Source organism: Leptosomus discolor, chromosome 14, assembly GCF_034619465.1.
Source record: "Leptosomus discolor isolate bLepDis1 chromosome 14, bLepDis1.hap2, whole genome shotgun sequence".
NCBI classification, from domain to species: domain Eukaryota; kingdom Metazoa; phylum Chordata; class Aves; order Leptosomiformes; family Leptosomidae; genus Leptosomus; species Leptosomus discolor.
Window position 1 is genome coordinate 5,360,439 of NC_141404.1, and position 71,376 is coordinate 5,431,814.

At 42.4% G+C, this 71,376-nt stretch overlaps 2 protein-coding genes across 4 annotated transcripts in view; one reads left to right on the forward strand and one right to left on the reverse strand.

Annotated features, from left to right (window-relative positions):
- Positions 1-17,566: 17,566 nt before the first annotated feature.
- On the forward strand, positions 17,567-54,795 carry GNA12 (G protein subunit alpha 12). 2 transcript variants are annotated; one of them, XM_086473296.1, is made up of 4 exons: positions 17,567-17,887; positions 30,458-30,673; positions 53,153-53,203; positions 54,226-54,795. In XM_086473296.1, the coding sequence occupies exons 1-4, from the start codon at positions 17,567-17,569 to the stop codon at positions 54,793-54,795; spliced, it is 1,158 nt and encodes a 385-aa protein (XP_086329422.1). The 2 variants fall into 2 exon arrangements, with proteins under 2 accessions (XP_086329422.1, XP_086329423.1); XM_086473297.1 differs by lacking the exon at positions 53,153-53,203.
- Positions 54,796-67,485: 12,690 nt separating this feature from the next.
- AMZ1 (archaelysin family metallopeptidase 1) overlaps positions 67,486-71,376 on the reverse strand; it is an 8,066-nt gene continuing 4,175 nt past the window's right edge. For both annotated transcript variants that reach the window (XM_086473149.1, XM_086473148.1), the window contains exon 6: positions 67,486-68,055. In XM_086473149.1, coding sequence (XP_086329275.1) covers positions 67,486-68,055 — 570 coding nt within the window. The remainder of the gene's footprint in view (positions 68,056-71,376) is intronic.

A 71,376-nucleotide genomic window follows, 5' to 3' on the forward strand; every position in this document is an offset into this window, starting at 1 on the left:
AAACTGAATCTGGCTTTGCATTTTGTTTAACTCTGCTGCTGAAATGGGGTATTATGTGAGTCAGTATCATGCGGTTCAGCACATTGGGGAATATGTTGCAGGTAAAAATTTCATGCAAACTTTATTACTCAGAATTTGATATTCCTTTGAATCAGGATTCTGGCTGGAGGCTACGCTGTCAATCGGTCTGTCTGCAGCACAGACAGCTCTGGCAGCACAATTTGCAAGGGAGAGGGAACACACACAAAGCAGATTTTTGCCTATGAACTTTAAGTGGAGATAGTTGCCAAAGCTGGAAAAATGCCTGTAAACCTGTTAGAGGTTTCTGTATTCTTTTATGCCAGGCTATTTTCATGGCCTAGGGTTCAAAAACTCTGTAGCAAGGATGAAGTCAGAGAGACACTATTCAGGTAGACTGAGTTCAGCTTTGAGGGGTTCAGACTGTGTGAACCCTGGAGCCGTCACGCGGGTTACAACACTGCATGGGCAGCAAGGCTGAGATCTTTAAGCAGCAGTTATTATGCTGTCCCCTGGAGACTGGAAAAGCAAGACACAGTCAGGGGTTTGGGACTTCTGGGAGAGCAACATTCTAGGATTTTGCAATTATTTGAATTGAGTACAAGTCATTCAGCATTAATCAGCTTATATTGTGAGGCCTATCAAATGTATTCCCCTTTGGTGCAGTTACTATCTCCCTTGCTGTCACTCAGTTCTGAGAACTGAACAGTATAGCACTATTCTGTGCTATATGCCGTGCAAAAGTACACAGGATTTCAACCAAGAGATTGTGATTCCTTTCCTATAAGTTGTTTTGGTTTCCCCATTTCTCCTGCTTGCTTAGTTTGCAGAGTTCTTGTTTGCTCTCCACTCCATGTAATGCACAGGCTGATTCAGGGTTTGGAGCCCTGAGATCCTCCATAAGAGCACTACTCTATGCAGTGGTCTAGTGCACCAAAAGATTAAGGAAAGCGTGTAAATTGAAACTGTCGTTCCAGAAAAGCCTTGGGCTTTACCAGACTTATCTGTAGAAGAAAAGGGAGGCTCTCCCATGGATCACTGCAATGTGCCTTTTGACTCTGGAGACCAAATCCTGGTGTGATTTTTGGTTCACGCACAGTGAACGGGGTTCTTTTGCTCTGGCAGCTTGGATGGCAGTACAGTCATTGCCTGGGACATCCCTCCTGACATAGAAAGAGTTACACCGACACTGCTGTACAGGGAATCCTGCCCACACAGTACCTGGAGGACTGGGGTAACCATTCTGTCTGACACTTTCCTGGACAGAAAACCTAATTCAGCCAACGCAGTGCTGGAAGACTGTGACACAAAATTTCCTCCCATATCTTTCAGGTACTGCAGAATTCTGCCGTGCTCCCAGAAATCACACTTGATATTTCTGCAAAACTATCTCCAGGACCCAAACACTGATGAATCTGTGCTGTTCTTATGGACTTTCCCCCGACTCTTTCTGTGTAAATTTTGATCTCTGTCCCTGGGCCTGCAAAAGCAAACCAAAGGCCTCCCATCTCTGCAGTTTTCATCTGTAGAACTAATGCTTTATGAAGAAGGTCTTGTTAATGTTTTTGTACAGATAGAGCAAGTGGACAGAGAGCTGATGTGGCTTCTCCACACAGGTCAGCCACACAGTCTGGCTTCCCAGTCCCTGTGCAGTGCTGACTTCCCTCGCCGCTCTAGTCTCAAGACTCTGAACGAGAGTCTTGTATAATGCAAGTCTGGCAGCTCAAGGATTTGAGTGGTGGCTGCCTTAAGCGGTGAGATTTCTAGTTTGATTTGAGAACCCTACCAGTAAGCCAAGTTAGAACAACAGGAAGCTCATCCACCCTCCCTCCCCCACCTCCTTTTTTCTGTTCCTCTGCTGCAGAAACTTTCTGATGTTCAGATCATAGGCTCCCTGGGGTTAAATGCACCATTAGTCACTGGAAAAAAGGGGAAAAAAGACCCTTTAAAAGCAGATGGTGGGTGACAGAGAACCTGTTTGAGAGTAAATATCTACAACAGCATGTCTGCTTCATCAGATATTAGCATCAAAAGCTGTCTGACAATTTAGCAACAAACAGCAATATTGATTTTCTTCCAAACTGCGGATACAGAAAGACAAAGATGGAGAGATGGCTCTTTCATAGGATCCCCATCATGCCTGGGCAAATAACAAGACAGAACTGCCAGACAGTAAAGTACCTGCAATACCCAGTCCTGTCAGCATGTAACTGCAGCCTGCAGGTTAGAGGTTATTACGGGATACACGATAGTTCAGAGCCAGGCTTGTCATGAGTATGTGCAGAATGGAGTGTTACTATCCCAGGGATGAAGAGCTGGGACTGGGGCCAGGACCAGGGTCTCCCCACCAGGGAAAATGGGAAGCGGTGTAAAGTAGTAGAGCTGGGATGGAGTGTGGAAGAGCCCTGGGATGCAGCTTGCTTCCCTTGCTGTTTTCAGAGGGTATGTGACTTAATTGCAGCAAAGCAGTCTGAACAGTAACAGCTACCACTTCACCTCTCCCTTTTTCAGATACAGCAGCCCTCTTGGCTTTTCTGGGCACTGGCAAAATAACCATTTTGCCATCTTGGCAATGTGGAAAAATTCCACCTGAGAAGTAAGATGCTACTGTTTTCTCCTTTATTCTCTGTCCCATTAACTTCTTTTTCACAAGTTGGTAGAAAAGCATCCTTGGGGTCAGCAGTCAGATCTTGGAACCATTTCTTGATGACAAGTGTTTGGTATATCTAGCCCTTTGGAGAACAACTTCCTTTTTCTGATTTAAATTCACTGCAACTAGTGGTCTCACATCAATTATGTACACTTCTCCTTGTCTCTCTGTCTGAAATGTCAGCGGATCGGATCATTTTTGCTCACAGAAGTGGGGAACTAGCAAGGAACTCTGGCATAGCCTGCAGTGATTGCATCTACCAAGGCATTAGCAAAACAGCAAGGAAACAAAAACGGGCACTGAAACTTGCTGAAGTTCAATCCCCTGCTCAAAAGCTAGTGTTCAGAGAGTAATTCCTTACATAGTGCTTAAGAAGATAGCAGCATACATCAGGACAGTGCTTAGGAAGGGCTACACAAAGCAATCTCTAGATGTGGTCATGGGGACATCCAGAAGGTTCAGGAAAGAAATAAACATGGTAAGAAATACAGAATAGCTCATAATTAAACTGATTTATTCCTGGCATAAACAGACACAATCCCATTGGCTTTCAGTTCTGTCTAAATAGGCACCAGAAGGAATTAAGCTAGATATCTACTCTGACCTAGTTGGAGTTCTTTATAGTAACATTACTGTATTGTTAAAATACTGGTTTAAGAGCCAGTTTTTGGTTGTTACCTTCATTTTTGCACCCTAGAGAAAACCAGTGGGGTAGACTTCTATTAAATGAATGTGAAAAATTGGTGCCTGGTTGTAAGTGCACATTTATAAATATAACATCAAATCCAAGGCTTACAAGAGTTTCTCTCCCAAAGAGCTCTGCCCTCCAAGCCCTGCCTACCCTGCTGTAGTAACAGTGTTTCTCTGACCAGGCTCCTGAAACAGTCAAGCAGCCTTCCAAAGACAGCCTTATGCCGGCGAGATTTAGCTTTGTCATCGTAGCAAGTCTGCAGCATTTACATCGCCATATCCTGGTGCTGAGATGATTTGCTCATTATCAGATTGCTGTTTATTAATCAAAGCTGTAACAATGGGACGGAGAAGCTGGAATACAGCACAGACAGTGCTTCATTTGTTCCAATTGATTTTCCTATCACATTTTATTACTACTATTTACTTTGTATGCCTCAGGAAGATTGAACTGCACTGTGCAGTAGGGGTACGTACTTGAATTTCTCTTCTTTTTAGCTCTTGCTATTTCTATTATGATAGTCAGAACAGTAGGTTCTTCCAGCAACTAAGTCATGACCTTCTCTGCTATAAAACACCATATGGAGATTTTGTGATAATTAGGCTTCACCAGTGTGTGAAGTCCTGCAGGTGGAGTCCTAGGGAATTCCACGAGAATCATGGATACTGAGCACATCTGAAAATTAGATCTCCAAGATGACATCTTACAAATTCTCAGGACTGACCAGAACCGTTGCTGTAGCTAAAGCAGCTAGAAGCTATAATGAAAGAGCATGTGGAAATAGGCATATACACATGCTTAGGCTAGGATGATGGGGTGGTTTCAAGATGAGGTATAATCTTGCTGTAAAATTCTTCTTAGCTCTTTTCTAATGCCTTAGATCACTGTTCACAAGCTGGATCTTGCAAACTTCAGCCAGCATATCTAAAACAGCGCAGAAGACCAGATGATTACTGTCAGGACGTATGTTATGGTTTATGGAAGTTGACGCATGGGTCAACAAAAAGACAAAGGATGGCACATGCTGTAAGATTGCATTAATCCTCTCCATAAACAAGGCTCACTGAGAATCAAAACTTAAAAACTGCCTGAAAAAACTATCGAAATCTGTGGTGAAGCTCCTATTTTCAGCACAGCTAGGATTTCACTCTAGAGATTTATAAGCGTTTGAACTATATTTATTCTGAAATTGCCCCGTTCAATGAGTACAACAGGAAACGCATGGTTGGCTGCAACTGTAGGTGTGAGATGCAGTTGCGTGGGGAGGTGATGAGAATATATTTTTTTAAAAAAGCTTTGTTTTCTACATTAATTTTATAATTAGCCTAACTCAGGAGTGAGGGGGCAGCTAGCAGGTGGTAGCATGTGTCATTAATAAAGTTCAAAACAGAAACCACAAATAGCTGAGCTGAAAGTTTCCGTGGGCTCTTCACTGTTACTGGAAATGCAAGAGTCCCTCACACAGGAATTTCTTTCTTATCATGTGTTTCATCTTGCTGATATGCTGTTTGTTTCTTAAGCAGCATGTGTGGATGTTTGTGTGTGCATGTGCAAACACACATTTGTGTGCAGATGTGCCCCACACAACAGGATGAGTCTATATAATGTGCAACATTATCCTCTTTGGGAACATGCCACATGACATCAGGTAGAATTACTCTTTTTTTTTTTTTTACTAGCAGAACTGCTTTTGTTCTACTAGCAGAAGCTTTGGGGATTTAGAGTGGAGTTGTAATGCCCTGGGCCCCTCTCTGAAGTACGTACAGACACTTGTCAGTTGTCCAACAGTGTCTGATAGCATGACTTGGAGCTTCTCTGGTGGTTCCCTATCCTCCTGCAGCTGATGACCTTGAGCTGCACCAAGTAATTATTTTCTCACTGGATTTTTTCAGCAGCAGTAGGAGTAATTGAATGATTGTAAAATAGGACACTAGGCCACTAGGGGTTAAGTGAAAACTAAAATAATGCCATCTACAGAAACATTTTTTGGTCACACTTAAGGTCACAGTTAGATAAAGGGTTAGGAAATATCAGCCCGAGACTTTAACATCACAAATGGGTTTCTGCAAGCACAGCTTGTGAGTGATGGGAGGGGGTGAGGAAGAAGGGAGGAGAATATGCAGATACTGGTGGTGGATTTAACCTGGACTAAGTTCAGATGCCTGGCTAAGATTTGCACGAGCAGTATTGATCAGAGTGGAAACATTAAGTATCTTTGTTAATCTGGCACTGTTTCATTCATGCTGTATTATTATTGTTATTAGAACCTGTGATTTACTGTGTCCAGCCAGGATCAAATTCAGCAGTGGTATTTCTCAAGATTATTTTTTCACCCTTTCTTACTGAAGTGCATTTATGGCAGCAGAAGTTCTACAGCTTTTTAAAAGAATGATGTCTCCCTCCAGCGGTGACGTGATACAGCTTCGCTTTCCAGTATCAATTAGGCCATGTGAGTCTGACTAAATGAGTGTGCATGACAATACACTTTGATGTGAAATAATTTTGTTTCACAGAGAAGAAGAGAATGACCCTTCATTATTAGCCACCTATTTTCATAACGTTTCTCCCAGTAGAACTACCCTGTTCTTTGAAAATCCTCTCTTGTATAGCAAATCTCATTTTAATACTATTCATTTTAACAAAATAGTTTAATATATGCAAATAGCACTAAATTCCCACTTAATTTGCATGTTTTACTATTTGAATAGTAATGGTTTCTATCTGCTGATTCCCGAGTTGTACAATAAAATACTGGGTTGGGTCCCATCACCCTGTGGCATGAGGTAATACAGTGGTTTAGACGTTTTGTAGAGAAAATCTCTTTGGATTAAGCTGTTTTCAGTTCAGAAGAGGCATGTTCAAGCCCTGGTCACCTTGTAACAGAAAGCCATATGGTACAAGTGCACTGGGGTGAAGAGATATTGATTTACCTTCTGTAAAATAAATGTAAAGTCAAAAGCCTGAGCACTTTTCAGCACCTCTCCAGTGCTCTGCCGATTTGTGTGACCCCTGTTGCAAGTCCCAAGTCTCAGACCTTCCACTATACATCCCACACCTTCCTAATCGTCCCTGAATTGCAGATTCATATTACGAGTTGCGAAACTTGTGTGGCGTGTGTTGTGAGCCACAAGTACTCCTTTATTCACCCATTTTATGTTCCTTACTCAAGTTCTCTTTTTTTCCCATCTCTCTCCTCACATTTCCATATCTGAGATGAACTTCATAAACCACTTAGGCAGCCTCCCTATGCCTTACCTTAGTACCAGTAGAAACAGTGCAATATTAAAAAGGATATTAAAATAGCAGGGTGATACCTCAACATGGGAAACAGCAAGAAACATTATTCTATTTAAACCAGTATTTAGTGTTAATCATGCTTTTCCTTCCAATAGTGAATAACCACTCAGTGCTAAAATTGGAAGACTTGCTCAGAAAGGGTTCCATGTGATTATTTGATTATAATATGTCAGTGGTGCTTGTAGTTACCATTCTGCTGATTCCATGCCAAAACAATGGGCTGTGATGGCTTGAGAATCAGCTAAACAGTTCCCCTTCTTCTGAGAATCATAATGCCTTGGAGAAAACATATCTGAGCATTTTCTTTCTGAGCTCTTCCATCATCAGAACTGTGGTATAGAGTAGCTTTCTTCAGTGCTCACTGTATCACAACCGTTTGCTAAAAAATTAATATATTTTTGAAGATAAAATGTTTTGTCTCTTCCAGGAGAAGGCATTCTCCTTCCCTTTATTTTGGGTTTCTGGTTGTACTTTTGCCCTGTCACCCACAAATAGTCATTGTATGTTTCTTCTCCTTCTCTTCTAGCCAAGGTTATAAATTAAAATTCAATTTCATTAAAATTGTAAGTAATCACTCTCTGGCTCTCATTAGTAATGATTCGGTGCAGGGGGAATCCCGGCTGCTCCCACAACTGTAATTCAGTTGGACTCACCAGCTCTTGTTCACAAATCGCTTCAGCTGCACTTTCTTCACAAATTTATGGCATCAGCACTGTCCAGAGGTTGAATTACAGCTGCAGGTTTGATCAGGGACTGCATTATTCTGCATCTAATCCCTGCATTCTGACAGCAGCGGGGGGAGCGCTGTTGTTTTACAGGAACTGTGCATTGTTCTTCTGCTTTATGTCAGGGGCTGAATTGCCTTTGGAATCGGGGAAACATCAGCCCAAAGCTACAAGCAAACAACAAGCTCAAAATGACATGGTGTATAAATAACAAACATGGAGACAGTCAAAAGCCAGCACTCCTCCTGCACTCTCCTAAATTACTGGAATGGTGATTGACCACAGACTGTGCTCTTGCATCATCGGATGCTATCTGAATATATTGATGCTCGCTGAATATACTGCTGAAATGTGACTCCCAGCTTTTACACAAAATGAGGAATGTTGATATTCACTGGTGGCAGAAAGTCACTTAAACATTGATTAAATATTTCAGCCAGAAGCCATATTCATGCATTCATTCACATACAAGCCTTTCCACTCGAGCAGTGATCTGCAACCTACGGCATTCTTGGCAAAATGGGTACATCAGCAGATCAGCGATGGCATGCGGCAGGACCTGTGCCATTTTCCACAGAGGTAATATGTCACCCATCAGCTGACAGCCAGGACTTTGCCTCCTGCAAGGCAACATGCCCCTAAATCGCCTTGTACCTATGGTTTAAACCCAGTGGAAAACAGAAGCCTTTACTGCTCCTAGAAACACAATGTTGTCCTTCAGCTGACTGAAGCAGAGACTCGTGGCTCTCAGTTTGGAATTGATCTTCATTAGGACTAGAGAGGTACTCGCCCCAGGCACATTTAACCTCAGCTTAGAACAGGGGGGAAAAATGGTGCATTGCCTTCAAAAGTTTCTCCTGCTTTAATGTATCCACGTGTGTGCGCTCCAGCAACACAGAGCAGATCCATAGCTAGCACATATCAGTACCTGCGACTCACTTCATTGAGCTTTACTGTTAAATCATTAATGGAAATCACTGAACATGGTAGCAATAAGGTAGCTTCACCACTGTTCTGCTTCTTGTGGCTACTGCTAATTTTCTTGTGTAGTTTTGCTTTATTTTAATAGCAAAATCTGTCATATTCTAGTTCTGCACAATTCGTGGGAGGTAAATTACAAGAGACGTGGAGCAATTCCTGTTGACTTTAATGAGGGTTTTTTTAAAACTGCTTTGAAACTAAGGTCCTTTTATTTCTTTATGCAACCTTGCCTTTTTTATATGCTTTGTTGTTGGAAAGACTCTGACATGAGACAGGCTACGGGAAATGTCTGCTTTCACATGACAACTCAGAGCAACAGCATTTGGCTACTGGATTGCAGCTTTTAGCTGAGCTGTCTGAATCACCTGTTGTGCGCAGTCCCCTGTGGCTGCCAGCTCCCCGTGCAGGATTCTCAGTCACTGTTTCCCAGGTGTGTTCCAACATGTTTTTTAGTTCCTTCATTTGCTCATTTTTTATTCCTCTGCAAACTGAAATATATTTTTTCCATTCCTAATTAACTCCCTGCCACCCCACTTGTGGTAAAACCTGATTTATTTCTCCTTCTCTGCACTGAGAGGACAGGATACTTAATCTCCTCTGGGTGGACGCTGAAACGCTGTCTGAATAAAATGCTGATCACTCAACTGGTTAGTTCCTGCCAGCTCTTCTCTGCATTCCTGCCACCTGGGTTTTGCATCATTTGCTATCGTTTCTTTAAATGATGGAGTCCCTTCTTTCTCCATTTCTGGAGACTAATAATTCCTAAATTAGCTAGTAGTCACATTTAGGTGTGCATGTGAGTGCTTTCATATTATCTGTGAGACCATGAGTATTCACAGGCTAAAAAGTGGGTTTTGGATTAACACTTTGAAAGGGTGTTAGGCCAATGGCTACAATTTATTGCACTCGCCGTTCTCTGGGGTATATTTTGTGGATAGGGACCCGCTTTTTGTATTAATATCCACTTGGTAGCTGCAGAAGAAGCCTTGTAGAAGGATCCCTTCATTCAGGGAGCAATGAATAAACATGTTGTAGACACAAACAAATATAACAGCCCAATGAATTAACATTTTGAAAGCCTCTGTGTTTGATACCCATCTGCAAAGTAAAGAATGAATATCAGATATATGTGGATGCATGCATACATGTTTGCAGTGGCAAGCTCTTTCAGATGGCAAACACTCACTGTGAGTGCCAATGTTTTTGCACATCTTGAAAATATTTGTGTAAAAATGGAAGGAGAAAATATTGTCCATCTGCAATGTGTAGTGGAAAACTATGTGGGCAGAATGTACATGTGCTAAGTGAAGGGAGGCAGCTGAAGGAGGTGAAGAATCAAGATTTTTTTCTTCACCTGAAGCCTTGTGAGACCCATTTAGTGACATCTCTGATAGCCTGCTTTTCAGATGTGCATTCATTCTGCCTCTCCTTTGAAACTAACTTGGGCTGAGAAACCTAACAATGAATTCAGCCAAAGGGCTTGGAAGCCTGGCCTGCCAGCCCATTAATGGTCTCAGGCAAATACTGTGGGCTCTGTTCTATTTATTCATCCTAAAGTGTAGGTGTTAAGAAATATGAGGCTGGTAAGTGAGTGAAAGGCATCTGCAAGCGTCACCTCAGCTTAGCAGAGAGCCTTGGAGAGGATTGTAAAAATTGCATCATTTGCAACCTTTTCAGCACCAGCCTTTTTTTTAAAAAAAAAAAAAACAACCTGTAACCAACAGCTTTCCTTTGGACATGAAGAGAATAACTAAAAAGAACATCTGTTTTCCCTTTAGATGTGGAACTGCAACAGCAAGCCATGCATAAATTTTATTAAGACTTGCTAATTTCCTACGAGTTTGGGGAGCTACATGCTACCCGTGGAGATATTTGGCTCTGCACCACCAGATGAAAAGTCATTTTAAAAACAATGCAGAAAAAATGGACATAGCTTGGCAGCAAACATGTTAGGTTCTGTTCTCAGGGAGCTCCATTTTCTTTGGCTTTATTTTCGTACTTTATAGATTTGTGCTTTTTTTTTCCCCTCTTAATGTCACTCATCTTGTTTTCCAATGACTTTTTATGACATAGATGACTAAACAAAACACGCACCTGCTTGAAGACAAAACTACTTGCTGCTTGAGTCTTTGGTACTCAAAATCAGACATCCAAACACTTTCAGGACTTATATCTGCTTTTAAGTTGTTTCTGAGATGCCAGACTTTTTGTGTATGCCAAGGGCACACGCTCCAGCCAGCATGTGCCTGTTCTGTCCCTCGGTGCTCTAGGAATACGCCTCCAGATCCAGAACTCAGAAGCAAGGGCTGTTGACGCACAGCCCTGCTCAGATCCCACAGGCCCAGTTTCTGTGCTCTCTGATGAAACACCTTTGAGCAGAACCTCACTTTCTGATCTTCTCAGAACCAAGACACACCGTCCCTGTGTGTAATCACAATAACTTCACGCTAAGAACTTAGAGCCTGCAGGACACTTGGCAGAACATGCCTGGAATTACACAGATAATGCCTTGTTGCATGAAATAAGTAGAAAAGTCACAGGCTGGGTTAAAAATATGCTTGTCTTCTCTCAATAATTAATTGTTTGGGGATTAATATGAGGTTTTGTGTTTTGAAAGTAAACTAATCTGCTTGTTGGCTGGTGTGTAATGAAGGAGAACAGGCTACTGTCAAGCAGTCTGAAAATAGTGAAAATTAACTCCATGAGGTGTCATGACTCACATATTTTTTGTATATGAGTAATGTATCCTCTGTGGGACAGCAGATGAAAATATCACATGGAAAAGAAAAAATGGTGGCTACAAATTTAATAGAAGAAGCAGGCGTGCTTTGCTTTGGCATGATTTGGCATTTTTACTGCTTAGTGGCAGCTGGGCTGGGCCACTGCAAGAGAATCCACATCTGTGAACTCACAAACACCATGAACCAAATGTTCTCATAGAGTTAGCAAAGGGGAAAGGAAATATAATTTAAAATCAGAATATGCTGAAATGATAGAATCATAGAATACCAGGTTGGAAGGGACCTCAAGGATCATCTGGTCCAACCTTTCTTGGCAAAAGCATGGTCTAGACAAGATGGCTCAGCACGCTGTCCAGCTGGATCTTAAAAGCGTCCAGTGTTAGGGAATCCACCACTTCCCTGGGGAGATTATTCCAATGGCTGATTGTTCTCACTGTGAAATATTTTCCTCTTCCGTCCAATCAGAATCTCCCCGGGATTAACTTGTACCCATTACCCCACCTCTTTTCCAGGTAACTCCTTGTAAGGGAGTCTCTATCTTCTTTGAAGCCACTCTTTAAACACTGGAACATGGTGATCAGGTCTTCCCTTACAAGGCTGAACAAACTCACTTCTCTCAGCCTTGCCTCATACGGGAGGCTTCCCAGTCCTTTGATCATCTTTGTGGCCCTTCTCTGGACCCTCTCCAGCCAGTCCACCTCTCTTTTGCATAGCAGGGACCAAAACTGAACACAGTATTCCAGGTGTAGCCTGACAAGCGCTGAATAAAGTAGGATAATTATTTCTTTCTCTCTGCTGGTGATGCCCTTATTGATGCAACCCAGGATCCTGCTGGCTTTCTTGCCTGCAGCAGCACAGGCCGCTTTCCACAGACCTTGTCCCCAGCTGAGTAGATCCCAGCCTGTGCTACACTCCTGGATTATGTTTTCCCAGGTGCAAGACCTTACACTTGTCCTTGTTGAACTTCATAAGGTTCTTGTTATCCCACTGTTCCAGCCTACCCAGGTCTTACTGCAGGGTGGCTGTCCCTTCTGATGTGTCCACTTCCCCACTTCAGTTTGGTGTCATCAACAAACTTCATCAGGGTACACTTGATCCCATCATTCAGATCACTTATGAAGATACTACACGGCGTTGGGCCCAGTATCAATCCCTGAGGGACCCCACTTGTGACAGGTTGCCAGTTTGAAAAACAGCTACTTAACACCACCCTCTGGGTGAGGCCTGTCAGCCAGTTCCCCACCCACCGTACAGACCACTTGTCTAGACCATAACGCATCAGTTTCTCGATGAGGAGGTTGTGTGGAACTGTATTGAAAGCCTTGGAGAAATCCAGGTAGACAATGTCCACCACTTGCCCCACATCAACCAAGCAGGTTACATTGTCATAGAAAGTGATCAAGTTTGTCAAGCACGATTTGCCCTTGTTGAATCCATGCTGGCTTTTCCCAACCACGTGCTTCATTTGAACTGTGATACTCCCCAGGAGGATTCATTCCATAACTTTCCCAGGGACTGAAGTAAGACTGATGGGCCTATAATTTTCTGGAGCCTTCTCTAAGTCCTTCTTGTAGATGAGGTGACATTAGCCTTCTTCTAGTCTTCTAGGACACCAGCCAATCTCCACAACTTCTCAAAGATTATGGAGAGCGGCCTCACAAGAGCATATTACAAATATTACAAAAGAGCATATTACAATAGGGATCATAAAGTCTTGCAGAAAACATCCAGCCAAGGTCTCAATACCTGTAGAAAAAATCTACTATATCAGTACTGGACGATTCCCATATCCTTAATGATGTTACTAGGAAACACTGGATCTATTTGAAGTGTTCTTGTTTCATTCTTCCACAGGAGAACATTATTTACTTTGTCTCTCTCCACTTTTTCATTCTGCTATGGGGAGTGTGCAGAGAGAAGGCCATTGAAAAAGCCACATAAAACCTCTGAGAATGCAATAAGCAGAACATGGCACTTTTAACACGACAAAACTACCAGCTTAGGTAGGGGCTTGAAGTGCGTATAAACTCCAGCACCTCCTCGGGCAAAGAGAGTCGAAGTCTCAACAATGGAGGAGAAGTAAAAGGAGTTTAGATCATAAATCTTCTTCAGATCTACAGTCTTTGCTATCTGAATGCACAATGTGCAATTCAAGGGCCCCAACATCTTTAAAAACATCAGACTAAGCCAGGAGTGCATCTGCCCTGTGGTAACAACAGTTCAATATTTTGCCTCAGTTTGCTCATCTAGCACAGTGGTCAGAAAGGACAAGGTGGGTGATTTATCAACTCAGGTGATTCCATTAGTGCATACTTTTTCTTGCTGCTGTCTTAAGATAGCCAGGTTCTTGCCTAACTCTAAAGTTTAAATTACATTAATGCTAGCTCTGATATTGCTGCATGGTGCTGATATATTGCATGGTGGTAGGTGTATCCTCCTTGTTGTTTATTTTCTTCCCAGTTTCACTGAGCAAAATATACTTCCTGGCACTGACAGTGTCTGGCAGCGTTCAGGAAAACACAGCCATGTCCCAGGTATGGGCAAACATTCAGTTTTGTAATGTGAATAGGGTCCATTAGCTGCATTCTCAGCTGAAGTTGTAGCACCTCCTTCACACTGCGCCTCCTCTGCTGACTGTTGATAATACACTTTCAGAGGAGAGAACACAGTCTTTAAGGTATGGGTCACAGTGGACTGGGTAAAGAATGGGCCCTCATCCAGGTGGGGGCTTGGGAAGACTTTGGGATTAGTCAACTATGATCTTCAAGACAAGGAAATGATAGCTCTGCATCCGTTCATGGGTTAAGTCCATACATCCTCTCCACGCTTGACGCAGGCAGAAACAAGTGGGGCTTGAAACAGATGGAAAGACCCAAGGTCCTGATTTCACACACTTTGTGCCAGCATTCATCAGTGAGGCCATCTCCTCTTCTGACCTTTCTGTAAGCAGAAAATGGGACTTACTGACCGGAGGTCACTATCAGGGCTTTTTCTGTAACTACTTCTTCACTTACCAGGGCTGCCCAGATGTCACTCCCATCTGCAATAAGGTCTTAATGTACAAGCAGTCCACTGGCTTCTCCAGCTGCCATCCAGCTTTAACTTTCTGCCGTCTGTTTTCAGGGCCAGGGCCTCAGAAGTTCATGCTTCAGCCTGTCCCCCAAAAGCTCCCCGTCTTTCTGCTCAGAATTCAGTTGCTTTGTAGCCAACAAGGGAAACGGAAATAATGTCGCCCTCGTTGCCTCTTTCTTTCTATCCTCCAGTCCTTTATTTTCTTCCAGCTTTTAGTCTCCTTCTCCCTGTATTTATGGGAGATGGAGGAAGGAGAAATAGAAGCAGCTGTACAAGTACTTCTTCATCTCAGCAGAAAGGGAACAGGAATTATAGGAAGAATCAGATGGGGAGAAGGAAAACAGAGCAGAAACAGGAAAAAAAGGTAAAGCTGGAAAACAGAGGAAGTGAAAGAAGGAGTAGAAAAATGAAGTCATTAATAGAATTTTATTTAATTTTGTAACAATATAAATTGTTTTCATTTCGGTCTAAGCCCAAAGAAGGGAGGTGAACTGGAAATCTTGAAGCATGGAACTGGGCAGATAATAAGGAAACAGAAAAAGGGAAGGCATCGAGACTGAGTACAAGCCTCTCTCTTACAGGCTTTTACTGGGGTGCTTACACATATTGCTTGTGCTAATAACAAAACACCTGCAGAAACATCGATAGGGATCATCCTGTGCATTTGTGAGGTTCTGCCCAGTCCCTCAGCAGAGCAACGGAAGGCGTGCTGCTGCAGATCTGCAGTAGTAAACAAAATTCTGTTTTGTCCTGGTTTTAGAACAGCTTCTGAATGATTAGATGAGGAACAACAGTGCTGCGGGGGAAAGAGGGAGGGGTGGACCTTTTGCTTTTGACAATTAGATGTGAGCTGTTGAAAGCTGCTTTCATGGATGATTGCATACAGAACTAAGGACGTCTGGCAACTGATTTGTTTGATTAGTTTATTGTGTACCATAACTTCACTGTCACTTACTGACGAAGCAGGCCTGTCACAGGAGCTGGACTTCATAGTTGTTTGAATTCTCTGCCAAAACCTCTTAGAACCTCAGAAGTCTGAAGAGGACCTCAAGCAGGGCACAGACAAAGCTAGTGGGGGAGGAGTAACAGAGCTAATCAGAAAATATCAATCTGGGCACTTCACAGTTCCATAGGATCTGATTTGCAGGCAGCTTAGCATCTGTGGATTCCAGCGGGTCCTGAGTGCTCAGCTGTTTGAAAATCAGGCCTACAGAGTACGGGGAGCTCGGGGCTTGAGAGGTCTCCATCCTACTGGTCTGACTGGCTTCTTGTGGGGCAATGGTGACATCGAGTGGGGAAACTCGTGAATTACAGCTCCTGCAGAGTCTCAAACTACAATCAGACCAAGATCCTGGAAGAGAAAATAACTTTCTCAAGAAAGGTTCTGGGCTATAGTAAATGGCTCATGACTAAAAGTCTTGTGCTGTTCTCCTCCTGACTTCTCCAACACCTAAAGGTGTTTTTAAGTGTGTTTTCTTGCTAAGGAGAAAAAGACTTGCTCTTTGGGGCAGTGTTGGCAACAGCATCCCAGTGTGAATAATACTCACATGGGATTCTCACTTCCATGAAAGGTTTTGTTCAATTGGCTTTGGTTTTGTTCTAAATCTGTAACTCCCTGATCTTTTGGGGTATCTTAAGGCTTCTTAACATCCTTAACTGTCTATGAAATCCCAGTCATTTTAGTAGTTTCCGCTCAGCTCTCTGCATTTGTGTCACTTGCCCCAGCATTTGGTACAAATAAGTTAGCTGAAGTTTGAACTGGATTAGATATTTATGGCATAAATAATTGGAAGCGCAGACAAAAGAAGCAATACAGAAAGGACCATATAATCTTGAAGAACTGAGGACATGTGCCTGTGTTTTATGATTTCATTTTGCAGCCAGAAGGTCTTGGATCCCACCGTTGCTAGGTGATCTCATACCAGCTGCTTCCGAAAATGTTGTGGGGTTTTTTTCCTCCAGTACCTAATCAGGAGACCGAGGGGATTTTCTTTCAGATGCCTACTTTGATATTTTAATCCCCACCTCATCATCAGCCCAGCTCTAGATTGCTTCAATATGCTTGACAAGGAATTACACCTGACGTCAATCAAATTAAACTTCAGGTGCAAGACCACCACGTGTCACAGCGTGCTTCGGATGAGGGCACAGCCCGGCGGAGGCCCCTCACCACCCTCCAGGTAGGGCCTGGACCACCCGCTACAGGCCGAAGCCACTCGGGAGCAACTCCCAGGGGCAGCCGAGCCTCGGGCTGCGGCCTGCAGAGACAAAGCCTTGTACGGTGCTAAGAACTGGCTTGGCAAGACGTTATGGATGCTGAGGTGCCCTGGCCGCAGGAACTCATTCGATGACGTCAGTGATGACACGTTTCTTTATGTCACTGCACGACTTTTGCAACTCGGTGGCTGAATCGCTCTAGTGTGAAGCAACCCCCGGTCAGATTTTTCCCCCGCACGTCACTAGCACCGGTTAGTAACCCCGGTTACTGGCGCCGGCTCGGGACACCGAAGGGCCCGTCACTGCCAGGCCCCGAGCGGGCCCCGCCGCCTCAGCGCCCACCTCACGCCAACGGCCCAGGGACGCGACGCGACGCGACGCCACGCCACGCCCCGCGCAGCAGTCCCGCCTTCTCCCACAGCGAGGCTCAGATCCCGCCCCCCGACGATACCGCCTCGCTCGGGGAGCCGCCCTCTCGCCTCTGATTGGTGTTCGCCGCGCCTCCCGCGGGAAAGCTCCGCCCACGCCCCCGCCTCCGCGCTGTCCCTCCCGGCGCTGCCCGCCCTGAGCCCTGTCGCCCGTTTAGCCCCGCCCCACTCTTCGGCTCCTCCAATTGGAAGAGGGAGGCGTTGACCGACATTCCTGTCGCCCAATGAGGCGCAGCGTTAGCGGGGCGGGAGGGCCGGACGGGCACCTCCCTCCGCAGGCGGCGGCGCTCCCTGACTGAAGGGGCCGGGGGCTCCGCGTCCCCCCGCCCCGCCGCGCCTCAGCGGGACCGGAGGCGGCCGCTGGCTGAACCCGGGCCGAGGGGCTCGGGGGCGTCTTCCCGCCGCTCCCCGACCCCGCGGCGCCCCCCTCGCCGCTCGGAGAGGAGCGGGGCGGCGGTGCTCCCTCCCCGGGCAGGGCCTGCGGGCCGCGCCCCGCCGCCGCCGCCACCCCTCCCCCCGGCCGGCCGGCCTCTCCGGGCCGCACCCCGCCTCCCCTCCCTCCGCAGCGTCGCCCAGCCGAGCCGGGAGAAGGGGAATGGGCGGTCCCGGTCCTTAGCCCCCGGCTGCGGCGGCGGCTGCTGCTCCTCCTCCCGGGTCCCAGCGTCTCGGTGGCCTCCGCCCGATGCTGGCGGAGCTGGCTGGGGTCTCCGCGGCGTTGTGAGAGCTCCTGCCGTCCCGCAGCCGCCATGTCCGGCGTGGTGCGCACCCTGAGCCGCTGCCTGCTGCCGGCCGAGGCTACGGGCCGCGCGGGGGAGCAGCCTCGGCGGGAGGGCAAGGAGCGGAGCCGCGATGCGGAGCGGGAGGCGCGGCGGCGGAGCCGGGAGATCGACGCGATGCTGGCCCGGGAGAGGCGGGCCGTGCGCCGCCTGGTCAAGATCCTCTTGCTGGGCGCCGGTGAAAGCGGCAAGTCCACCTTCCTCAAGCAGATGCGGATCATCCACGGCCGCGAGTTCGACCAGAAGGCGCTGCTGGAGTTCCGGGCCACCATCTACGAGAACATCCTCAAGGTGAGGGGCGGGAGGGGGGCCCGGGCTGGGGAAGGGGGGGCGGGGTGGGGGAGCGGCGGCTGCAACCGCCTTCGTCCACAGCAGTCGGGGATGGAGGCCGGCGCCGCCACATCCCGCAGTTCTGGGAGTTTGGGCCGTGCCCAGAATCGCCGTCGGAAAAGGATGTGAGCTCGGCTGGGGCGGTGGCGGCGGCTGCTCTCCCTGGGTTGCTCCGCCGCACCCCTCGGAGGCACCCTGTCTGCGGGGAAGGGGGTTTCCGTGGTGCAGGTGTTTCGGGAGGCGTGTGCCTTTTGTGCGACTGCCTGGCGGGAGGCTCGGCTGGGGGGGGGTTGCAGCGTTACCCTTCAGAAGGCCTCGATGAAAAAGACTCAAAGGAAACTTCCCTGCAAAGAGGATCGAGCAAAGCTTTGTGGAAACGCAGAGGAAGGAGGATATAGGTGTGGCCTGCGTTCTGGAAAAAAACATTAGGAGAGCATCCTCGAAGTCAGGATTGGAGAAACTTCAAAATTTGAAGAAATGAGGAGGAATTTCCATGCCTCTGCTAAGTGCCCTGGGTCTGTGTACCTCGAGATGGGGCAAGAAATGGATCCTCGTATAGATGTTGGGGCTGCAAGTGGTTGTTACTTGGTACACCTTTAGAAATGGGGGAGCATAGGCCCTTAAGAGTTGGGTAGTGTGGGATGTCATCAAGCGCTGAAATGGAAGTAACTTTGATTTGGTATCTTTGCAAAAAAGTTTTTGTTCAATGTGTGTGCAGGCTTTATAGTGCTGGTAGTGTGTTTCTCTAGTGACTGGAGAATATAAAGGCTACGGATAGAGCCTACAGGAGAGCAGCCTTTGGTCTACAGACAATTAAGGAAAATCAGCTTTGACAAATATTGCATTTTTTTCTGGGAAACAAGCTTTGATGCCCTGTGCAGATAGAAGTGATCTGATATTTCAGAAAATACCTAAAGATGCGTAAAAAGATAGCTTAAGAATGTATCTCCCTTCATCTTCATAATCTTTCTCCAAAAGAACTGCTGCCTTCCTGCCTATATTTTTCTGTAGGACTGCCTCCATTCATATGTGGGCATGGACTTGTGGGGCTTTGTGAGATTTCACACAAGAGTAAAGGAAAGGGAACCGTGCAATAAGGATAGCAAGAGTTTCTTTGAATTTTCAGATTGATTTTTGAATAGAAGCTTGATATGCACTTAATAAGCGTATGCATACAGTGACTCTTATTTTTAAAGACAGCTACTATTCCATGAAAGGCTTTTGCCTCTCTTAGTGAACAGGAAAATTGTTGACTGATACTCTTTTCCTTTTTTTTGGTCCATTTTCAGGATTGTTGGAGCCTATTAACTGCAAGAAAGTTGAAGCTCAGAAGCTTCTCTTTCATTGTAGTTATGTGAGAAAAGAGTGTTAAGACTTTTTTTTTATCTATACACCTAGAAATAAGGAGTCTTATTTTGGAGGTCTTAATGCTTTTTTTGATACTGCCAGTGGTTTATTTGTTATTGCCACTGGTTTAAAGTAGTACGAGAGGGTTTTAAGGAAGCAATTTGTGAAAACAGAAAAAAATCTGAGACTCCTTCCTCTTTAAGCAATACTAGATATGGTAAAATGTAGTATTTAATGTATGCAGAAGGCATAGAGCTTTCAGCAGTAGAACTTAGTGTGCTTTGGAAAAGAAAGTGAGTGTCTCCATCTTGTAGTAGGGGAGGCTGAGTTATGCACTTGAAACACTTGTCTGCTGGATGGCTTTGGGCAAATTTGGAGAACTTAGAGTAGAATCCAGGTCCTCAAGGTAGCAGGCAGGTGTTCTGATTTCAAGACTGGTAGTTAACAATGCTTCTTGGACTGTTGTCAGCTGAACACCTTTTTAAGCCTCCTAATCCTCAACAGATCCCCCTTTTGGCTTTGCAGATCGTGGTTTGGGAGTGTTAAGTTAGGCTGCCCTTCTAGGTACGTGGACCACATCTGTCTGACTCTTCCTTCTCTTATTTCTCCAGATGACAGAGATGACTCTTGCATATAAGAATACAGTTTACTCTTCACTCGCAGGTTTTGGGGAATGGCTTGGGAGTGGTTGTTGTGTAATGAGTGTGCAGAAGGAGGAAGAGCAAATGAAGGGAACTATAAATGAATTTTTTGGTGGTAAGGAAGTCTGAGACTGGAGTTTGGGGAGAAGGTAGTAAATGTTCTGTTTGGGTTTTGCTTATCTGAAAGAAACCAAATAACACCTTGATATTCTGCCATAATCATCAGGAAGAAATTAAATACCAAGATAGAATTACAGGGCTTTCAAAGCAGTGATGTTGTCAGTGCGTTTATTTTAGGGTAGTTGTGTAATACTTTCTTATATTAAACTTTGTTCTGTGGATAACCATAAAGTGTTTCAAGTAAACTTACTTTGCTTCTTTGACAATGTAAATTGTCAAGTGAAACTCACTGCTATTCTTTCTGTAAAAAAGTGTTTAGACTACAGCTTCTTTTCAAGTTTTTTCAGGAAGTTCAGACTAGAATGATCATTAAGACTAAATGGAGCAGAGATCACAAAGTATCTGACTTACAAGGAAAGATGCAAGATGGATTTTTATAATACGATACGTGGACAATGTGAAATGAAAATGGTCCTATCGAATAGCATATAAATCTGTTTGACGTCGTGAAGTACAGCTGCAGCAACCTTAGCCCCTTTTTCCACACAGTTCTCAGCACGGTCAAACAATGGTTCTGTTAAGCTTCTGCAACACTGAGATCTGAGTTAGAAATGCAGTGTAAATCTCTGGGATTAAATGGTCAATTTTCATTTTCCAACCATGACTAAACTTCTCTCTGAAGGAGGAGGATTACTACTCTCTCAATAGTGCTTGATAATTCTGAAGTGCTTATTGGAATAGTATTTAAGCAGTCTATACAGCTTATGGAGAATGAAGGAACTGATTCAGAGAACAGAACCTGAAACCTCTTTGAAAATAACAGTGCCAAGTATGGATTGATGTTAGTGTCAGCTTCCACAGTTTTCAGCTTCTTGCTTTTCTGATACCATCTTAATGCTGAGTTCTTTCCTTACCCTGTTCTCTCTGTTTCTCATCCCCTACTTCAGGAAACCCTAGTTAGAAACAAAATGCTGAAACGAAATAAATCTATGATACAGAATTTACTTTTCCATTTAGTACAGGTGATGGTTCAGGGCCTTGCTAGCTTTTTCTGGCATTTGCGGGATGGTCTTCAAATACATTAGTTTTGCTTTGGTTTAAGGTAAATAGTCATTGGTTAACTAGGGTTTTGCTTGTTAATGGAGGCTAAGTTTCAAAGTAACTTTTTGGAACTTTTTGGTGATTGGAGTGAAAAGCAGTAGTGTTAATGCTCTGGTATGAGTACACAGGCTTCATGACTTCAGCACACCCGCCTGGAAAAGGAAAATGGGTAGGACAGGGCTAGCTGCTGCGGCATGGGTTTAAGGCAACTCCTGGATGTACAGAGCGACTTGGAGAACTTTTGTGTACCTTAAGTTTCAAATCTAAGAAAAGGCTGGTGGTGTTACATGAGTGTTTTGATGCCTTCCAACTGTACCTGAAGGAATCTTTTGATACCTTCCAAAACAGATGGCTTGGCCTTGCTACTCTACTTGCTTCCTTTGATAACAGTTAAAGAGCTTAGATACTTGATGAATACGGCTCTGGTGTTCCTTGTCTAAATATTTTGGGACTTTTTTTTTTTTCAAGTATGAGAATATCATGCTGCTTGAAAAAACCTGGTTTAACTGCACAAGAAAATAATTAATCTACAAGCACCAGAGTGACACACCAGCTTATTTGGGAGATTTCAATCTGAAGAGAGGGGAAAAAAATCAGCTTTTAAAAGCCAGAAGTATAATCTGCTGAGTTTTATGGTAACAGTAGTTGAAAATGAGAAGGCCAGCTTAAGGTTTCGGGACATTGGAGTGTTTTCTTGTTGTCTGTGACCTACGTTGTGACTGACTAAGGAATTGAAAAGCCTGGAACTGCGGAGGAAAGGACTACCCAGGAAATGATGTGTAACTTCATTTGTGGGCTCTGAGTAGGGGGGAAAATCAACCAAATATTTTGAACATGAAAACTCCCTAAGGATATGTATCTGAGACTTTTGAGTGCAGATGCAATACACGTGGGCATACCCAAGAGCATTTCTCCTTGACAGCTTGAATGAGTGACAGTAAAGCGGACAAAATGAGTAGCCTGTGCTGAAGTCTGTTTAAAGAACAACTTTGGACTTCTGCAACCCATACTAAACCTAGACTGCTGCTGCTTCAGTGTTGCAGGTACTATGTATACCTCAAATGTGTTTATGTTGTGTTTAGGGTCTCCTTGACTGTAAGGTCAGAAAACTTGCTTGCAACTTGCTGGTTTCAGTTGGTTACTGAGAATTGAGAAAAGAATATTCCTCAATTTAGCTGGGAGCTACACTCAATCTGTTACTTCAGCCAGATCCCAACTCTGTATGTGGGTACTTGGTTGCAGGATGGTGTCAATCTCATCTCTGCTGGGACAGCTCCTTTTGAAAGGAATGACAAAGAGAATACTCTGTAGGAACTGTGGCTAATTAGCAGCTTTTCCATTAAATTTAACATACAAGTGCTAAATTTCTGTGATAGAACTCGTATTTAGATCTGATTACTTTGCTTCATACTTTTACTGTGTAGTGGTTACTTTAATATGAAAAATAATATTCACAAAATTATGTAGAAAAGAAAAAAAAAAACAACCCAACCATATGAGTCTTGTTGGTCTTCCTGTTCCAGGGTCATTTAACCAATGAAACTCTCACTAACTTCCAGCTGATGTATTTTTTGTGTCTTAAATATAAACTCCGTCAGCTCTGGTGGTCTCTTTGCATTTTGGGCATCTCTTGGTTGGGCTAGGAGAGAGCAATCTGTCTTCATCATGGTGGATAGTGGAAGAGGAGTAATGGTCAACAGTAAGTGATAAATATTCATTGTTGTTCCAAAATAGAGCTTACAGTGCTCTTGTGATGTAGTCATTAGTATTGCAGAGCATGAGTTAGTCCCTGGAGACTGTAGACACATACTTTGATGTTTCCCAGACAAAAGTTTAGTCACTTCAGTGACTGAATTTGGGAGCGTACGTTATATTTGGTTGTTAGACTATACGTATATTTTTGTAATTAACTTGGAAACAGTATTGGCAAAGAAATTAGCTAAATGAGCTACTAACTATGTTTACGAGAAAACTTTGGAGCAAACTAGTATGTGTTGTTTGTAAAAGTCAGTTCAAGACAAATTACAACAGGAGAAGAAGCTAGAAGGAATCTCAGAGGGTGTAGAGTTTCCAAATGAGTTTCCTTCACTTGCATGGTATTTTTTTTTCCCCTTATGGGGTTGAGGAGCTGGTCTTATCCTACGGTGAAAGCTCTTCCCTAGCTCTCCACTTCCCTTCTGTCTAAGCACATCTGCTGGGTACTGTGGCAGTATATTTGAGGGCAGCATCACAAGATCTTGCCAAACCTGACGGGGATACATTTGGAACTGCAGATGCTGCTTCTGCTCCATTGCAAGCATGAACTAATTATGAACTAGATGTTAGTGTGGTGGTCTCAGGGAAAGGAGAAACCTGGTAATGTAGTTCTGAAAGCATTGACTCGGAACTTTTTTTTTAAGGTCCTACACCAGTCGTCACCTCTGAGGTCATCATCTCTCTACTTTGTGCCTGGTTGCAAGTAAAGCTTGCAGTGAACGTATTTTTCTGCTGTATTTATCATCATTTTGCTGGATTCGGTCAAAGACAAGGACTCTTTTCAGAGTTTCCAGACAAGCAGACATTGCTGCTGCTCCCAATTCAGAGATTCAGTGGCTAATCCAAATGTTTCTTAATGTTTGTATTCCTGTGGACTAAGTAAATGACACTTCCCCTTTGTTCCCATTTTTTATGGGCATGTTGGGCTGGAAGGTAGGTCATCTTTACTGTTTACCCTGCTCTCACCTGGGTGGTACTGGAATATGTGAATGGTGAAAATACATGTGTAACTGGTGAGCCTTTTTGTTGTCTAACTGGGCTAACTGGTGCTGCTCCCACTCCTACCCTTGTGTCTGTCTCGCTTTACAGCAAACTAATATAGGCAGTGGAAACCACTTTTTATATAAATGACTAGGTTTTTGGTGATGTTTGCTCACTGGATTAGCTTGTGGGCTCAGATGAATGAAAAACCTATTAGACAGGAGAGGGTGGAACTACACGACCAGGAAAGATGCCCCTGTTGACGGTACTGAGTTGTTAGACTGACCGCTCTGTAATGTGAAACCTTATCCATAATGACATTGGGATCTTGGCGGCTGCTGCTTGGCTATAAGGTTCCAAGGAGGTAGATCAAATAAAAGCACTGTTAATGCTTTTACAATAGTGTGCTGTAAAAATCTGATTGTCTTGCTATTACTTTGTTAGTAGTAGATCAATCACCTTCTTCCCCGTGTTCCAGACGGCAATTTAAAAAAAGTGCACACAACTGTATTTGCAAAGACCGACAACTTATTTTTAAAAATTGGATTTGAAAATGTCTTTTTTAGAAGGTTGAGATGTTTTCTAAAAATACATGTAGGTTACATTTTATCATCTTTCTTTACTTGCCAGTAAGCGTTGCTGCTGAAAAGCCCAGTCCCATCTATGGCTGTGATTCATCTTTCTCTCTCTTGTATTGGCACCAGTGATCACGGAGCCGTTGCAGTGTTTTAGTAGTTTAACTTGCCGGTGTAGCTGGACCTGTGTTCATATAGCTGCATCACTTCATACTATTCCCCTGGCAGAAGGGTGCATTAGAAATGTCTTGCTGAGGTGGGAGCGTGCGTTTTGGCATTAGCTCAGATTTATATTGGTCTCTGAATTGTGATCCCAGACTTTGCCAGTTCCTTGTCAACAATGATGAGGAAAAGCGCACAGTAGGAAACACATTTGAATCTCCTTGTTGCCTGCAATGTTCATGTTGATTTACAGCCATAGAAGACTAATATACCTGTTAGCTGTGACTTGGAGTCCCCTGATCAAGTATTCAGCAGTGATCAGCACTTCTTTCACAGCAACAGCTTCCCTAAGTGATACACAGGTACTGGAGATCTAGGGCTTTCGTATGAGGTTGAGCAGCATGTTAATGGTAAAGGCTTAAAAAGTAGCTGCTGCAGTGTTTCCTGTGTAACAGTCACTGTGTTGTCTCTATCTCGTAGCCAGTAGTAGTTCGTTAAGATTACTTTGAGAAAATGCACTGTAGGAGACTTATCTGTTTGTGTACAAACTGTAAGTAGTTTTGCAAGTTCTTTCTAGACACTTGACTAGAATAATCAAATCTTTTGATCACTTAACTCTTGGTTTGCACGTGGAAGAACCTGCCCTTGCTTAGAGCAGGGTGCCCCCCCCCCCCATCTATTGTTTCCATTGTATGTTTGGTGCTTAACCAAAGCAGTGTGTTCACTGAGCCTCTGAGCTGGTCCATCTGGCAAAAAGTGTGAGATTTTAAGGAACAAATCCTTCAAGTACTGGAGTATGTGAATAATTTAAAACATCCATGTTGTGTTTTATCTAGTAGTGTAACTACTGATGTAAGATACTCTCAAATCAAGCTGCTCTTTTAATACTGCAACACTTCTTTTCATGTATTGGTGAACATCACTGGCTTCGAGTGACATTAGCTGGTGATAACCTTTCTAGTAATTACCACGAAAGAATTTAATTATTGTTTAAAAATACAAGACAACCTGGATTTTTTTCAAAGCTAGGATGCTTTCAAAAGTAAAAGAGAAAAATACGTTTGAGCCGGTCCTAGTAATGAGCGTTTGTGCAAATGCTTGTAAAACTTCCATACTGCTGGTGAGTAGCAAAAATTCTGCTTAGTGTCCAACAGCTGTGCTCTGTCAGGCCAAGGATCTAGCGCTTTGTCTCTGACATGAAAAAAAAAAAACCAAACCCACCAACCACAACCAAAAGGGGGTACAAGAACAGAGCAATGCAGTACTCCGGTATACTCTTCCAGTTATTGGCAGCCTTTGGTTTCGGAAACTTCTTGAGCCAGGAGTTGCATCTGGAATGTAATCGAATAGTCTTTTTTGGACCTTTCTTCCATCAGTTTGTCTTGATTGCTTTTTGAGTCCATTTATGCTCTTGGCCAACATCTGATGTAAATGAGTTTATCTCACTTGGGGGTGCATAGGAAAAACCTTTCTTTTAGTTTAACCTTCTGTTTGAGAACTGTGTTGCTGTGCCACTCGTACTTGCGTAGCAAGGGGTGGGGAAAGTATTTTTCTACTCCTTTTCTCCAAGTGGTTTGTAATTTCTGTGGATTTCTGGTATATTGTGCCTTAGTGATCTTTTTTCAAAACTGTGGATTTCTGGATCTATTTAGTGGTTTCTTCTGTGTAAGATGAGATACTTTATGAGTTCGATTGCATGTCACGCTCTTGTTACACCTTTTCTTGTTCTACCCTATCTCCATTCAGGTTTTGTACGTGCCAGGGATTTATAGTGACTTAAATATTTAAAAATTACTAGGAAAGGAATGGAACAGAGAACTTCCTATTTTTCCTCCCTAACTGGTGCTTCCAGTATGCTGCTGTTTTGCTACTTTCTAATGCCTGTCACTGCCCTTATCTCTGAATTTTAATTCTTTCTGTCTGTGCTTATTCTGGCTCCTGCTTTGATTGCAGCACAAAAGCTTTAGATCAGTTGAACTGTTCAGAAGTTTATTTCATATCAAAAGTTGTTGCCACATTTTTTTCGCATATTCCAAATTTGAAAACAGAATGGTAATTGACAGGATTCAGTCTTCTGAATGAAAGAGTCGATTGATGCTTTCTGTAGCAGTAGAAAATCAGAAAAACTATCATAGCAGCCTTGGGAAGGTTTACTGCGAAATGAGCACTGCAATGAAAATAATCTGGTGTTACCTTCGTTGTTGGAGCTCAGGAGGGAGTGTTGTACATGCAATAAGACTTGTTTGGTGGGGTTTTTCTCTTGCTTGTACTACTGGTGTCTGAGTACAAATTCAGTTTTGATAAATGTACTTTATTAAAGATATTAAAACTATTCTGTTCATTCTACAATAAATAGAAAATCTAGGAATTTTAATTAAATTTAATCTTCTAAATGGAATCTTTTCCTCTGGGCATCAACAGTACATATAAAGTTTAAGGTGTTTTAACTACAGATAAAAGTGACTCTCTGGCTATCTCCCTCCCTTTTTGGAGGAAAGAGGTATGGAAAGGGTTTTGAATGCGTTTCCAGAAAGAGGGAACCTTTCCTATGGTAATGTGTTCTGCAGAGTAATGGGGCAAGGATTAACAAATGCTCGTTGTGGCTGCAAAAGATAGTGTTACCAGTAACTCTGAAATGCGAGAATAGCAATATATGGGATCTAAATTTGGCAATTTCTATTTCTCCTCATCTTTCTGACATCTGCTTGTAGCATTTATAGAACCGCTTTGTGGAGATGGAGAAACATGAAGTTCAGATTTGCTTTACTGGGGATCTTGCTGAGTCACAAATACTTGTAACCGCTAGGAGTTGGGGGAAAGAAGCATTGGCCATTTTGCTCATTATGTAAAACTTTTACTCCTGATGAGTTTTAATGTGTGTCTCAAAGCTGGTGTGTTCTACAAATTCTGATTTTGAGAGGTGCTGTTCCTGTGGGTGTGCATAGGACGGCATTCCTGCTAACCCATTTCCTATTTTCCACGTTCTTCATTCAGTGTTTAAAATTTACCTTCTATGTGTGCCTGTATCCGTCTGTTTTGTCAGTGCCAGTGCTGGTGTCTCTACATCTGCATCTGCCACTTTGTCCTGGATTGGGTCTGTATGTGATTTGGTGGCAACCATTTCTCTCTGTCAGGAAGGTGCTGCTGCTACGCGCTCCCCATGGGTGACCTTACAGTAGTCAAGGCACTTGCACAGGGTCTGTGAGGTCTAAGTTTAGTTCCCTCTCTCGCCCCAGGGAGTTTCAAACCTGCATTTCCAAGGAGCTGCAGCCAGCAGATAAGTGACTATTCTGGGACTGGAGCAGTCTCTACGCCTGCAGTTGAAACTGTACTATGTTTTTTTTCCAAACAAATGCTGAAACTTTCCTTAACAACAGTCTCTCGAGACCCTCCATATCCAGTGGGAGCAGGAAAAGGCAGAGCGACAGTGTGGGGGAATGCACCGAGCTGAGGTCCCCGTGCCGCTTTATCCGAACAAACAGGAATCGGGCCACCTTGCTGACCCTCTGAAGGGACGGCGGCAGTAGTTGTGAGCTGGGCAAGGGTTAAATCAGTTCGAAGGCTGTAAGATGGAAAAGCGGGAGCTAAGCGGCTGGGGGAGATGGTTGGAGAGCTGGAGCCGAAGCAGGTGAAAGGTCAGAGCTGGCCTGTGTGGGCTGGGAGCTCTGCAGGGCCTGGGCTGGGGAGATGGTGATCGCAGACACAGCGCCGATTAACTGTTTCTGTTCATAAACACTTCTTCTCACTGAACAGAAACAAACCTGGCATTAAATACCTAAAAGTAGCATGTCCCACAGTCTTGGTTACCACAATGCTTTGGAAAAAATTAATCTCGAAGTTCTCAACTGGGGGTAGGGAGGAGCTGACGCTGGCTTCGAGTTGCAGTCGGGACAGTGTTGGGTGCGAGTGATGGGTTTGCAAAAGGGCCTGCACGATGTCTCACGACCTTAGACGTTTGCAATTCAGAGACAGAACCTTATAAGTGGTTGGGTTTTTTTCTCTTCATGCTTACATTTGTTAACACCGTTCAAATAAAGCAGATCTAAAGGCTTCTGTTAATAAAGGGATAAACTCTGTAACTAGGAATGAGAGTTGGCTTTGGTCTGTATGACAGCTACTAAATAGTTATGTCTGGAATTTAAAGCAGCAGTTTGTAAATATATTCAATTTTAGTCTTTTCATGGTATTGTGGAGATATATTTTCTACTTTATAAAAAGAAAGTAACAATCACTGGAGAATCATAAATATTTGCATTTTTGGGAAACTGCACTTCAGGAACACTTGCATAGTGACAACCATGATGTTTTGCTTTGAGTTTCTATTCTGTGACACTCACACTAAGTTGCTTCTCACTTCCCTCTACAATCTTAATTTCCATTGGGAAAGTTACTGTTCTTGTGTGGTGCTGTTAAAGGACTGGAGAGGTAAAAGGTTCAAGTGCTACAAAAACATATGTGTGGTCCTGATAGCTTAAAGTATCCCAAAAAGGGGGGGGGGGGGGGGGGAGGGGAAAGGCAGTCCAATAATGTGGAGGTTCATGTGAATAGCTATGGAAACATAATTTCAGTTTTGTTTATTTCTTTTCATAAACTGTAAACCCAAAGACCAACAGAATGAGAAAAGTAGTTGAATATAACCCACAGATTTTACTTGTGAATTAGATGGTACTTGAGATGCTAAGCCATCATTAACAGATCTATCCATTATTAAAATGGTGCTTACTATTGAGAAATAGCTATTGGCCATCTGAAGCTTTTTAGTATGGGTGTAGTTAGATTCAAGACTGAAGTTTCAAAGTTACTTAACCGCATGTGTTTTGGCTTCTTGCCATAAATATGAAATTAAGTTCCATAAAAACTGCGAAATGTGAAATTAAGCAGTCTCAGTAAATTTGAGAACTAGATCACTTTTCTTCCAGATGTAGAGTACTAAAACCTACCTGTCATGACTTCCTAGCAAATGTGTGGCAAGTTCAAAAAGTAAGCTGATGTTGATGGAAAACTGCACCTGCTTTACTGAGCCTGGTAGCTTGAAATCTGTGCAATGTCTTCAGTCGGCTTGCTGCTGGGCTTTCCTACTGGAGAGGTAACAGTTTGGATGAAAGTGTCCCAATGGAAGATACTCATTTACAGCAAATTTTCAAGAAATCTGTGAAGCTGGGTAGGTGTGTTATATAGCATCCAAGTAGATAGTGTCAAAATCGTGCTTTACAGCAACACGCTTTTTGGATCTTGCTAGTGTGGTATCGCTGTCTGTCTTACCTAAATGTTCAACTAGTTGGTGGATGCATGCAGCTCTGGGAGTTACTAAGTTCCTTCTATTTTGGGGGCTCAATATACTTTGCTTCACCAGAATGTACAGTATGCTTTTTCAACAGTGTTTTTTAATGCCCTTCTGATTTCCTAATGCTTGAGAAAGCTGATATGTCCTTTTTAGTATCTAAAACCCAAATGCAAAGAAAAAGATGGAAGAATGTGTTTTCAGGCATGGTGTTACTTTAAAAACTATAGCTATGAGAATCACACGTTGGTTCCTAGCCACTTTCTTACATATTTGATGTTTACTTTTATTATCTGTTGGTAGTATTGCTTGTTGTAACTAGCTGTTGCTGCCAGTATTTTTTTTCCACCTGAAGAAATATATTGTGGCTAAGCCGCTTACACAAGCAAGCTCTTTCCATCTTATTTATGTTGGAGATGTTGCAATAAACAATGTTTATGATTCTCTCCTGAGTTCAGTCTCACCAGAATAGTGTCAAAAAAAAAAAAGCTTCAAGTACCTTGGAGTCCTTGTTCTTTTACACATTAATCTTTCTATCACTGACCTTCTTATCTCAATTGTTCTTTAGGGCTGCAGGGTTCTGGTTGATGCACGGGACAAACTGGGGATCCCTTGGCAGTACACCGAAAATGAGAAGCATGGAATGTTTTTGATGGCTTTTGAAAACAAAGCTGGAATGCCCGTGGAGCCTGCCACCTTCCAGCTGTATGTACCTGCACTGGGTGCACTGTGGAGGGATTCGGGAATCAAGGAAGCCTTCAGCCGTCGGAGCGAGTATCAGCTGGTGAGTACATCAGTCTTCGTGGTGGGAGGAAGAAAGTTCCTGCTATATAAGTATCTCTTCAGTTGAAGGATTGCTTGTGACGTGCAGGGTTTAGCCATCGTATGAGCCACTTGTAGTAAAGCTGTAAATCTGAGCACTTCAGCAGCAGAAACAAGTGGTAATTGGAGCCAAACTTGAAAAACTACATGGCGGTAAGAGGGAGTGGAAAAGCGCACATGACTGGATAAACTGGAAGAGCAAGAGGAACCAAAAAAGGCAGGAATTGGTTGAACTAAAAATATTTTAGCAGCTCAGTAGGTCTGTTCATAGTAGGTCACTGATGAAGGCACACTTAATTTGTAACTTTCCAGTCCTGCCAGCTTGCACTATATTGATACTGGCAAACTATTCCTGCATGCAGATCTTTTGAAGTGAATGCAACACCCATTCCGGCTGCTGCTCTTTGACTGTTTCTTTTCATCCTGACGTCTGCAAGTGAAACTTGGATAAGCGACTGAAAGATGACAGTGAGCATAAAAAATGTGCTATCTTCCTTGCTTTCTTGTTATTAGGTTTTCATGTTCTTGTGCCAAAATAGCTGCACTTCTGGTATGGAATATGTTTCTGACAGCTGTTCATAATCCACTCCTTTTTCTTCCTATGTACAAGATGGAGATGCGCTTTTTTCCCCTCTCTTTTTCTTTCCCGTTCAGTGAAACAGGGTACTGATCCATGCAACCTAGTACCATGGTTACTAGTTCTTGGAAAATTATATGGGATGATTTCCTAGTTGTTCTAATGAATGTATCTTTATAATTTTAACATATTAATTCTGCTTCAGTCTGCCAGTAGAATTCTTTGGTTTGGGTGTTCTCTCCCCAAACTACATTCAGCTTTTCTTTTTTTTTTTTTTTTTTTAAAAAAAAGACAGTTAAAGGTGAAATTCTTCTTGCCTGGATATGTTATCAGTGTTTAGTTAGGGGAGTTAAGTAGAGGGTAGAAACACAGGTTTGTGTAGTCTCGCTTAGACTCTTACGAAGGAACTCGGTGTAGTTAAGGACAGCTAGAGAAATTCAGCAGTGAAATTCGTGTTGTTTCCTCATGCTCCTTCTGTACGTGGGTTCTCTAGTGTCTAATACTGTAGTTAAACTCATGTTGCAGCCCTAAAGTACTCACCTGTCTCTGCTAATAAGATGCCTATTTGAGTCTTGTTGTTGCAGATCTTTGAAATCTGCCTCTGAAGTATCTTGAGACTGCTAAATGGTGAAAGAATAAATAAAATGGCTAGGTAAAACTGTCACAGGATGGTTGTATAAACCTCATTTCCTTAGGCTAAAAATGTAACAATTTCCATGTTACAGCACTGGGGATGAGGGGAAGGATGTGGGGGGGGAGAGAAGATGGATTAATTCTTCCAGAATTCCTAGCATCTGTAAACACAGACTAAGGCTTTGCTGTTCTAAGCACTGTTCAAACGTGGAGTAAAAAGATGGTTCATGCCACAGGGAACTTGAATTTAGAATGAGGGAACTACTAAGAGGCTCCAGTATAGTAAGTAATAATTGCATTAGCAGCCTGTTAAGGTTTTGGTGTGGGTTTTTTTCTGGGAAGCGCTATGATCAAGCATGGGTTTTGGTTTTTTGCAAGGAGATTCAGATAGGGATCGTGTGGCATGTTTGTTCCTGTACTGGTTAGCAATAAAATTGCATCAAACTGGAAAAAAGAAGTCCCGTTTGAATAAATAGCATTCCAAGACTAGTAGGCCTACCTCTGCATTCTCTGGCTTTGAGGATTAAACAGGAAATACCAAAAAAAAAAAAAAAAACCCACAAGAACTAAGCATACAGGCATGCAAGTGATCATTTAATATGCTGTCATGTGCAACATCGTGGTATATCTATTGTGCATCTTCTTGGGTGGCATTCATAGAACCTATTTAGTTTACTGGAGCAACTGGAAGTGCTGCAGGCACCAGAACTGTTTACTCGTCGATAGAGCAACAATATGGTGTATTACAGAGATTCTGTGTAACTCAGTCCTGCTGCGTGCGTCTGCGGCACTGACACCTCGAAAATCCTGGGTGCTATTATTTTACTGTGCAGGCTACATCACCAGGAGATTATAAAGTACCTCAACTGTAAATAAAAAGCTCTTACTGCATAAAAGTTTTTTCTAAATGTAATCGGTTGTTCTCAAGGATACAAATGCTACTTCTGGATTGATCACTGAACGAGTTAACACCACCTTAATAACTCAAGTTTCCATGCCTCGCTTCTAGGTTCAGCAGAAGTGATTCCCTGAGTACATGGGGATTAGCAGCGGTACAATTCCTTAAAAAAAAAAAAAAAAGTAAAATGTGCATAACTTTTTAAAGAAAACAGGTGGTTTAAGGAGATGCCTTTTAATTGCATATGATGTGTATAAACCCATACCTTCACTTGGTTTAAACCTTTGCTGGATATAGAATCATGTAAATATACAGAAGCCAGATATAGAAGACTGAGGAAAATAAATCTTTTCTGAACTGATTTTAACTAGGGCTAAAGAAAACCTCTACGTCAGCACTCCCTTTCTCACTTATATAAGTGAGCTATTAAATGGAATGTGCTTTGTTTGAACTGAATTTATTTTTGTAATAGTTTTACATCATGACCAAAATTTTGAAGCTTTACATTAGTACGATCTTTCTGAATGCTTCTCAACAATGTTTGAAACAATAGCTTTGCTTAACACTTGCGTTTTCTTCACTCTGGTCTTACAGTCAACTGAACACCAGCTTTTTTTTTTGTTTTTGTTATTATTTTGGCTTCTAAGTGTGGGATTATACTGGTCTGCTTTTGAACTCTCTCCAGGAAGTTGTGTGACTTTGTTTAAAATTAAAAAGTAAAACGCATTGTTTGGTTAAGTAGAGCTGGAAATCGCAGCATACAGGTGTCTTCCTATGGTCTGTAATGCTGAGCTTCGTGACTGACTCAGCAGTAGCAAACTTGTTGAAAGAAAATGGCTCTGACCATAACCATGCACCATCTGAAAGCTGCTGCTTTGGGACCGGGCATTTGAGTGTTTTCCGCTTCACATTCAGTGCGTAGAAGTGCTGGCTGTAAATCTCTGTCTGGGTCTTTGAGCTTTCAGAAGTGAGTGGGTGGATTCTACAATAGCGGGGTGCTTTTTTGCCCTTTTTTTTTTTTTTCCTCCACCATCTTTCTTAAAGCGGACTAACCAATTTCACTTTCTTTTCACAAACATCAGCCTCTCACTCTTCCCCTGCCCCAGCCTGTCCCCACCGACCCAAGTTCCTCTGTTCCTTGTCTGCAAGCCAAGTAGTTTGGGGACAAAAGCTTCATTGTATGTTTGGTTACATTGTCATGTCTCTGTCCTCGTTTTTTAACTACTAGAATAGGAATTCCTTTGTAATCAGTATGTGATTCTCCTCTCTTCTCCTTTGCCCTCATTATCCTACTCCATTTTCTGCCTGTATGTTAGAAAGAAATACATTTGTCACGCGTCTGTGTCCTGTAACGTTTGTTCTTTTGAGGTTGCTGTGGTAGTTTGGGCAACTGGATGTGAATTCTTCATTGCCAGCAGATGGAGACAAATTTTATTTTGAATGGATTCTCAGAGAAAGGACCTTGGGGTTTCAATTACAATTAGCTGAAAGGAAGGAAGCTTCTTTAGTTTGAGCCTAATGACAAGTATTTGGATATATTTGGGAGTGCGGGTGCAAGATCTGCAAGCTTTTCTGCACCTGTAAATGGTCTTCCCTTTTATGTCATAAACCACCGAGACTGAGGCCAAGGTAGGAATTGCTTTGGTCAGGTGCTTTCTGTTTGGTTCGTTGGCTTTTCTTCCTCCCAGGTCTCTAGTGGGAGAATGTGAGAAGCTGTTCACTTTTGTTTTAATGTGTCCAGAACAAACAAAATTGGAAGTGAGGTTAGGTACTTCTTTGACTTCTTGCAACTTGGCATGCTTCATGTCATTCATTGTGGGTAAAAATGGGACAAATAGGGCTTGTCAGGCAAGAAAATGCTACTGTCACAGTCAGGACAGATAGGTATTGTGTGCTAGCACTGTTACAGAGCTTAAGTGAACAACGAGCAGATCTGCAAAGGCCATCATCTAGCTTCATTAGTTCTTAAAGCAAATTTGACATTGTTTTTTCAAACATGCACAATGGTGTTGGGTTTTGTTTTTAAATCTCCATCCTAATTACTCTTAGTCAAAGCAGTATGTTTATTTGAATGGTTCTTACTGCTTCCCTTCAAAATACCAAGTCTTTCTAACCTGTAACTATGTATTTCAAGAGCTCCTGAACTTCTCCTGTTGTGCAAGTCGTGTACTCATCTCTTCAGGATCAATGGGGCTATTTACTTTGAACTCCAAAGCCTACTTGCAGTTAAGGTAATTGTGCTGAGTTATTCACATGCAGCCAGGCTAGCTTCTCACTTGTGTTTGCAGATACCTGCCCTTCTTGATACAGAAAACAGCATGGCCATCCAAGGAGGCTGCAAAAGGCATCTGTTTTAATGCGGTTATTCTTAATATACAGAATATATTCATGGTCCATCACTACAGTATCAATTTATTGATGTATTATTATTGATGTTCACTGTACTATTGAAAGATTTTCTAATGTTTTAATAGCTCCTTTTTAAAAGAAAAATGTCAGCATTAATGGGAGGTAGTGGTTCCTGAGAGGGAAGTAAGGGGCTTGCAAATACAGACAAAAACTTACTACTGTGTCCGTAGCTATTTTTAGATCTGTGCACAGGGAATTGTATGGAACTCTTTCAGTAATACTTCAAATACTAAAAGTCTCTGAAGCCTTGGATGTGGGAAGACTTTGGAAAATGTATTTAGACCCTTTCTTTTATATCGATTCACCATTCTCTTGGGGTTTTGAGGTGTGTGGATTTGGGGATATTTGTAATAGGACTCGAGTCACTCCCCTGTGAATCAACTCTGTGGGTTCTTTCCTCTAAGCAGACACTTGAATTAAATCAGAGTGGTTAAATTATGCCTGCCAGAACAGATAGTGTGCTAGCAATGTTGCAGAGTGAGCAGCCTACTCCTTGTGTTAGTATAGCTTTGTTGCTGCATTGTTCTTCTGCAAGGAGCTGATGCCTTCAAAGCCTCACAGGGAGCCAGCTGTGTGCTTTGAGCGTCATGGAGGTGAGGCAGAAGTCCTTTGCACTAATTCTTGATTCAGAGCGGATAAATGGTTGCTTAAATGTCTTCATTTTGGTATGGCAGTACTAGGTATATCAGTAACGTAAGATAAGCCGGAGTTAGGCTATATACTAGCTGCTGTAGGATACGGAGATTGTGGGGCAGCATTTGACTGCCTCTAGAAGCCAAGTGAATTGAGTGTTTGGGCAGCAGAGCAGTGACGTGACATGAGAAGTAGGTGACTTTTGAAGTGGCATGTTAAATCAAATCTATAGAAGTGGGCTCTGTTTTGTCAGAATTCTTCAGTGCACTATAATAGACATTTCCCGAATCCTTAAGTAGAAAGTTTCCAACTGATCACTTGTCTTTAACATGCAAGGCCAGAGTAGAGTTAGCCTTAAAAGTGTGTTTCTATACATTTTATTCATCTTTCAGCCTATGTGCCATAGCATTGAAATGCAAGAGTACTTGTGCCTGATAGCGACATAATACGCTTCCTCTTGAGGAAATACCAAGTGTCAAATCAACTCCAGCTTATGCAATTGGCCACAACACAAAAAAGAGCTCTTCTTTTTTGCAAACTACTGTTTGAATATGAGCTTACACAAGAGACTATGAATGCTTATTCTGTAAGGATGACTTTTTTTTTTCCAGAGCTGTGAAACACTCATATTTCATCAGTGAAATCCATTGGGGCTTGACCAATGCTGGTGAGATGTACAAAGGAAATAGCCACACTGTTCAAAGTGCCTGCATGGGAAATCTCGTTACCATTTAATGCATGTAATTGGGACTAGGTGGCGACTCTGCCAAATTACTTTTGAGCTTTGCTTGAGTATTCCTAGTTTGCAGTACTCCTGTGAAACTAAATTATTGTGGGGGAAGTTATGTGGATTTTTCGTTTTCTAGATCTGGATGGGATATACCACTCTGACTCAGAAATTTTTTTTAAAACAATGGATTGAAAGTAGCGTTACAAACCAGAAACTCGTATTTGCTGCTGTTGAGCCTTTGTAATTAGACAGCGTTAGCGCTGAAAGACAAGTACATCTGTTTCTGAGAATGTTATATGAAATTTTTTTAATTTTTAAGCTAATTGTGAAGCTGTGGGTGGTAAATAGGCCTGTTTGAATTTAGCTATTACACTTAAGGAATGATGGTGCTATATAACCTAAGCCTTCCCTTAAATTTGCCACAGTAATAGTTTGTTATAATCTGATTTTGTTATGTTAAAATTGTGAAACAGTGTTTTAATCTGATGTAAGATGTTATATTAAGTTGAAAGATCGCTAACTCACAGACTATATCTATGCAGCTATAATACCCTGCTCTGGACTCCTGTAGCAGTGTGAATGATGGAGATGTTCCTCTTTAGTTAAACATCTAAGCAAAGTTTTATGCCAATATTGTGGCAATTAAGTGCCAGAGGTCCAGATTTAAATTTAGTTCTAGTTCTGTTCTCTAATCCCAAGCCCTCAAAAGTTTATGGTCAAGTTCTGGAGTTTGACTCATCTTTGTACAGCAAAAGAAGTTAATTGCTTGTTTGAGTATAATACTGCAAATTATTGTGGCTGGTCTGTAGTAGGAAGGATTAGCAGTTGGAGTCCCTGGCCTCTAATCCTGTCTCTAAAACCAAATAGGAAAATTTTTTTCAGATCAAAGTCTCAAGTAAGAACTCTCAAACAAAAGTGGCATTTTTGTTAAAGGAGGTGAGAGTTAGTGAGTTATAGTTTGCATTTTATTAAAAATTGGGAGGTAACATAAAGCAAAATGCAGCTGGAAACCTTTGCACAAAATTTTGTGGATATTGGCTAATACTGTATAGTTTGTCAGTTTGCATCTGCAGAAGTTAAATGATCAGTCTCATATTATATTAGCAGTATTCTAAAAATAAATGCTTAAATGAGATATGTTAAAGGGCCTGCTGCCACCAGAACTCCTTGAGCAGTACAGTGTTTAGCTGTACCAGTGCTCGTGTGCCTTGACAGTCACTGAGATTCAAATTCCAGATAAAGTGGAGCAGGAGGCAGAGTTGAGGATGCCTTCGTAACATGTTGTCTGTCACCTACACCAAAGAATGTTTTACTTGATAATCTCAGTTTTGCTTTAAGTGCCACTGAGCAAGAGGTGAGAAGAACTTGCATTTAAAGAAGGCTGGATTCAAAACCTTTTAGAGAATCAAAGGTCATAGCTTGTTTTACACTTCAAATACGGTTGAACACTAGCAAAATATACTTCTGCGGTATCATTTCTCAATGCCAGAAGCCATTCTTTCAAGCAGAACCATCCATAGAAAGCTGTGTGATGGGTGAAACAGTTATTAGCTGTTCTTAAATACTTTCTGCTATTGGAGGAAAATAACAAGAACCAGAAAGTTCATGAATTACGACATTTTCAAAACAGTGCAAATGGAAAAGTGTTGGAGAGTAGCAATTTGTTACAGTACCTGCCTGAAGTCTCAACCAAGGATTAAAGCCCTCTGTACTAAATGCTCTGTGGAAAAATAAAAGGATTCCTGCCATGAATTGCTCCTGGCCTTAGGTTATGACAAAATGCAACAGCTGGATGAAATGTAGCCTGCATGGAATTGGGAGGATAAGTTGGAAAGTAGCGAGCAGATCATACATAATAAATAAGTGGATAACAAGAAATTGATATGCCTACCATATGGGAACAGAGTCGGATGCTGAATAGAAAGAGCTACTGGCTGTTCTAGTAGTCTGTGTAGAAAATTCCTGGCACTCTACAATTTTTCCTTTTTTTCTCTTTTTCTTAAAGATCAAAAACTTAAGGCAAAAGCACCTCTAAAGTCTGTAAAATGTACAGTGCATTAATGCACCTCATTAATGCCCTGCTGTCTCTGGATACCAAGAGGCTGAAATTCAGACTTTGTGTGGTCCTTCTTTTTAACTTGGAGGTTCTTGGAGGTAGATTAAAAAGCCTTGTATTTTTATGATACTGCGTAAGGCTGCCTGTAGGAGGTTTTGCTTTTGGCCCTAGAATGCCAATAAATCTTGACTGTATTTTTGGTGTGGTTAAGGTGAGTGAGAGAAACAACTTCTTAGATATGGCTCCCATGTTGAAAATCCATTACGAGAATTTGCATCTTGCCTAATGATTGCCACTTTTCTGGTTGAAAGATTTAGCTTTACTCATGTATTTTATTAAGAATAAACTTTTTTTGTCTTTACCTCTTTGTAACTGAGGCCACTAGACAATTGTGTGGGTGTCCCAAAAGATTTACAGAATAAGTACTGGACTCATCCTTGCTTCTCTCTACACGTGTGGTAGCGGTTATAGTTTGATGTCTTACCTTCGGCAATAGCACTGAAACACAAAATCTAATGTTTTTGGACTGGAAAAGTCTTTTTGGCTCCTAACTCTTGAGAATAAATGCCACCCTGCTTCTGGAAAGAAGCTTTAATTTTATTATGCATAAAATAATTAGAAAAAATACTCAGTATGTCTGTCTTTGCGGAATTGTTGTTCTAAGCCCTAATTAGTGCTACTCTAAATCTTGCAGGACTGTATTGAATATAAGGATTTGTTCAGAGCAAGTACAGCTGTAATTAATCTTTGCATTCCCATCAAGAAATGCTGGCACATGCTGTGAGAAACAAGGAAGGAAACTTTCAGTTCAGGCTGTCTGAGCCAGTACCCAACTGCAGCTAAAAACCACTGGAGTAATCTCTTTATCCCTTTCCCTTGCAGGAAAGTTCTGGGCAGAGACAAACCCAACCCAGTGAGCAGCCTTTAGCTTTTGATTATGCTGTTTAATTTGATGTTCAGAAAGTTTCTAATGGATCTCAATAATTCAAGAGACTTGAAAATTGGTAACTGGTATCTCCACAGAGATTCACAGCAATACGAACATGTTGCAGAAATCTGAGCAAGTTAAGTACTTTTAAAGGTGCGCTCTTTGTGTGACTAAGGGAGTCTAATAAAGAGTTCCTACTGAAATTTGGTGGAAGCAGGAGAGAGCTCGTATATAAGTCATGAGCTTATGCGTACGTTAAAACTGTGGTAGCACGAGGACAACTTTTATTCCAGTCGCAATAAAATACCTGCGTTATGCAGAGCCATGTATGTTAATATTTATCTGTTTACACTGAAGTCTTAAAAAAAAAAAAAAGGCAAAGAATATTGGGTTTAGTGGAAGGGCTCTACTTGCCAGACTGGTTTCAACCCTTTAATCTCAAAGATATAGCTGAAATGGAGACTGTAATGTTTGTGTTCCCATGATAGGGGTTTTCAAAGTTTTTGGTGTATTAAAGCTACATGCACTACTTGGAGATTGAGCAAGGACTGGCTTAGCTGTGTAAGAGAGGGCTCCTGCTACTTGCTGTGTGCTATATTAGCAGTTTTCTGACCCTATGGCTGGTTTCAGGAAATTAAGCAGGAGGAAAAAAAAAAAAGGCGCTGCAAAAGGAGAGGGAAGAGGTAAATGGTTTTAAGCTTGTCTCCCTGACATGGCTCACTGTGCTCAGAAGAGCAGTGCTGAGCGTGTACTTCAGAAAGTTCCAGTATTACAAGTCAGCCTTTTGCACCTCGTGTATGTTCTCTGTAGTAATTCAGCTTGCTTTCGTATTGGTACTGTACCTTGTCCTCTCCACCTAGAACTGGGACAGCAAGCAAGGGTGATCTCAGTGTCTTTCAAAATTCTCTAAAATGTTCCCTTGAGGAAAAACAGTAAGAGGTTAAGGCTTGGATTTTCCCAAGGGGCCACTGAATTTAATAGGATAAAGGGTAGTTAATGCTTCCAGGCTTTCCTGAATATCCTAGTTTACTGTAAGCTATACAGGATCAAGAACAAGTAACAAGCACCGATGAACAAATAAGCAAAACGTTAAAAACTAGGTCTGTTTTTATGAGGAAGTCTCACTGGCATATCTTCTGGGGTTTTATACTTAAAGAGAACAGATACTTGAAGTTATTCTTCACTTGTCACGCTGACAGTGAATCATGTTTAATGAGCCTCTGTTCTTTAAAAGACAGGACCTGGCAGAAAGCTGAAAAGGAAAATGCAGGTAGGATAGTTACGTGGCAGTGACTTGCGCAGTTGGCTATGTTGTATTCTTGCTAGCTATCCAAATATTGATCCTTTTGCAATGACTTCTTGAAAAGATTGTAATTGTCTTTAATGTACTTTTCTTCTCTTATCTTCCCCTGCTCCTGATGTCTCCCTAACAAGCCTGCTCTGCCTTAAAACATTGAGTGTTTTACTCAATGTGTCATGCAAGGATAGAGCTTAACTTGGGCTGTAGTTCTGTGATAGAGCAATCACGGTGAGCAATAGGAAGTGGTGGTTTAGGGAGTTGTGCTTTGCACTGTGCTCTTGCTTGTATTGGCACAGCTGGTTTTTTTTGGAAGCTCTGCTGTAAAGTGGGAAGCTCATCTGAGGCAGAGAGCAACCCTATGACTGATGGTAAGCGCAGCCAAGGTAGTGATGTGCTGTGGTGTTGATGAAGGAACAAGCAGCAGGCATCACAAGTGATCATGAATCACCTTAACCTGGTGCTTCCCACGGAGCGATGGCAGCATCGTATCTTGCTGACCCTTCATCCAAGCAATGGTTCCTTTCCTACGTAAATCTTTTCTGATGCTAAAAGAGCAGGCCTGTACCTTGAGGATGCTGTTTAGTTTTCAAAATGTTTGTGTTTCAAGTTATCGGTGTATCTGAAGTGTTTGCATACTGTTCAAAGTCAAGGTGCTGTTTCACAGGTATTGACTGCAGAGGAGGAGACAGTGAGCAGAGGGAGGGAAGAAACACAGTATTTGACTTTTGAGTTTGAGAAATGATAGCTGTGCAACAGTGGAGGTTTTCATAGATTAGGTGACTTAAGGGTCCATCTGAACAGGATCTGTTCCAGAAAATGTCAAGGTTCCATACTGTCACAAACCTGCCAGCTGATAATTGAACACTAATGGAAGGAGCAGAGCTGTTAAGTTGTCTGCTCAAAGGAGAAGAGTAAGGTTAGCCCAATACTGTTGCTGCTTCTTCTGAACCTGCACTACCTGGGAAAGCTTTCTCCTACAAAGGCAGAAGGCAGCGCGGTCTCCACCTTCTCATTAATTTGCAGCTATACTTAACAGCAGCTCCGTGGAGTAAATGTGTTTTGCTTTATTACTGACTTAGTATTTGGGGGAGGGGAGGAGAACTTCTTGGAAACATCATGCAAGATTTTCTGTTTGAGAAAGTGGAAAACATGTTGCTCTGAAAAGTAATTTATTGACACCTTTCAAATGTCTCCTCTGTATACAACACAGATTCCTGCAGTTCAGACTGTGGCAGACTTGTGCTTCCCTTGGCTTTACTCCTGAACAAACTATTGATGTTTGTCCTTAGAAGGTCTGCTCTCCACCCCCACCCCCCCCCCAAAGCCTCTTAATTTGACTTGCTTTCCTTGATATTCACTTCATTCTACTCTGGAAAACTCAGTAAAATCTCAAATTGAAAAAATGGTGGTTTACTGCTGGAACTCTTTCCCATTTAATTCCATCTCTGAATTCTGCATATTTAACCAATCCATCTAGTTTCAGTCTGGTCAGAGTACAGTACTGAATCAGTAATGATGTTAGAAGTGGGCAGGAGGCACAAGAACCACCTATATATCCTCTTTTTCTGTCATCTTTCTCCCCGTATCGCACATGCATTCTAGGTTGCAAGGAGTTTGGATAGTCGTCCGTGTGGCTGGACTGTTTTCCTCTCTGCAGTTCAGTAGGATGTGACCAGGGCTTTAATTAGGAATTTTTTTAATAGGCTAGTCTGCTCAACAGCTTGTACAAGTTTATTAAACCCACTTCAGTTTCCACTGTGGTTTGATTAAATTACATGTGTAGATGAGGCCTCAAGGATGGAAGCTAGGTCACTTACTTCAAATTGCTTATTTAATATTTAGATTTGTTTTCAGATGCTTATAGTGCTTAATTTCTGTAAAGCAGATGCACATGAGGGTGAATAAAAATAAACCTTTTCATTTGAGACAAGACTTTAACATTACTTGGGGGCTTTTTACCTCCATGGTAAGTAATTTCTAGTAAGCCTGAGCCTTCAAGATAGTGGCTTTATAATGATTGAGGACTGTGTCAAAAGACTTGGGTGTAGATGGATGTGAAAAGAGGATGGAGTTGCATGTTAACACAGCTGCTGTTCATGCAGTTGCTAACCCCATCTCACCTTGTGAGTCTTCACTCAGGGATGTCTGATCCTTTAGGGAATTGGTATCTGAACAACTCTAATTTTCAGCTCAGGTAAATCCGTTCCAATTTTGGTGTCATAAGTGAAGGCAAGGATGTGAGTTGTGTGTTACGATGGATTGAAGTGGAAAATGCAGGAAAAACAATCCTGACTGTTTCGAAAGCAGACAAATTCTGAAATGAAATAAAAAGAAGTTTAGGTTACTTGAAGTCTTCATGCTAAAGTATCAATAGTGCTAAGGTTTAAGTGCAAATTTGAAAGAACTTCCACTTCTCCTCATGCTGAAACAACCTTCAGTAGGGGAGAGAATATTTGGACTAATCGATATGTTGTGACTGGGTGTGCATAAATAAAAAGTGTTTTGAGATAATCACTATAAATCAGAGAAAACTTGACTTGATTGTGAATGGAAACTGAAGCTTATTTCAGATCACCAAAGGTTGTTTGAGGTTCATCCTCACTCTTCTGCTGGACTCAACGTGCAGTGTTGTCACTGGCACTGGAGCAGGAGAGGTGGTTATAGGGAGGGCAGTCACTTTTGGGTGAAGCCCTCTCTCACAGACCCAAAGTACAGCTGTGGACTAATGAAGTAAATGTTCTTGGCATGTGACGCGAGACGACTTGGTCACTAGTGGTCATGGGGATTTGCAGGTGTGTAAAGGTCAGACTTCGTAGAAGGCAAGAGCAGTCTCGGTGTAAGTGGGTAAACATGAGATGCTGAGTAGCTTCTCAGTTCTGAGAGCAATGCAGTATATGTCACGAAATTCCACTGATTTGAGAAGTCGCTGGGAAAGCAAGTATAGTAACAGCTGTCAGAATCGGTGCGCTTCATAGTTCAAAGTTGGTCAGTCTCTTAGAATTAACAAATACCAAGCTATTATTGAAAAAGGAGAAGTTTTTTGTTTCTAGGGCAAATTATTTTTCAAAATCAAACATGGAAACTGGCTTGAGGAATCCCTCAGACTTGCAAACCTTGTGTTCTCTGTAGTTGAGCCTGCTGAATGAGTGCTGAGGTGACAGGCATGGTGAAAAACTTCAGAATAACGTAAGCAAGGTGGAATTTTTTTTTTCTGTACTCTATTGCCTACATGGTTTTATAGGAATCAAACTGTTCAATAGCACACTTGAGTGCAACTAAGACTTAACTTGCATTTTACTTCAGTCTGATTTCCACCCGAAACCTTTCAAATATTGAGCAGCTTTCTGAATCTTGTAAGACAATCATTTTAGCCTACATTGCGTCTAAAAATGTCTTGGTTTGTATAAATACAGACAAAATGAAAAAATCTTTTTAAAAAATAAATTGTGAAGGATAAATGACGCTTTCCAATCCTTGCAGTCACCTTAACAACAGACACAGACAAATTTCAGTTAAACATGTCTGAGCTGATGTTTCACAGAAAGTGGAGCATTAGAGCACTCTGTATCATGCTTTGATGTAGAAGTGGAGTAGGAAGCACATCGTTCTGCAAGATACTGAAGGTTATGCCTGTTGTAAATGCGTTCAAGTTGCTTAGCTTTCCAGCTGGCCATCTGCCATGGAAAAGTCCAAGCTCAACATTCTCTCATAGCTGGTGTTAGCTGGGGTTTTCTTCAGCCCACAAGATCTAAGATAGTTATTTCCCATCCCTTGATCTGATAAGATTTGAAAGGGAAACTCGCTGGTAAACTAAATCTGATCAAGATTTAGTCTTAATCAGATAGTCAGTACTGCTGACTAGATTAATTCCTAAGGTAATTTTTTTTTTGGTCAGTGTCAATTCTTGTTCTGCAGATGTCTTCTGTAAACAAAGCAAGTTTCAGGTTTGCATACTGAGCTGCTGAAAATGAAGTGTCGGACTGGGGTCACATAATAATGTGTTTGTGCATCGTCCCTGGTGATTTGTAAGAACATCCAGTTGCTTCTAAATACTGATGTGTTGGTTGGAAATGCTCATTTATTTGCATGGCAGCTGCCCACTGAGAATAAATGGGATAATTTACTAATGATTGGCCAGAATCTTGGATCCATCCTTCCATTTACAGCTCGGGACTTTCTTTTAACTGTGGCAAGATTGCTGCTTTCAGTTGCCTTCTCTTGTGCGTTTTAGCCAACTGTGCTTGGAATGAGAAGCAGAGCTGGCGTGTGTTAGTTCAACTTCACGGAGAACCTCCGGTGTTTGAGATGAAAGGGTTCTGGCAGCAACTTTAGACAATGTCTTCACTTAGGCAGTTGGCAGGGAAACAGGAAGGAATCCTTTCATGGGATGCTTATGACTACGTCTGTCGTCCGCTGGTGCCAGGATGAGTGTGTGTGAGCTGGGCACACTGCTGATGTTGGATACAGTAATCAGGCTTTTTGTTGTTTAAACATAACTGTGATTCTTCCACATGAATTGGGTGTATATCCCCTTGCATCTACTCCTTGCATCTTGCTAGCTGCTAGTCAGTGAAGGCTAGGAAATGCTAAATCACTGTAGCTAATGTGCACGTCTGGTTGAGGATTTTGCTAGAATTTTTTTTTAAAAAGCAAGAATTTAACCCTTTTGTATTGCACTGGGCATATTTGTGTTTTATTTGTGGCCAGTACTGTTTTCTCTGCTCTTTGCACCTGCTTTTTCTTCCAGTCGTTGCAGATCGGTGAAGCAGGAGTAGCAGTGATGAAGAGACAGCAAGTACGAGTAAAATCAAAGTGGTAGGGATCTTTGTTAATGTTTATTGAAGCTTATAGCTTAGGATGAGCCTGCCTTAGTCTATTAACAGAAAATCCATTTCCGCCTGGAGGCACTGTTGCTAGTGTGCACATTTGAGACAAATGGACAGAATTGTTAATGTAGTATCAAGAGTCATTTATCTCCTCTACATCCTGTTGATGTAGAAACACCTAGAATTTCAGGAAAAAAAAATGTGTAACTTTTTTTTCCTTGCAGCACTTTTTTCTGAAAGAGTTGCTGTATTTAATTGCTGGGAAAAGGTAATGCACGTAGGAGTTGCACTTTACCACAAGACCTCTGCTCCTGTTAAGAGTGTTTCTTAGCTGTAAGGCTAGAATTTCACTCGGTCATAGGGATCCACAAATCTTACCACTGATGTGGAAGCTCAGATTAGCCTAAACGCTTTGGGGAAAATTTTTATCACCTATTCTTTCGTCCATGTGCTATAAACCATACAGTTTGGCCAGCTTGTCATCTAAGATGAGTTTATAGAAAGCCATCCTGACTTGGACAAACAGATTTTTTGTATTGCCTGCTTGTACTGAGCTGACAAATAATGAATTTTTAGAATATTTTCAAACTTCAACATCTGATCCTCAACACTGTACAACTAGGCAGTAGAAAGAAGAGGTAGGTTTTAGAAGCAGCTTGGAACTAAACGGTACTTTTTTGTAGTTGGTATGTTTGTAGAGTACCGATAGCAGCAACTTGGATAAGCACTGGGGTTGCTGGATGGGAGCCAGTAGCTCAGTCTGTTGTTAAGGAGGAAGTTAAATAACACTAGAGAGATTTGACAGCATTCTGTATGGCTTAAATACGGAGAAGTGGTTAATCTCGCCTTGGAACTGATGATTGAATGATAAATTATTGTTTGTCTTATGTCAATAAATTTCAGTGCCCAGACAGGATGTAGAATATCTGTAGAACTGAATCGTGGCGTAGGATGGGCATCAGCATTTCTAGGTTACTTTAGCATCCTTCTGAGTGAATTCTTAACAAGCACAGGCTTGCTTATCTCCTTGGAAAACAATATTTAATTCATCAGTTGTCACAGAAGTGAGCACATTTTTGGCTGTAGTAAATCTGTGCCCTGTTACCAGTGAGGCTGAATAGAAGTGCAGATTTAGAAGTATTCTGTTGGAAGAGCCAGCAGGTTTGGGGAGTGGGAGTTGTTTGTTTGTGGTTCCCCCTCATGAGAATTTTAACCCTTGGTCTTTGGGGTTTGTGAATGACTACTACTTCCCTTGGAGAGAACCAGGGTGCAGAACCTGGAGCCATTTCTTCGAGCTCATTTCCAAAGGATATATGTGTTATTGTGGCAGGATGTTAACCTGCTTGTTGTGTTCAGTAGGTCTCGCTAAGAAAAGTGTTTCCCATGTCTCTTTGCTGGAGAGGTTCTGTATTCTAATCTCAGTACCCCAAAACTTGGCTGATCTAAGGTCTTCAGTGTTCTCAAATGCTGCTCTCCTGGTTATTTTACCCTACTTCTGTGCTCATAACCTTGGGCCTCTGTTTTGGATATCTTGCGTTTATAAAACATCTGAAGTTGTAACGTTGAAACTCCTTATAATCAACGGGTGATCAACAACCCAAGAAACTGGGAAAAAATGAGGTCTCGGTATTTGTCTGAAAAACAAAGGTTTCACTTGCAAGTTAGCATTAGTATTGCATTCTGTCCATGTGCGTGTCTGCCAGTCCTAATGGAATAGGACCTTTATATAAAGGCCAACTTTGGATGACATTGTGTCAGTGCTTTTAAGTCCATCCCATTTGTGTATCTGAGATCTCGGAGGTTAAAGACTGGGAGATTCCCAAACTTCTTTCTGGGGTCTCCTGGATTTTCTCTGTGTTTCTCGGCCCTGCTGCTGAATGTTTTACAACTCCTGAATGGAGCATGGGGTACAAACACCGCTGTTCTTCCGTTCAGATCACTGTTGCTTTCACCTTGCAGATTCAGCTGCCATTTGTGGTAGTTACTTACAGTATCCATTTTTCTGTGTGTTTTGCTGTACTTGTGGGAATCTTGTGAGATCTGTATTATATGCTTCCTTGAAGTACAAAGTTTCCTTCCTGTGTGGTTTAATTCATCATCTGGAACAAGCAAAGACTGACAGGTCTACCTTAAGTGGTGCACTCTAAATTTAGCAGCCAGAGAGAGAATGATCAGGAAGGGCTAAATTAATATTATGTCAAAACGGCCTTGGGGTAAGGAAAGGAAAAAAGCCAATTTGGAACAGAGAGTCCCCTTTCAAGTCTTTTAGTTCAGAACAGAATTTAGAGGAACTGCTTTTCAGAAGGAAAAGTTTTAAATGAGCCTGTGTTTTGGGGGAACTGGACAAGAGGATGCTTCGCTATCATTTATGAGCTGACCAACTCTCACTTTGAATAACTGGCTGAGGGTTAAAGTGACAAGCTGATACATTCTAGCCTTGCAGAACATTTCTTATTACTGAGTTTCTATAGGTATTTTAAAGCAATCTACATATGATCTGTTGTACACTTATTTTCATGAAATGAATAATGCTTGGGAAATCTGCTGGAGTGTTTTCTACTTGTTTTTTGCAATGAGGCTATCAATGGCAAAGGAAGTGATGCCAGATTAGTTATAATATTTCTGTGGGGAGATTTCTTACATGCTATGAACCTAGCCTGAAGGGAGAGAGATGTTAAATTCAATTAGCTATTTTCATGGTGACTTGTTTGGAGCTAATATTAAGATGACATTCATATAGTACAAAATGTAAAGAATAAAAACCTCTTCTGAATTTTGTGGCTTTTGCCACTTGAGAATACTCTGTTCCAAGTAATCTAGCATATAAAAAGAGAGTTTTGGAGCACTATTTCAGGAAGCAACAGTATACATTTACATTTTACCTTTCCTCCCTTTCTCCTCCACGGATCAGTTTTTAAGCAAATTGTATTATTTTCACTGGCTTCACCAAACTTTACACTGCAAATAGGGCCGTTAAAAAAAAAAATCTTTTAAAAAATAAGCCAATAGTGATGCTGCATTGTGGAACTTGTGGGCTCATTTTAGGCCTTCTGTTTGTGTTTCTTGATTTCCCCGGTTCCCAGATGTGCAGTGACTCATCCTACTGAACAATGAGAACAGCATCTCTTATTCCTTCGCTTGGTCCCAGTTGGCAAAACTGTTACTCAGAGGATATGTATTGCAGAGGGAGAAGAGATTAGCAGTGAGAGAATGAATCATCTGAGCATTTGTGGTAACTCTTGTGTGGTGAGCAAGAAGTTAAGGAAGACTAATGGTCTGTGCTGTGCTCTGGTGTACTAAAAAGGAGTGTCTGAATTATGTAAAATTCATAGCTCGGAGGCCACTCTTCCCTCCCCCACCACTGTCCCGGAAAACACAGGGCATGGATGGAAGACAGAATTTTGACATCTTGATTTATTATCAAAGAAGATGAACACACGCACACGCATACACACACCCCAACAAAATAGCTAGCTGGTTTGTATCAAGAGCAAAATGGATGATCTGGTCTCTGGCTTTGATATAATTTTCAAAGGTGAAATATGCTAGTTAAAAATAAAAATAATATCAGTACAGACATGCTTCGCTGACATGCTTTGCTGTGACTGTGACACGATGGTGCTTTGTATCTTAAGTACTGTGCTGGTTAAAGTAAAATCTGAAAGACATTGTTTCAAGCAAATTATTTATTAATATTGTCAGAATATTTTTATAAAAGGAAACAGTGTACTAACAGGGAAATACAAGAAGATTTGAGTCTTTGTAAACCTGAAAAGACAGAAGCTCAACAATCTTCTATGAACGTAGTTGATTGGAGGAAGTTTCTTGAGCTGCCAGTTTTTCCTTGACAAACCAGCCTGTAAAAGATTGACCCATCTGACCTGGACCTTTTTTGTTTGTTTTGTAAGTGTGTTTATCTTTAGGTATTTAAATATAGTATAAATAACTTTGGCTTTCCTTTTTATTTTGCTGCTTGCAAACATTGTTCAAAATACATTGCAGTGTTCAAAAAATTACTTAATTTTTTTTACTAGAACTATTAAAATAGCATGATTGAAGTCATCAATCTGCATAACGATATTTTTAGTATCTGGTACACCAGATACTCAAATTGCAAATCGATTGCGAATACTAGCTGCCATTTCCATAGGAAGTCATGCTAGTGAACCAGAAATAGCTGGCTAAGATCTGGAAAAGGAGAGCATTTGAAGTGCTAAGCCAGCTTTTGAATGTAGTTGACTGTCTAGATGACTTTGGAGAAACACTAAGAATTTGTCTGAAAAAGCCAAACCAGCTTGTTTGTGGTCAGTGCCTTCAAGAGGAAAAATAGTTCAACATGAGAGGGGCAGCTGATACTTAATAGTTTGCCTTGAATGGAAAACTTACCTTGGTGAACAATTCATAAACTCGTATGTCTGTATTTTTTATGTGCCTATGTGTCTATATACACATACGCAGATTTGATTGTGTGTGTGTATAATACCCAAAGCATGATAACAATTTATCGATGGAACTCAAAATTGCATTCAAGTGCAGCTTGATATAAAGCTAAATAAATTTGACTTCTAGATCTAATTAGTATTGCTAACTATTTTCCCTGACTGATGAGGAAAAAAATTAAATTATAAAGGAATGTTCAGTTAATACAGTTGTTCTGATTAAAAATACTAATACAAAACACCTGGAGTTTCCATATTTTCCTCATGTAAATACATTGTAAGATATTCACTAAGCCAAGCGGTGCTGTCTGCAGTCGTTCTGTGCAGCCTACTCGAAGGACTGAAATACCCCACACACTTTCCAGAAGCAACCAAGTCTTCTGTGCGTCAGACTAAGGTGTAGAGCAGGGCTACTCAAGAAGTCTTTGGAGCAGGAACTGAGTCCACGCTTCCATAGGCCTAACACAGGCTTTAATCAAGGGATCATCTTTAAAATAGGGGGTTTGAGTGTGTGGTGTGGGTTTGGGTTTTGGTTTTTTGTGAGGAGGGGACTCTCTCCCTTCGCATTTGTGTGCTTTAATGTTTTGAGCTTTTTTTTTTAACTTCAGACCCTCTGGAGCTTGTTGGGGATTTGTTGTTTTGACTGGGAACAGATATTTTGACTTAAGTACTGGATGTCTTTGAATTCTGTGCTAGAAGAGAATATTCAGACATCTTCTTCAGATCTGTCAGACCATGCATATGGTGTTCACACCTGTTCCAGCAACCTGGCTTGGTTACCCAGCTATGCAAGTGTTTTGCAATGACTGCTTAAAATTTCCCAGAATGAATTACTTGGCTTAATTGCAATGTTACGAAGAGCTGTATAAGAAACTAGAGAAGTCTAGTTTCCCTAAACCACTGCAGAAATTAACATGTATTATTTTCATTAATCAGATAATTTTCTTATAAATGTGCAATATGTTGAACTGACGCGTGGGGCAGGAAGTGGGGGAGGCAGAGGCTGTAAATCAGGTAAACTTGCTCGGGTGTCCCAGCAGTTTCCATGCGTACAGCTGTTTCCTGCGCTCAGCGTGGGAGGGTGTACGGACAAGGCAAGGACTCTTAGAGCAACTGGGTAGAAAATAGGAACAATTTATATCAGAGACAGCCCGTTTGCAGTCTCGTTGCACATCTAAAGGCAATATGTAGGACAAAGCACAATAGATAAGAGAAGGGTTTTTTTTTTTTGTAGCTTCAGTGACCTTTTCTTTTTTGGGCTCTCCCATCTCCTAAATATGACTAATGCTGTACAGGAAGACCTTTTCTCTTATTCATGCAGTCTGTGCTGTATCTTCTGATCCAACACAGTGCCAAAAAATACAGGAAATTACTTTCACCTTGTGAAAATTCATGATTGTAAGGAAGCTCTTACAGCAATTGTTCTTTGGAAACTCTTCCCACCCCAAAAAATTTTTTTTCTGCTAGTGATCCATTGTAATTCTTTTGTGATACGTAGTAGTTTTTTGCAAATATGTATGTTTTCTCTCCGTTATGAGAAGACACTTCTTCCAGTTTTACATGTTAGGCAGTAATAAGCTACAGCTTCTTTATGTGCACTACACTGTACAAATTTGTGCAGTACACTGCACAAATCCTCTGATCTCCAGTCTGATTCTTCAAAATGAACTGTTATTGTGGCATCTGTTTGCAGTTGTACTAAAGGGGAATAATTTTGTTGTGCTGTCTCAAGCCTATGGTGTAGAAGAGAATGTGTGGTTTAAGAATTTATATTGCTGTCAGAACCTGAGATGGTATTTTGAGGATGTTCTCATTCTGATTTAGTGACTTGGTGCAGGCACCTACTGTCTGTTTGGTCATTACTGACACAGCCCAATCTGTGATATATGTAATCTGTTTTGCTGCCTAAAATTATTAAAAAAGCAGCAGGTTTTTCAGTTTTGTCGTTCTTGTGACATGGCTACAACTGCAAGACACACGTCCTAAACAATGAAGAATACTTCTTACAGAATAGATAGTCTTTATCTGAAGAAATGAAAGGGAAGTGTTTGAAGGATAATGGGCTTCTGCCAAAGATAGTTTCATTCCAGAAGTAATTCTGCATCTGTGTGAAAACAATGTAATTACTTCTAAAAAGTATATGCTGGGCTTTTTGTGTCCATTAATGTGAAGTGGCACTTACTTGCCCATGTATCACACTCAAATCTTGTTTAAGAAAAAAAACTACCACAAAAAAACCTGCAAAACCTCTTACACGTTTTCACACAAGAATACATTTTCTTTGTAAACATTGCCTATATTCTTCTCCATATAACTGCTGAAGGATTTTGTGCAAAATGAGCAAACCTATTATTAAATTCTTCAGGCTAAAAGGAAAACTATCTGTAGAAGAGAAAGTCCTTGAGAATGTTGCCTTTTTTTTTTTTTGATAAGCAAGTCTGGCTTGAATTATCACAAATTGTGGGTGACATAAATCTTTCATTTTTGTAAAGATATGCCAACCAGTCTAGGATACGCTTTTGTTCACTGTTACGAATTTTAAACAAAATACACTGGTTTCTTAAAAATGTGTTTCATTTTTACTCCCACCCAGTGTCAATGAACTGCATTCCTCACACAAGGGGAAAAAACCCTAATTCTTTAAGCCAAAAGACTGATTTCAATATTAAACACTTCCTTTTCATTGTGAAGATTTACTAGATAGATTTGAGCATTTATTCAGATCTCTAATCAACTTTGATTTTTCTAGGACTAAGAGAGTTGCTTGTAGAAGAAATACTACCTTACCTGCACATTGGTAGTATATTATGGCAGCTCTATTATCAGCAGTTTATGTGAATTAAGCTGTGTAATACCTGTATTGTTTCAGGTCCTGAAGGATATTGTCCAAGCTTCCACTTGGGATACTGCTCTGTTAGACCTCAGTGCCTGCTGGAACGTGAAAGGGCTGTAGTTCAGTTGTATTTGCTGTCCCAGAAACAAGCTTAGTTCCATCTCTTTCCTTTTTCACAGGGTGAATCGGTGAAATACTTCCTGGATAACCTGGATCGGATCGGTCAACTGGTAAGACATACCTTCTGTTTCTGAACCAAAGGAGCTCAAAGACATAATGGAAGCCCGGGTGTGCTACGATTAATGCTTTTGGGGTTGGTTGTTTGGGGGGCGGGGGGGGGGGTTTGTTAATGAACTGAATAACTTCCATGTTCTTTCTCTAGAAATAGTAAACTCCAGCCTTAGGAAACTGAAAGTATTTGCTTAATTTTTTTTTGAGACAACAAATACTGTTTATTGAAGTTGTATTTATGCACGTATTTTCTCATATCACACTTTCTGCTCAGTCTCTGGATCTCATTCACTTTGATCTGATGGTTCACATTGATCTGATGGCTGGTGTTACTTAAGGTAGCAGAATGAAACCTTACCAAATAATACCAAAAAAATTACTAGCACTGGTAGGATTCAAAATCTGTAATGAAACATATGTCAGGAGACTTGGAGGAGAAGCAAGGGAGATGTTTCTCCCTAATAGTAACGGTGATAAGCTTCTGAAGAGCAAATATCACAAGAGTGGTGGGTTGGGCCACAACCTGCAGTAGAACATGTTGCTGTACTTGCTGGTCATGGAGTGTGAGCCTGGAAGAAGTATTTCCACTAAAGCTTGCAAGATGTCCTTTGTAGGAGTAATGAACTGTGAAAAACTAGATTTAAAAAAAAAAAAGAAATCCTCTTAGTGATGAGTTGATCTGCTTTACTGAACACTACCTAAATGGCAAGTGGTGTAGCTAAGAATTTCATAATGAGAAAACAGAATTCAGCCTGAAAATGAGAGGCTTGAAGGATAAAAAGGTAAACAAGTGCATTAGTCCTATGTTTTTATTCTCATGTCTCAGGATCTTCTGTAGCTGTTTATCAGTGTGTTGAGATAAATGGTCAACGGTCTGTTATTTTAAAGCTGAGTGTTCGTCCTTCACTTAAGGATTAAAAAACCCATGGCTGTTGTTGATTTTTGCCATTGCTTCAATACTGTGGCATTAGCCAGGATTTTTGGAGGACTTTTTTTGACACTTTTCTCCTTTCTTTTACAGAATTATTTTCCCAGCAAACAAGATATTTTGCTGGCTAGAAAAGCCACCAAGGGGATAGTAGAGCATGATTTCATCATTAAAAAAATACCCTTCAAGATGGTGGATGTAGGTGGACAGAGATCTCAGCGTCAAAAGTGGTTCCAGTGCTTTGATGGAATAACTTCAATTTTGTTTATGGTCTCCTCCAGTGAATACGATCAGGTTCTCATGGAAGACAGGCGCACAAATAGACTTGTGGAGTCCATGAATATCTTTGAGACAATAGTCAATAACAAGCTTTTCTTTAATGTTTCTATTATCCTATTCCTCAACAAGATGGATCTTCTTGTAGAGAAGGTAAAGACTGTCAGCATTAAGAAGTATTTCTCGGACTTCAAAGGCGACCCTCACAGGCTAGATGATGTTCAACGTTACCTGGTGCAGTGCTTTGACAGAAAGAGGAGAAACCGTAGTAAGCCGCTCTTCCATCACTTCACCACTGCCATAGACACTGAAAACATCCGCTTTGTGTTTCATGCCGTGAAGGACACGATCCTTCAGGAGAATCTGAAGGATATTATGTTGCAGTGAAGGAGAGCAGCCAATATTCTGTTCAAATTTGCCGGAGGGTTAGATCAAAGTTTTTATCCTTTCTTTATGGCCCTTGCATGTGGTGTAGGACCCATGCTAATTACTTGGCTCAGGAATGCTGTAAACTAGCCAGTCCAAACAGAGGAGCTATAGGCCGAAGGAGTCAAATGTTGATGTTAGCTACTGAATCATTTGGACTAGAAACACTACTGAAACATGGCCGTTGTAGGTTCCGTACCTAGTTTGGAACGCTGAATAACACAACCACCTTCTGCCTTCTTAGAAAAAAGAAATCTCTAACAAACCGTGTATGGAAGACACATTGTTTTAAATGAACATGCTCATTTTTCAGAGACACTAGTCGTACAAACTGCCTTTTCTGTAGTTTGGAGGTGCTGAATCGATCAAACTAATCTGAACATAATGAGATTGGCAGCTGTATTGGAGAATGTTAATGGAAGTTCCATTCTTAACCCTTAGGAATATAACCAGATCTTGTGTGCGCGTTCAGCTTTGCCAAGGGTCTGGAATCCGCTTACCAAGGTGGATGCACAGCTCTTGTCTGGAGGTTTTGCATGAGTCTTCTGAGGCAAAAGTCTAGAACTGTGTAAGGAAACCCGTGTTGGAGTAAATTGGATGGGAAGTTAAGGCCTCACTGATACGGAAAAGGGTTTATTTTGCACTATGTGTGAAGGGTATTACATCATGGGAAAACTGATTTCCGTGGTGAAGCAGCCTGTGCTAGAGCACCTGACCATGTATCTGCACAGTGGGTGCTCGAGCGAGATTGTACTTCGTGGAGATTCAGCACTGTTCTCACACCCACGGCTGGCAGTATTTGTGAAGGTTCAGTATCTCACATGACAGGGCTTTATCTATATTCAAAAGTTGGAAAGCTGATTAAACTCTTGAGTAAAGGTTTTGGTAGTACAGCAGCTGCTTGATCAGTTCCTAACAGCTGACCTTATAGGAAGACCGAACACCCTAGAGATCCCAGTTTTACAGCTGCACTGATGTATTTGGACAGCAAGACCTTGCTGTAAAATTAGCCTTTAATCTGTGTCTTAATGGGATCTTTAGCCTATAGTAATGCACATCTAATTCTGAGTACAGTCAAGTTTGGAGTTGCCCATTTTGGGCAAAGGTTTGTGTGTAAAATTGCAAGAGGCTATGAATAATGTTGATATGAACTGTTAATTTCCTAGCGCTCTCAATCTGTGTAACTAACTGTCAGGTGCCTTTTTTGTGTACAGACATATCGGATCATTTCTACTACAGTGGGGTACATGGACAAATGGAAGATCTGCCTTTTATATCAACATTGTAGTGCTATCCTTTAGGTATTTTTCAAACCTAGTTTACTGTGCAATTTTTGTCATAGTTTTTATCCAAGAATAAAACCTGAAGGGCTGTTTGTACCCGTAAAAAGTCAGCAGATTCCCTGGAGTTCTTATCCCCTTTGAGCCTGTAATGGCCTGTCAAAACAAGCAACGTTTTACTTGAGCTGGTAATCCCATGGGAAATGTGGTCAAAAAAAGTCCTGTTCTGTTGTCCTTTCATGTTAATTTGGATAAAATCTGGAATCTTTCTTCCCCTCTGAAGCTTGCAGATGTTCATGTTGGTATTTTTGTGAGTTCCCTAATGTAGCAGTCTCTTGGCTTTCTTTGTGCAGGCTTCAGAGTGGAAAAGTGCTATTTCAGTGCTATGTAAAGCACACAGTGTCGAGGTAAGAAGCAGCTGAAAATTTACAGATGGGAAAATTTTAACTTAATTTTGAGCAAACTTAAACAGGAATTAGCTTTCTTGTAACAAGTCTTACTTTTGCCAGGACCAACTGTCTTTTAAATATTTATTAATTTTTAACCTTGAAGAGGAAAAGTGTTATGGGACTCTTAATATTCAGATGGGGGAAACTCTTTAAGATTATTGCATTTGAAAAGGTGAATGTTTCAACACAGAGCAATGCAAACAAGTTTACTTATCATGTAAGGTTTATTTCTCTAAGCTAGCCCTTTTGTTCGGCTGAAGACTAAGAGCATTTTCAAAGCTTTCAGATATTTTTTGAGTTCTTGGTAGTGGTTGCCACTTCACACAAGGCACTGGGAGGCGGCAGTTGTGGGCCGACCTGACTTCTAGGTTGACTTGGCTTTATTTCCTAGTTTGCTCTGAGCTTTATTCTTTCACTAAATTTTCTAGATGGGTTAATAATCATTATGCTTGTTTTCTCAAATGAGTTAAACATTCTCTTTCAACTGTATTTTTTCTCAAGAATTACCTCAGTTTTATGTCTGAATCTACTGTAGTTTTACCTGGGAGGCATAGCATGGAATTTCCTGTTCTGTTTTTCTCTTCATGCCCATCCATGGTTTTGTATCCTTAGCCACCTCATGGATTTAAAACTCTGAACAAAGCTAATAATGCAACTTATATTTTACATAACTTAATCTGCACGTGGAAAAGAAATAGCATGAGATATATTGAGCTCTTAAGCATTTTTTTAATATGAAATGGCAGTTTTGCACACTAAATCGGGAGTTTTAGGGAACCAGTTTGATCACCTCAGGCCCATTATTGCCTTTCTTCTTTTTATTGGTAAAATGGGCCTAAGCATGGCGCTGTAGACTGCGGATGAAAATCGGTAGTTTGGCTCTGTGTTCTGTCAAACTTTGATAGTGATGGTTCACACCAGGAGCCCAAGATCAGGAAACTTCTTGCATAAGTCAAGCGATTCCCAAAGTTTGCAAAGGATCTGGCCTATGAATAAAAAGGACTTCTAAAAATTTTTTTAAGTGGCAGCTTTCTCTGCAGAATGCGCTCCCGTCTTGCCACAACTGAGGAGTTTTGTGTTTGGTTTTGGGTTTTTTCCAAGGTAAGTTATAGTATAGTAAATCCAGAAAATCATGTTATGGTAAATCAGTTAATTACTAAAGCAGAACTTAGAAAGTTCAGGTCATACAAACATCTCGGGACAGGCTTGGTCGGTTGCTTAGTCCTTTTACAAGAAACAAATAGAAAACTTCAAGTGACATCCTGGAGAACTTTGCAGCTAAACACAGCTGGAGAGAACATCTTTTTTAGTTAACCTTATAGGCTTATTGTTCATTTGGCTAGTCAGGAAATGGGTCACAGGCAGGATGATAATCAGATGGAGACCTTGAACAACTGGCGTGGGGTTTTTGTGTGTTGGGTTTTTTTATGTTTTTGTTTTTCAAAAAGCAGCCTTTTGCTGTCCCTCCTCTGACACCCTCAGGTCAATGACCAGGGATGGGGTGTTGCAAACGGGTTGTCTCTCGCAAGGACAAAGAGAGGAAGTGCTTGCAGCATGTGCTTGCAGGAGACATTTGGTAATCTTGCAGTTTAAGTAGAAAAACTAAATGGGAGTCATTTATCAAACACTACTTTGTATTTGTTGCCCTCAAAACAGGCTTTAAGCTAATACAGTGTGTCAGTCAGTACCATTCCTTCAGGTGTCAGTGCTGTCACTCTCTGAACAATTCCTAGACAGCATTATGAGATGACATGGTGAATTAGAATTAAAAAGGAAGAATGATTTCCACTAAGTGACTTATTTAATAGGCAGTTGTCACTTTGAAGGAATTAAATAGTTCTTAGTGGTGAAAATGAATTAATATTGATAATGGAATGGAAATTACTGGCCACTCAACTTTACACTGCAACTCAAAGATGCTTCCAGTTTGATACAAAGTATTGATCTTGGTTTTTTTTTAATATGGAAGCGTATATTGTTTGACTTAACTTGATAATATATTCAATTTTTTAAATACTGCTGTGTAAAACCTAGAATTAAGCATGTTACAAGCATGAACAATCTCCTGAAGATGACTGTTTACAGGCTTTCTGAGCCAACTAAAGCCTGAACCTCAGCCAAGCAGACAGAGCAGAGAAGCTAATGGCAAAAAAAAACTGTAGTGAAATGGAGTTGGAATTTCTCATCTGTATGGCACTGCAGACAAAAATTTAATTCCCCTAGGACAGCTAAAGTAGCTTTTAGTATGAAAAGTGGTGCATTTGAAAAGTGTGTCCCATCCTGTCTGTGTGGTTTTTTTCCCCCATCCCCGTGTCCTCATCCCCCCCAGGTATTCGCTAGTCCTGGTTACTGTAATCTGCAAAGAATTGTAGAATTAAAGAAAGTAAAAGAATAGACATGGAACCACTGAAGAAACTAGCAGCCGCCTTTAGTGACAACTACCTTCCATAGAATATCGTTTTTAAAAATAAAGCCCTTTGCTGCCTTCAGATGGCTGTCTTTTGGGATACTAGCTTTGTATTTTGGAGCCTTTTCTATGTACGTACCTCTTTAGTTCTCCTGGGAAAAAAATCATTCTGCTGCATGGAACGACGAGATTTCTGTAAAAGGCCCCTCTGATTTTTGAGAAGTGGATTTTGACACCTGACTTAGCTTTGCTTGTCTCATCACATTTTCAGGAATGCTTCTTGGGATGATAGACAGTTTGATGCATGCTAGTTGAGACATAAACACGATACGCTGTAACACCTCCATACAGTGCAGTCTGTCATGTAAGCCAAACACTGATCTCTTGTGATGAGAACTATATTGATTCCTGTAACTTCAGTAGTGGCCTCTTTTCTATATCCTTTTTGTAGAAAAAAATCACATGGTGTAGTCAGGGGTTTTAATATAGCACTGCCAACTCTTTACCTCAGTACGCTCTTTATTAATTCTGTAACACAGAAAGTGGTGGGTTGGGTGTTTCAGTAGCAGCTATAAAACATCTGTGCCTACTTTTGTAAATGACTTTTTAACAGATTTCTAGGGAGCATCCGTTAAGGATCAGGAAGGCTGGCATAGTCTGGGCCAGGCTTGGCCTGAATTAATACTGACTCTACACACCTCTAGATGAGGACTCTCTCTAGCCTAGTGAGGAAGTAATTGTCAAGACACTACAAGACCTAGTGCTTTTTAATATTACCTGTTCTGTAATTAGCTGGGGTGATCTCTGCTTTGCGCTGTGAAGTGGGCACTTCTTTGTTTTAACACTAATCTTTTTTACATAGATGGAAGTGAGTAAAGCCAGGATATTTGGAGCTGCAACTGCCAGTCTGCTAACCAGATGATGCTCTCTCTTTGCTAATCTTGGTGGTTGGACAGTTTAGCTTCATTCTTGACCATTTTATCTTTCTAATGGCATTTGGAAAGCGGTGTTGAAGTTTGTCTATGTGTCGATATGCTTGTTTTCTTGTTGGGTGGGGAGTAGGGAGGTAGTAGATTGTCAGTGCTAGTGGTTCTGTGCCTGACTGGATGAACTGTATCACCACCCAGCTCTTGGCCTATGTCTGAAGGTGAGATCTTCTGTCCAGTGTGAAGATATTCACAGTCGGAGAGAAAGAAAAAAAAGAGCGGCACTGACTTCCAGGGTGGGCATTCGGGTAAAAAAGCCAAAGTATGTTGGAAGGGAGCAAGAGAGGGGAGCTATTTTCTAAACAGATCCCAAAAGCTGATGGTGCTTGAAGACTGACTGTATTGAAGTGAAATGCGTTCTGCATTGACCCCAAAAGCTTTGAGTGACTCCAGAAAGCTGCTGGTTGTGAATTAACAGCAGCAGGCTGGCAAGGCTGGCCCTGCTGCAGCTGCACACCCTTCCATTGTAAATCTCCCTTCATCTGTTTATAACTGGGTGCTAAAATTCAGTTTCTACTAAACTACAGTATGCAGATCTCTGGCCAGACAGTGTGTCTTATTCCTTTCTAACAGCTACTTAAACTTTCTTCAAGATAGCAGAGCATGAGAAGTATTCCAGGGGAATGGCTAGGTAAGAGACTGTTTCCATTATTTGAATAGAAACTGCAACTGATTGAGAGCAAATAATTTTAACGAGTAGGACCTGAGAGAGCATCTTATGAGGGAAGTAACGGATTTTGCATAGCACTGCTTCTCTGCTTATCCTTCCCGTCAACCTCTTGTGATGAGTTTGTGTGCAGGTGGTTGGGCACAAAAGCTGAGAGAAGATAGGTGGGAGAAAGGGGATGTGGAAGAGAAATGATCTTTTGGTAGCTCACGGAAAGTGTGGTTGGTGGACTTAAGTTTGAAAACACATATTCAAGCTCTCACTCGCATTGAAGTCATTAACTCTCTTTAGGATAATGAGCGTTCTTCCAGTGAACAGGTTTTGTTATCTGGAATGCATAAGGAGCTTGAATTGATGATACACATTAAAAAGTATTTCTGGAGACTCCGCTTAACAAAATGGCTAGTATTTATTGCTCGTGATGAGTTGTCTTCTTTATGGAACCAATATGTATGAAAGCAAACTGACAAAACACAAAGTTATCTCATGACACTATCCTGTAGCTAGGAAGCCAATTAATGTTATCTTTTATTCTGCAATTTACTTGCTCTCTGGTGCCTATGCATTGTAACACACATACTATGCAATATCATTCTTTTTTTTTTTTTTTTTTTAAACCAGTTCACTGCATTGGGCAAGAAAGGCCTGAGTTTAGCCTTAATTTTCTAACAATTCACAGGAAAGTACTTAAAAACAGTGACAAACTAAAAGAAGGTGAAAAATGCATAAAGTAAAAGCACAGTTCCAGACTGCTCACGTAAGTGTCTTCTAGCACCAAAACAGCATCCATGATAGAAGCAGCTACTTGCTGTAATAGTTTCAACTTATGAAAACTGTGTACTAGATAAAATTATATTGTGATGTGTAAAAAGTGTATTTTATAGCTTTGGTGACTTAGTTTACTGTTTTGTATATATGAATTTTATAAATCTATTAAAACTTGACTTGTTATACTGTTCTTTATGGGTTTTATCTTTCAACAGAGTCTAGAGTGACATTTTGTGCTTTATTCAAAAAATTTTCTGCAAGGGAGCTGCTTTTTTGAATAAACTACAGCGTGGACTGCATGAAACTCCAGCTGTCATGCAATAAAATCTTGTTCTGTAATCTGTACGTATCTCCAACCTCTCTAGTTCTGGTCTGAATCATTCTTCCCGAGTATGTCCAGGAACTGAAGGCTGGTGAAACATTAACCTATATAAAACTCCTAACTCATTTGTCTGTAGCACTTCAGTAGCTGACTTAGGCATTTGAACTGATGGGAAGTGGAAGAGGAGACAGAGCTAGAGTGTGTGTGCGTATTTTGAGTACAGCAAAAGATAATTAAGCCTGTTGAGTTGGCAGCACCTGTTAGAGATTCCTCTTCTGCTGTGTAGCATCTGATAATAGCCATGGGAACGATACTGGCTGCTTTTCCAGTGCCAGTCCGCTCTGTTGGACTCGCTTGTGTGCCGTGGTATCTTGGACGGCACTGCAGAACCACTGACCTTTGCAGAGTCGTCGGTATCCCTGTCTTATGGCATTGCCATCCCGGCGTGAACTAGTTCTGCCAGAGCTCGAGCTCTGGTTCTTAGGAATGTCGTTAACCTTTCCTCACTCGTACTTCGAAAGGTCACATCTGGCAGACTTTTGTGGCAAGTCTTAATTGTTTCTTGTGTGAACTGTTAATGCCTAATCAGTTACATTGGCAGGTACGCAGTCTGAGACACTTCATGGAGTGGTGTTTGTCCTTTTCACTGATCATTGGAAATGTTAGGTGCTCAGCTACATCAAGCTTTTGGGAATGGTTGGCTTTTTCCCTGGCGATGCTGAGCACTTTCAGGTAGCAATGTGTATTGTCGGTGTTCAGCATCTCTGAAAATGAGGGCAGATGAATTGCAAATTCCATATGTGCTAACAGGAGGTTTCCAGGTGGGATCATGTACTTCCTAACCTGAAAAGCTCTTGGCAACAGCAGCAGCTCCAAGTGATCTCTTTGGTCAGCTCTGTGAAAACAAATTAGCCCTTTTCTGGGCCAAAATATTCCTGTGCGTATAGAAAAAGTTTAACCTGTTTCTCACTGGAGCAAGGAAGAGCTCTTTCCGGCAGTATCTGCTGGAAGACATCGCTGGGGTACCAGGGGCTGTGCCAGGCTGTTGAGACACTTGACCAGTAGACAAGGAAGGGGGTTGTTCTAAGCTGTCGCTTTTGCCTGCTCTAAAGCTGGTTGGGGTTTGGTTGGTTTGTACTGATGGAGTTTCTCTGGTGTCTGAATTGCTGAATTGCCAAAGCTTTAATCGTAGTAAGAAATGCGTTGTCACCAGGGTGCCTACCTGAGCTCAGTCCTTCCCTGGTCAGCAGTTGTGAGCGGGTGCCTAAATGGCACCAATTTCAGTGGGATTTAAATTTTTATTTGGAACCCATGGCGGGAGGCTCGAGTCAGAGTATCTTAGTGACACCATTTTTCCATAATTGCCAGTATTTCTGTATCTGAAGCTATCTCACTTCATACAGCAAACATGTCCCTTTCATAATTCAGCTGCACAGATGTTGCCTCCATAGGAGCAGAGGCTGAAGCAGTTGGTTCTGCAGGTCGGTTTGTCTGTTCAGTGCTGATGAGTGCTTGTGTCCCAGGGAGAGCCTAAAATCGATATATTAACTTTGAATTCCCCAGGTTAGCATGACTGCCTGTTACTGGAGTATCTCTTCTGCAATTTCAGTAGTCCAACACTGATGATAAAAAGGGAAAACATGGCTGTTCCCCCAGGGAGAGGCTTCTCTAAAATGCAAAGTGGGCAGGGCTCTATAGCTTGTATTTTTGCTTAAGTGTACAAGGTGTAAGGTTTGAGGTGGTTGTAGTAATATTTAAGTATTTGTTACAGCTCTTTAAGGAGAGAAATTAAATCCATGTGGTTTCCAGCTCTGGTATCTCATTATCCTGTACAGACCTGGGAGGAGGTTCATTCAGGTACTAACCAAAATTATCGAAATGCTTGCCACTCTCCCCAAGACAGACCAGGATCTTGGGACACTCCATGATGGTAGGGGAGGAGGAGTTATTGGGAAGCATGTTGGATTTCTACAAAAAAGTCTCTTTCATTTAGAGCCTCAGTTTTGTGATGCAGAAACAGACTTCAGCTAAAAGTACCATTTTTAGGGGAGTGAGGTGGTCACATCTACTGTAAATAAGTGCTGGATACTGCTAATGAAATGTCTGTGGAAAACACTGGTTTCTCCTCTCCCACCTTTGCAAGCTGTTGTAGGCAATTTCATCCCTAATTAGCAAAGAGTTTGGGGGGGGGGGGTGTTTTAGTTTTTGGGTTTGTTTTAATTTTCCCTGGGCAGTTGCATTGTACCCTGCTCCCTTCAATTACAGCGACTTCTTGTTTTAAGAGTAGGAGTGGAATGTTCTGCCTGTTTATTCTTGGGAGAAGATATTTGTCTTTATGAGCTCGTAAAGCTATTAAAAGACTGCTCTGCTCAGGATTACAGACTTTAAAGTTGCTTCAAAACAAGTACCCTTGAGCTTGGGGCAGAAAGGGTATGACTGGAATTATTTTGATCATGGAGGATGCTCTGGGTAGCCGCAGAATGGTGTGGTTTGGGAAATGTTCTGAGCCAGAGGAGTCTAATGTGAGTCTGGGTTGCGAGATAACAGCAGCTTCGGGAAGGAGTTACCTGGTTCTGCTGGGGGATCTCCTGAAGGCAGGTCGTGTGCAGAGCTCGTTTCTAGATCATCTGCCTGTTGCAACAAGGCAAAGAAATGAAAGCGCCGCCTTCCCGGGGCTGCGGAGGGAGCCTGCCAGCCAGAGCCCGAAGCCGTGCCCAGGGGAGCTCAGTGGCAGGCTGCTGGTACTGTTGCTCTTTGGGACTTGCCTCCTTTCCTACCTGAGTGCCCCGTTCCCTTTGCTGCGGGGCATCCTGCAGAAGGCTCACCCAACTGTGGCCGAAGTGCTGCGGAATGACCTCCCGCGTTGTTCTGCCCGCTGCCGGCTACGCAGCGAAACTCTGTTCCTGGGCCATTTGTGACCAACTCCAACCTTGGCTGCCGAGTTGGCAAGTAACTTCTGGGTGTGCATTTATAGAGAGTACTCTACTGCTTCTTGCTGATGGTTGGTCTGCCGCTTGACCTTCTAAAATGACTCCAAAGTATCTCATCTGTATTTCTGTTCCACAGCTTACTCAGCAGCTTATTAGCTGCAAGTTATGCTCCTGTTCCCACACCCTTCCGAGCAGAAGCATCTCCCCACAAACCTAATGCTTAAAATGCAGGAAATCTTACTTAGGTGCTTACTTTCAACTTGTTTTAATTCTAATTCATTTGTCAGCTGTCTTCTGCCCCTCTACAACTCTGTTGCACACAGAAAAGAGAAGGAATTGCAGCTCTGCGCTTTAGCCCTGGTTATAACCTCGATTTTCTGTGTAACCTTGGCCAGTCGTTTTATTCCTCGGTGACCCAGGTTGCCCCCAGTCCTTACTCACGCTGGTGTAGATTGTGTAGTGTAAGTGCAAAGCACTACTTACAGACCCTGGGGACATCGTGCTGTGCTGTGCTACAACGTACAGCAGCAGCACTGGAAACCTCTGCTGATGTGAAGAGTAGCCACCTCGCGGGAGTGTCTTTGCGTGAGCGAAAAACGGCAGTGCAGTATTGCACAGACCTTCTCTCCTCCAGCTGCCTGAGGACTTAAAAGTGAGTTCAGCCGCTTTCTGCCTTTCACTGCAAAGTCGTGTCTTGCCTGTGGCCCCTGCTGAGCTGCCCATGCGAGTGGATGAAGCTCTGACTTCTCACCTGGAGTGCTTCTGGATAAGCTGAGCTGGTAAGTGGTCGTTCTGTCAGTGACAGCGTCAAAAATATTGGTTATTGGTAAGGAACAGCTTTTCTGCAGAAACTCATGCCTTCACAACAGAGCTAACATGAGTCTATGAGCCAAGTGTCACGTAGGGAATTTCCCATCTGTGACTGCTGCCAGCAGTTCAATTTGTGTCTGTGCCACCCCATTTCTCTGTTGTCTTTGGAGTTTGTTGTGATAGAAGGCTGCCTTTTCCCTTAGGCAATATTGTCATCCTGAGTTTATGGTCTCTTTCTGGAAAGTTTCTAAAGTTCAACCTAATGATTCAGTACAGAATCGAGTAAGAGCAAACAAGGCTGAACAAAAAGTAATCCCTTGCTTAAAATAGTAAATCTGTTAAGGCAACGACTGAGCAAGTATGGGGGCAGTACATGGATTTGTAATTCAAGCAGGATTTGTTTGGAAAATTGCTGCTGCTGGGAAGAATGTCTTGGATGAGAACCCCATCGCCTTTGAGGCTGCCAGGAGAGGGCGGCAGCAGTGGCTGCACCGCGCCTGCGCAGAGTCCAGGTGCGCAGCCTGGAAAAAATGTTTCCAGGAATTGCCGTCATCAGTCCCGAAGCCAGAACTGCCTCTTTCTCCCTGTTGTGTGAATCATGTGGATGTGAAGTCACTTGTGTTTCCGGAATCCAGTTGAATTTATCACGAGATCATCACTTCTACTCACCTGCACGTGTAAATCTCAAGCTTCTCTCAAATGTCTTCCACTGATCCTCCCCCTTCCTGCTCAAGAAATGCGCTGCAGGGTTCCTGCGTGGTTTGAGGCCCTCAAAGTGCACAGGGCAAGTGCTCAGGAAAGCCAAAGCTATCAGCTCCTCTGAGGGAAGCATCCTCTCTCTCCTCCCAGCTGAACTGGGCCCAGTCCTACCTGCTGACACTTTTAGACAGGAGGAATCTGAAGCGTGGCCATGTCACTGTGAGCTGCAGGGAGCGTTACCAGTGCTGAGGTCTGAGTGAACTGGGGATGGAGAGAGTCACCTTCCCCCGGTGTGCTGCTGTTACAGAGCTCCAAAACCCCTCGGCCTCTTGAGCTCCCTCTATAAATAGCTGGGGAGGAGCGGCACGCCCCGGCAATGGGAAGGCAGGCTCTGCAGCTCCTGGTGCCAGCAGAGCACCCGTTCCTGGTCAGTGGGTGACTTATGGAGCAGAAGAGGTAAAGGGCCAGGGCGTTAACTTCTCAAGGCGGAAGGAGAGGCAGGCATGTGTAGTTCCCCCTTTTAAGTTAATAATCAATGAGTGTGTGAATGTTCTCAAAGGTTTTCTCTCTTGTGCCAACCTACAGAGGGTGTGAGTAGTTAGAGCTCACAGCTCCAAGTCTGGCTTTGTTTGAACTGAAGCGGCTCTGGAGATCCCCTTGAGCATCTGCCAAAAGGCAGTTGTCCCACTAACGCCGTTCTTTATGGCAGATGAGCTGCCAGGGATCTTTCTGCTTTACTCGCTGACCCAGTGCCTGTCCTCCTCCATTTCTCCCCCCTACTTGTAGCATGAGTCTGGCAGCCCCAGTTGTGCTCCTGCACTCAGCACAACCTCCAGCTGATGGGGCAGCGACCAGAACAGAGATGAACATTTCACATGGGGGGAGAGGAGAGGGAGAAATATAGTCCGTGCTTCAGACTGGAATGCTAAGCAGAGGAGAGCTCTGTGTTTGGGAGAGCTGCCCTGGATTAATTTGCATCTGTTTGTTCAGATGGCCCAAGCTTCTGTGTGAATGTCTTTAATGTTTAGCGTGGACCTCTTCCTGGCTGACTGCGGACCAAACGAAATATAGCAAGAAACTACAAGCACAGAGGACTTGATGTGGGTTCGGAGCGGTGCTGTCACTGAGACCAGCACAGGAAAAGCCCTTAGAGAAGAACTGATCACATCGAAAATATGTTAGCAATCTCAGAAAAAGAAACACCTTTTATTCCTGTGGGGAGTTGCTGTTTCTCTCTGACAGCAACAACTTGTGGTGAGAAAGGTCAGAAGCAGGGCAGTAACGTAACCAAAGCCGTGGGAGCAAAGCTGGCCCAACCCAAGGGAGACCCAGCCTAATTTTCCTCCCACCGCCAACGATGAGGGGACGATTCCCCTTTCGACAGTTTTCTGGAACTCAATTTCCTCCGCAAGGAGGAAAATTTGTCTCCAAGAACTTTCCGTAGCCCGGTGCTGTCCCTAGCAAAGGGCAAGTCCTTCTTCATAGCAGGCAGTTGCCCTGTAAACATTTCCCACTTAGCCAGGGCGTCCACGGTCTTGTCTACTTGAGCCAGTTCCTCCTCAGAGACGTTCCTCTCTAGGGCAGCAATGCACATCTCCAGCCACAGTTCATAATCTTTAATGGTATCTGTGGACTTGGTGGGCCCAGCAAGCTGGGGCTGGCTGTGTGCCTCTGCCAGCGAACACGAGTGCTCGTCCTGTTCCAGCTCCTGGCCGATGGAGAGGGCCTGGCTGCAAGTGTCTGGTGTCAGCGGCTCGGACAAGGAGGTGACAGCCTCGGAGTCATTCTCACAGCACATCCCAGAGTCTGAGCTGAACGGGAGGACGTCCTCCGAGGCGGACAGGTCTGATGACTCCTGCCTTGGCCACGTGGACAATACAGTCTGTGTCCAAGCGTAGAGCTTCTGCGATGAGAGAAAAAAAGGTTTCATTTTAGAAAACGAGCGAGAACAGTTACACGTTTCCCAGTGTTTGCCAGGTGAACCGATTCATCTTGGGTGGCTCAGCTTCAGGTGCTATGGTCCTCTCTGCCAGAAGATGGGTTCAGACAACTCACGGTTACCCTACAAAGCAGGGGCTTTCTCTTGTCCCTTTTTCTTGGAGTCACATGTGGACTGTGTCTGCCCTGTTATTGAAGGTGGTAGGAGAAAACGGCACAAAATCACTCCCTGCTGTGTGGATGTGATCTCCATGAGAGACAAACCAGTGCCTCTCCAGAGGAAGCTGTGTCATTATAAAAGCTCCTGAGATAGTGGTGAGGAATCTTGTTTCATCATGTTGTTAACTCCTGTGGTAACATGCATTTTATTCCTAAGAATAACTCTTCCCCTCTCGAGCTGAAATGCCCAAGTGGGAAGGCTGGGCTCCAGGAAAGAATTAATGAAAGGAAAATGTCTGAGACAATTTCCTCTTTAAATATTAAATGCTACAATGGGGCATATAACGGGTTGCTTCTGGCACATTTATTCCTTAGGCTTTGGGGAATGAATCACGGTACTCCAGTCATCGCTGGATAAAGGTGATCTCCTTGTCTGCCTTGTCATATTTTGGGGGGTTTTGTGTGTTTTTCAGCTGTTTCACATCCTTGTGGCCTATTTCTTCATCTTTACTTTCTGCAGCTCCCAGCTGATACCTTTGCAAAGCCTTGCGATTGCTTTGGGAAACACAAGGGTGACAGAGCACCAACCTGAGACGCCGGTCACTGTGCTGGGCCCGTACGTGCTCAGCTCGGGGTGAGCTGTGGTGTTTGAGAAGCGGGCAGGAGGTTTCCAGCCCCGCAGAGCTCCCTTCGCCCGCAGTGCCCTGCTGCTCCCCCCGTCCCTCCTCTATTGCTCTCTCTTCAGGCAAGCGACAGAAAGGATAAAGAGCTCAAATTGAGTGGGTGGGAGAAATCGGCCCCATTTCTCATTTCAGTCTGTGCAAGAAGCCTCAGGGAAGAATTTCATACAAGAATAAAATGGACTCTTTCAGCTAAGTTAATCCACCCTGCCCCCTCCCTCTGGGGCAAGAAAAAATGTAAAGGGACAACTTTCCTCCTGCCTCATCCCACCTCTAATAGCCCTTCCCTCCCTCTGGGTTTAAAAAACAAAGAAAGGACCAGAAGCTGCAATAGGAGCCAGACTAGTGCAGGGGACAGCAAAGCTATCTGAAAGCTGCAACCAGCCCATGATTTTATAATGTCTCTTAAAACTCCCAGGAGTGGTGAATCTGGGAAGGAATCACAACTGCTACTTAGCACAATTCCCAAGAAGAGAAAAAGCTGATGAGATGAGGATGTTCAAAGAGCGTATCTGGATTATTTAAGGCAAAAGGAGGGGATGATTGACTCAAGTTTTCTACCAAAGCCTCAAAATCTTGCCTGCCTCTCACTCTCTGGGTGGATTATTGATTCAAGTTTGGGAAGGGCAAACCTCTAACAGCAGCTTAGAGCACTGTTTTCTTTGCAGTGCAGCCACTGCAAGCTAACGTAGGCGCTACGTGCAGAACAGCCTGGGACGCTGCAGAAGCAGCAGGTGGAAATGTTGGTTATGGTGGGGAAACACCATGAGAATGGATTTGTTTTCAGTTTTCAAGATGACTCATGCTGAATAAGCAGCTGTGATGAAAAAAAAAGTGGAGTATGTTTGAGTGCAACTCATAAATAAATTGAGGGGCTCTTCCTCCTGCATAAGGACTGGTTTCCTGTCCCACGTGCTCTTCTGCCCGTAACTGTGTCTCAGGCACGGACTCCAGCAGCATTACCTGCTCCTGGCGAGGCACAGCTTTGTGTCTGGCATTTCCTGTATTTATTACGAGTGTCTGGGGCTGTTATGTGGCAGGTGGGGATCAGTGCTTGTTTTCCAAAGGGAAATGTGACTTCAGGCTTGCACTTCACCAGCCAGCTCAAAACATGCTTAGCAAGTAACTTTGCTGTCTGATATTGTCTCTACATGCTTTGTGCTCTCTTCTGTCAGCTTCCTTAACTATTTAATTCATCTCTGACATTTATATTTCCTCCCAATGCTATAGCAAAGCCTCTTACAGAGATTATCACAAGTCTTATACCCGCTTGTACCATATCTAGCTGAGCTTTTCCTTGTCAAGGAAGCAGAGGTGACATTTGGCAAGTGTATCCTCTCTTCAGGTTTGTGTTTGCTGTTGCCAGGGGATGCTGAGCCAATGACAGTATTTACTGGAGGTGTAAAGGCAAAAATGTTTCTAGAAAAGTTTAATGCAGATGGCAGTTCTCTTCTGGAAAGCAATAGCTGAATGCTGACAGGCTGGAGGTTTAAATAAACCAGAATTTATTCCTGTGGTAATCCGGGCAATTAAGGCATCTCTCTGACAGAAGCAGGGACCCAACAGCCACGGAGTCAGACTCGGGTCTAACACCACCGCAGAAGTGCAGACAAGCAGCAAAACCACACAAATGTTTGGGGTTTTTTTTTCCCCCACACACCCTTTGCTGTGCTTCTGTGTGTCTGATTCCAAGCTGAATGAAACGAGAGGCATCCCTGTTCTCGTTCTGCACGTATCTTGTTACAAATATAACCCACGGACTTTAAAATAGGCAGCCGTGGAAAATCCTGTCTCTGAACATGATGTGTGTCAGACAGGAATAATAACCAGGGAGAAGACAGAGTGCCGAGTGAGAATGATGACATTATTTCTATTCCACCAGCCGTTTGGCTACTGAATCCTGCTTTTTAGACAGCAAAGGTAGAAAACCCTTTCTAGAGCTAAGGGTGTCCTAGCATTGTTCCCAATGTGGTGTCAGCAGTTTTATGGGTGGGGGAGAAAAGACAAAAGATGAGTCTAGGACCCTCCACTTCTTAGAGGGTAATAATTCAGTATCCTTTCTCATATCTTTAAACAGAGGAACTGCAGCGAGGTACGCGCTTAATACTTTGTCCCCGTTACCAGCAGCCCCGGAGAGGCAGAAACCACGGTGGCACGTAGGAAAGGGCATCAATGTGCGAATCGCTGCGCTCGCTGCTGCTCTGGCTTGAAATCTGCCTGCCCTCCCCACCTCATTTTCAGCAGTAGCAAAATGTGGTCGCGCTGTTGCACCATCCCTTGTTGTGAACGGCCACAAGCCCTAGAGCTTGTGGAAAGTGCTATGTTAGTCCCAGACCATGTGCACAACACCCCCTCGTTCAGGTGTAAGCTTTCTCTCTTAGCACCTTGCACTGAGAGCATCTGCCTTGAACAGGCTGCCACGGGACATTTAATGTTGTGGTTTGCTG

What these genes read in the sequence shown, in the direction of transcription:
- GNA12 (XM_086473296.1), top strand. Translation starts at nt 17,567, where the DNA reads ATGTCCGGCGTGGTGCGCACCCTGAGCCGCTGCCTGCTGCCGGCCGAG. An exon ending in TCTACGAGAACATCCTCAAG is followed by an intron (nt 17,888 to 30,457) that starts GTGAGGGGCGGG and finishes ATTGTTCTTTAG; the next exon opens with GGCTGCAGGGTTCTGGTTGA. An exon ending in GTCGGAGCGAGTATCAGCTG is followed by an intron (nt 30,674 to 53,152) that starts GTGAGTACATCA and finishes CCTTTTTCACAG; the next exon opens with GGTGAATCGGTGAAATACTT.